The sequence below is a fragment of the Artemia sp. Qi Xiang Cuo genome, chromosome 7, assembly GCF_049724085.1.
Source record: "Artemia sp. Qi Xiang Cuo chromosome 7, ASM4972408v1, whole genome shotgun sequence".
In the NCBI taxonomy this organism is placed as follows: Eukaryota; Metazoa; Arthropoda; class Branchiopoda; order Anostraca; family Artemiidae; genus Artemia; species Artemia sp. Qi Xiang Cuo.
This window is the reverse complement of record NC_142800.1, coordinates 51,130,409-51,196,607: the sequence shown is the minus strand read 5'-3', so window position 1 is coordinate 51,196,607 and position 66,199 is coordinate 51,130,409. Positions and strand designations below refer to the sequence as shown.

Below are 66,199 nucleotides of genomic sequence, written 5' to 3'. Positions count from 1 at the left end.
ACACACCAACGAAAGGCTAAGAAACCTAACTCATAAAGGCCTGAAATAGCAAACTACTCATCCCAAACTATTGGTTTCAGACAACATTCACCTAGGAAATACTAGGAAACCTTAGCTCAGAAAAGCCTGAAGTAGCAAACTACACATCCCAAATCATAGGTTTCAGACAACACACATCAACGAAAGACGGGTGCTCGGGGAGAGCCTTTGAGGGTCTGTGGGTCCCTTGAGGGGCAGTGGTCCTTTGGGAGCTCGGGGGGACCTTTGGGGACCGGGGATATCCTTTGGGGGTCCGGGGGGGGCAGTTGGGGGTCTGGGGGACATTTGGGGACCGGTGGAGGGCCTTTGGGGCACAGGGAGGGCCTTTGGGGCACAGGGAGGGCCTTTGGGGGTCCGGGGGCAGTTGAGGGCCTGGGGAACAGGCTAAGAAATCCAGCTCAGAAAAGTCATAATTAGCAATCCACCCATCCCAAATCATAGGTTTCAGACAACACACACCTATGAACGGCTAAGAAACCTAGCTCAGAAAAGTCACAAATAGCAAACTACATATCCCAAATCATAGGTTTCCGTCAACACACACCCACGAAAGACTAAGAAAACTAGCTCAGAAAAGTCAAAATAGCAAACTACTCATCCCAAACTATTGGTTTCAGACAACATTCACCTACGAAATACTAGAAAACCTTAGCTCAGAAAAGCCTGAAATAGCAAACTACACATCCCAAATCATAATGTTCTGACAACACATACCTATGAAAGACTAAGAAACCTAGCTCAGAAAAGTCGAAAATAGCAAACTACACATCCCAAATCATAGGTTTCAGACACTACACACCTATGAAAGACTAAGAAATCCAACTCAGAAAAGCCCGAAATAGTAATTTACATATCCCAAATCATAAGTTTCAGACAGCATTCACCTACGAAATACTAAGAAACCTTAGCTCAGAAAAGTCTGAAATAGTCAACTACTCATCCCAAACTCGAAGTTTCAGACAATATTCACCTAGGAAATACTAAGAATCCTAGCTCTGAAAAGTCCAAAAAGCAAACTACACCTCCCAAATCATAATTTTTTGAAAGGGCACACATATGATAGGCTAAGAAATCTAGCTCAGAAAAGTCAAAAATAGCAAATTAACCATCCCAAATCATAGGTTTCAGTCAACACACACCTACGAATGGCTAAGAACTCCAGCTCAGAAAAGTAAAAAAAATATCAACACACACACCCCAAATCATAGGTTTCAGACAACACAAACCTACGAAAGACTAATAAATCCGTTTATTAAAATTCATAAATATCAAATTACATACCCCAAATCATAGGTTTCAGAAAACACTCACCTATGAACGGCTAAGAAACATAGCTCAGAAAAGTCAAAAATAGCAAACTAGTCATCCCAAACTATAGGTTTCAGACAACAAACACCTATGAAAGGCTAAGAAATCCAGCTCAGAAAAGTCAAATGTAGCAATCCTCCCATCCCAAATCAAAGGTTTCAGACAACACACACCAATGAAAGACTAAGAAATCCAGCTCAGAAAAGTCAAAAATAGCAAACTACATATCCCAAATCATCAGTTTCAGTCAACACACACCAAAGAAAGACTAAGAAACCTAGCTCAGAAAAGTCAAAAATAGCAAACTACTCATCCCAAACTATTGGTTTCAGACAACATTCACCTACGAAATACTAGAAAACCTTAGTTCAGAAAAGCCTGAAATAGCAAACTATACATCCCAAATCATAATTTTCTGACAACGCATACCTATGAAAGGCTAAGAAATACAGCTCAGAAAAGTCGAAAATAGCAAACTACACATCCCAAATCATAGGTTTCAGACACCACACACCTATGAAAGACTAAGAAATCCAACTCAGAAAAGTCAAAAATAGCAAACTACATATCCCAAATCATAAGTTTCACTCAACACACACCAACGAAAGGCTAAGAAACCTAGCTCATAAAAGCCTGAAATAGCAAACTACTCATTCCCAAACTATTGGTTTCAGACAACATTCACCTAGGAAATACTATGAAACCTTAGCTCAGAAAAGCCTGAAGTAGCAAACTACACATCCCAAATCATAGGTTTCAGACAACACACATCAATGAAAGACGGGTGCTCGGGGAGAGCCTTTGAGGGTCTGTGGGTCCCTTGAGGGGCGGCGGTCCTTTGGGAGCTCGGGGGGACCTTTGGGGACCGGGGATGGCCTTTGGGGGTCCGGGGGGGGGGGGCAGTTGGGGGTCTGGGGGACATTTGGGGACCGGTGGAGGGCCTTTGGGGCACAGGAAGGGCCTTTGGGGCACAGGGAGGGCCTTTGGGGGTCCGGGGGGCAGTTGAGGGTCTGGGGGACATTTGGGGACCGGTGGAGGGCCTTTGGGACCCCGTTGGTCCTTTGGGGGCTCGATGGGCCTTGGGGGGGCCGGGGGAGGCCCTGTGGGGGGGTGGGTGGGCCTGGGGGGGCCCCGGTGACCCTCTGGGAGCTGGGGGGGCCTTTGCGGACCGGAGGCTTCCTTCGGGGTTGGGGTAGGAGGATTGGAACCCTTTGGGGTTGGGTTAGAGGACCTCACAACACTGTTCAAATGAAACTTGTGTATTACAACGACCACAGAGTTTCACCATTAAATTCTCTTCTAAAATCTCTTCAAAAATCTTCTTTTAAAATGTCTCTATCTGTTTCGCCGAAATAGTTCCATAACCTGTCTAAAACGGTTTCGCCCAAATAATCCCTAAACGCAAATTCAGCGTGTTCCTTTGTTATTGGCATCTCAGCGCTAACGCATTTCAAATTAATAGGAAACCTTTTCGCGCGCTAAAACAATTCATCGCTAAGATGTTTCTTGCCTAATTGTTTCCATGGCCTTTGGTTATTAATATCCTTTGGAGTTCGACCAGTAGAACTGTTCCCGAGGCAAAGACATTAATGATTTGGATCTATTCCTAGAGAAATGTTTCTAGGCGAAAATTTTTAAAGTCTGACAGATGATGTCATTGATTGATTGATCTGTCAAGAAAGGGGAAATTAATTTGTTGTTTCTAAGGGGAATTATTGATTCACGATAGGTGAATTGAGGTCGACAGCACAGGTGTTCCAAGGTTGATGTTGTTGTTGTTGTAAGTGCACGCTCTCAGCGAACTTTATGTAAATCAAGTTCACAGGTGCTACTCGTGACAGGACCACGTGGTTTATGGTTTTCCAATTGAGAAAGTTCCTGTTTTTCCATGTGAGAAAATTCCTGTTTTTTCATTCTCACTGAGAAAACCATAAAACAGACATGAATTGCTGTTGTCATCCTTAAATGTGACAAAGTTCCTGTTTTTCAAATTCTCACTGATAAAAACCATAAAACATCCATAATTTGATGTTGAAATCCGAGAAAAACATCAAATAAATCGAACAACACACATAACCATCCATGAAAACAGACATAAATGTGAGAAAGTTCCTGTTTTTTCAAATTCTCACTGAAAAAAACCATAAACCATGTGGGTCTCGTGTCAATATATGGTGTTAAAAAAAGTTGTAGGTGGCAGCAGGGGTGCGTGACACGAGCTTTAGGGTCACTTCTACTAATACCTCGCTCTTTACGCTTAAGTTCGAACAAGTTCCAGTTCTTTAAAAATGACCGCTTAATCACAAAGGCTGTTAATTAGAATAAATAGCTCTTATGAAAGTACTAAAAATCTTTGGCGTAAAGAGCGAGGTATTGACTAGGAGGCGAACCCAGATCATATACGTAATAATTTCTGTTCGTTTTAAGTTTTGATGTTGCTCCTTACTTTCAGTTGAAAAACTTGTTTTTTTTATTTAATTTCTGATCGTTTTTTTAAATAATGCTGGGAAATCCGGCACCCCCTTCATAGCAATGTCCATTCCACCATAAAAACTTCCTCCGTGGAAAGATCCACCCACGTAGCCCACCCCCCTACTACCAGAAAAAATCCCTCCTGAAAACGTCTGTATACTTCCCAATAACCAATACTAGGCCTATAGAATAGAAATGATAGAATAGATGATATCAATGATGATGATAGAATAGAAATTAGAAGATAGAATAGAATATAGAATGATGATGATAGAACAGTGATAGAAATTAAAAAAATATATATCAGATATTTCGGTCACATATGCAGTGACCGTCATCAGTAGTAAAACTGATATTCAAAAACACATTGGTAATCTCAAAGCCGATGAGATTGCAAAAACCTGCTCGCAAATACTATTAACAATTTACCTCGACAGCAATCTCCTCTCCAAACTCTGTTCCGTGTGTGGTATTGTAAATGAAAATCCGGCCTTAGTCGAAAAATGTATTTTATTTTTAACATTGTGTTTTGGTGCTTACAAAAGCACGTAGATATAGCTTTCTTTTCAAACGAGTCCTTGAACAGCTCTTTATGATGTTAAATAATAAAAAAACAAGTTTTTTTAACTGAAAGTAAGGAGCGACATTAAAACTTAAAACAAACAGAAATTATTCCGTATATGAAAGGAGCTGACCCCGTCCTCTACGCCTCGCTCTTTACGCTAAAGTTTTTATTGTTCTAAAAAATAGAGTTGTGAGAAAGAGCGAGGCGTTGAGGAGGGGACAGCCCCTTTCATATACGGAATAATTTCTGTTCGTTTTAAGTTTTAATGTCGCTCCTTACTTTCAGTTAAAAAAACTTGTTTTTTTATTATTTAACATCATAAAGAGCTGTTCAAGGACTCGTTTGAAAAGAAAGCTATATCTACGTGCTTTTGTATACGGAAATAATTTCATATACGGAATAATTTCTGTTCGTTTTAAGTTTTAATGTCGCTCCTTGCTTTCAGTAAAAAAAAATTATTTTTTTTTAATTTAATTTTTGAACGTTTTTAAATTAACGCAGGTTTTGATTTTGGCGCATCGTACATGAATAATTTAAAAAAAATTTGCATACTTATTTTATTTTTATTTGGTTAAATGGCTTCCTCGAAAGTTGCTCAATTTTATTTGCGAACTTTTTTATTAGTAATAAATATACTTACCTTACGAATTAACTTACGTAACGAACTTCTATATTCATAGATTTTTAATACGTATATTAGGGTGTTCACCCCCTAGTCAATACCTCGCTCTTTACGCTTAAGTTCGAACAAGTTCCAGTTCTTTAAAAATGACCGCTTAATCACAAAGGCTGTTAATTAGAATAAATAGCTCTTATGAAAGTACTAAAAATCTTTGGCGTAAAGAGCGAGGTATTGACTAGGAGGCGAACCCAGATCATATACGTAATAATTTCTGTTCGTTTTAAGTTTTGATGTTGCTCCTTACTTTCAGTTGAAAAACTTGTTTGCTATTTTTATTTAATTTCTGATCGTTTTTTTAAATAATGCTGGGAAATCCGGCACCCCCTTCATAGCAATGTCCATTCCACCATAAAAACTTCCTCCGTGGAAAGATCCACCCACGTAGCCCACCCCCCTACTGCCAGAAAAAATCCCCCCTGAAAACGTCTGTATACTTCCCAATAACCAATACTAGGCCTATATGTACACATTGAGCAAGGTTCATTACTTGCAGTCCTCCCCCCGGGAACTTTGGGGGATTAAATTATCCTCAAAGGCGTGTTTACTATATTTTCGACCATGCTGAATAAAATGGCTATCTCAAAATTTTGATTGGGTGACTATCGGAAAACAATTAGCATGGGAGGGGGCCTAGTAGCCCTCCGTTTTTTGGTCACTTAAAAAGGGCACCAAAACTTTTAATTTCCGTTCGAATGAGCCCTCCCACGATATTCTAGGACCACTGGGTCGATACCATCACCTCTGGGGAAAAAAGAAAAAAAAACAAACAAACACGCAATCCGTGATCTTTCTTCTGGCAAAAAATAAAAAATTCCACATTTTTACATAAAGGACCTTGAAACCTCTACAGTATGGTTCTCTGATACGCTGAGTCTGATGGCGTAATTTTCATTAAGGTTCTATATCTTTTAGGGCGTTTCCCCCTTTTTTCGAAAATCAGGCAAATTTTCTCAGGCGCGTAACTTTTGATGGGTAGAACTAAACTTTTGATGTGACTTATATATTTGGAAGCAGCATAAAAATTTTGTTCTTTTGATATATCTGCTGGTTTCAAAATTCCGTTTTTTAGAGTTTCGGTTACAATTGAGCTGGGTCACTCCTTACTTACAGTTCGTTACCACGAACTGTTTGATTCCAGCACTTCGCTAGCAGCCCTCCTCTTCTCCCAAAATCCTATTTATTTTTCAAATTTTTGGGAATTTCTTAGTCAAAATATCCATTTTTTTACTATTGGGACCCTTTCCCCCTTTAAAAAAACAGAAGCTTAAGTTGCGACTGTGGATCCATTACTAAAAGTTTATATTTCTTCTATGCTTTGATCTAAACTGACGTCATAAATATCAAACATATTCAATACGATAGCCCTTGAAAAAAAGAAGAATTTTCCCATAGCTGTTTCCCATTTAAGGTCATATTTTAAAGCCAAAAAAATTCAGAAGGTTAATTTCCGAAAAAATGAGGAGCCATTTTCGATGACGAGAAAACATATTTGCACCAAAAATGCCTTCAAAAGAATAAGAGGTTGAATAAAAATTTCGTCAGCCCCTAGGCTCTCTGGCACTAACTGGGTCAGAAACGTCCCCCGAACGATTCGTCCAGTCACTCTACCAAACGCACCTGTTAATATGTTTTATTTAACAATAACTTTATTGCTTCAAAAACCAAAGGCTATGGGGGAACATAGTATCAAATAGAAAATGAAAATATTAGCTAAAAAATGAGTTTCACAACTTGATTTCTGATGTTTGAACATTAACAGAAAGCAGACTAACTAATTTTTATTCAAGTCAGTTAAAGTACGAATTAGTAAGAGTAGAAAGGTGGTGTTTGGTAAAAACAAAAAAAATGAAAACATGTATACATAATGTACGGGACATGAGATGTCAAAAAAGTTAGCACAAATAAAATAAGTAAATTAAAAAAGGTCACTAAAAGCATCAAAAGGAGGAGAAAAGTTAACATATACAAAGTACAAGTAGTAACTAAGTTTTTTTTTATTAGTTAAGTTCTTATCCAAGGCTAAAAATGAAGTTTTTAGCTAAGTTTTACAGAAAAAAAACACTTAAAATACGATTGTTTAACTACCGTCCTTGCTGTACCTGTTATGAATGATTTCATTACGTATAGTTCTGGAAATAGTAGATGCCCCTTTAAACAATGTAATGAAAACCGTTTTGGGTTATTTCCACTGAAAAATGCATTCTTTCGCATTTTCATTGAAAAAAAAACAAAAAACAACAGAATAGTCGTTTTGGATTTTGAAAAATAAATTTAATACCCCCCCCCAAAAAAAAGGTTTTAACACGGATCTTTACTTTTCTTTGAAAAACTTCTTTTTAGGTTTAAAAGCTTTCCTTCTACCAGTCCTTTATTCTATTCCCAAGGTTGATATAATGTCTAGTAAAATAATCATGCAGAAACCTGTTTAATCCAAAATGATCTAAAAACAGAGAAGGAGACAATTCATTAAGCCATTCGTAAGCAAGCACAGCAGTAGCAGTAGGGTCACCACAATTTATATCCCCCCCCTTGGTTTTTACAAAAATACCCTTTTTAACATTGTCCTTGAATGAAATATAAAAAATTGCCCCTCCCTTGGATTTTTTAAGTTCAATTTTCATATCTCCATTAAAAAAAGTTTGGGAAATTCTTGCCTCCCCCCCCCCCACCTGCCTACATTTTCGCAAAGGACTCATATTACATATCTCAGAAATACTTTCCAAAGGGTCCAAACAAACATACCATTTTAAAGTGGGGGAAACTCTTGTCCCCCCCCCCTACATTTTTGTAAAGGAATCATATTTCGTAACTCATCTACATTTCCCAAGGAGTCCAAATAAATATCCAAAAACACATTGATAGTCCCAAAGCTGATAGGATTGCAAAAAGCTGCTTTCAAATAGTATTTATCTCGATAGCAATCTCCTCTCCAAACTATATTCTAGCTCTTATCACAAGACATGGGTATTGTATTGGTAACCACGGTTGCCACCAGATATTGGCGCGTAAATGGTGCTGCACCACTTATTTGGAGGGGAAAGCCTCGCTAGCGCCAAATATTGTAATGCAATGTCTCGCGGTCACCACTACTGTACCTTAGCTATAGAGTATGTTAACACCCTATTACGGTATACCCTGATCCAAGGTATGTAACATGATCGAACGGTCAAACAGCCAACTCTCTAGGCCAAGGGTACCACTACTTGGGTCACCCCTAATATCTATAACTATCTCTTTGGTGGGTAAACGGCCCCCCTGTGAATATACTAATGCCGCTACTTCTCGCAAACTCTTTTTCCTGCCCCGCCTGGGTTCCTGGAAAAATAATCTCACGCGGCTGTCGAAAATAGCTTACTCGTATTCTTGCAAAAGGTCACAGAAACACACATCTTTAACTTCTCAATATAGACTCCCTAAACTGAGTCTCAAAGTAAACTAAAAAATAATATTTGAACACATAAAAGAACCTTGGCACTTGGGGTGTGGCTCAGTGTGACGTGGGCCAATCTAATGTATCAAGTCTGTCAATTGAATTTGCCCTATGCATATATTAAGAACCAATGGCTGGAGATCTAGCAAGCCCATGTGATGACTCAAAGAGAATTACAATCCAGTCAACTTATTTTCTCTTTCATAATGCTTGCCTTGACGACAAAAATTTAATTTAACATTGAAAATTATATCACAGGCAAATCCAAGCAAATGTAATTAAGAAAAGGAAAATAAGTCATGTATCTGAAAAGAGAAAGAAAAGGGGCGGGAAGCCCCAACACATCCTCCCGTAAGATAAATGACCACCCATGTGCCACTTTGGTCCACCCTTACAAACCTAAATACTAAACTTCAACTTTACAAAATCCATTTGCCTTCTTTCTTCCACCAGCGTCTGTGCTTCCACCGCTTGGCTCTGGATCTGTCGCCGTCCACGCGTCTCTGTTGTAGAACCACCATGGTCTATATCATATGGCATCCGCATGTGGTTTTGAAAATTGAAGTCCCCAAGATTAGCAGAAAATAATCGTGCTTAGCATGATTAACATACACATTTTCTCTCTCTCACGAATTTAAATTTGCGAAAAGCACAGAATCATGTTCTGGCATATTCGATGATGTCCGTCATCATGAAAAAAAACCGGCTGAACTAGCCTCTTAATTTCCATTGATGGAAGCAAGATCACATGTCAACTAAAACGCAAATTGCCCTTTGGCATAATTTGAAATAATCCAAGGCCGAAAAAACACAGGCCTGTGAAAGCGATAGACGTACAGGGAAATCAGCTAAAAGTTTGGGCGAATCATTAATCCGTTCATTATGGGTTCCCTCCTCTGAAATAATCAAATGAAGAATAGGCGTTTATACTAACTGAAAATAAAGTTTGGTTACGTCTCTCACTGAATAAGGTTTGCCGGAAATAATTGTCGATTCCCATGAAGAGTAAAAACTATTTTTTACTCTTCAACTGGCCAACCAGTTGTTCGTTGAGCGAGCTGTCCATCATTCATGGCTCCCCAAAGGGCCTCCCCCCCCCAAAGGGATTAAGTATCCCATAGAGTTCATACAACTAATCTCATATTTCTCCCCAAGTTTTTCTGATTCACACTGAACATCAACACCTCCTAAATTTTCTCTAGCCTGTTATAGGTCTCTTAAGTCATTTTATTATCATCTTGTTTTATTCCCAAAGGGTCTTGGACCTCTTTGTTTTCCCTGAGTTTATTTTGTAATTCCACGAAAGTTTTAATCTCCACAATCACAGGCTGAATTTGTAAACCACATCTCTTTTTGTGTCTTTTATATCTTTCTTACTTTCCTCCCATTTCCTTGTTCTGCGAAGTAGATCATCTTCAACTTTTAATTGGACATTAGTGTCTTTTTTCTTAGATTTGATTGTTCGGTAATAGTCTTGTTTTATTACCCATGGATCTTGGACCTCTTTGTCCCCCACTAAGCTCTTTTTTTCTCGCAATTTTGTAATCCTCCCAATTCTTTGTATTTCGCCACTGCAGGCTGAATCTGCCAATTTTGTCTCTTTTTAGCATTTCTCTTTTCATTTCTACTTTCCTCAAATTTTTCAATCGCACAAATACCCTAGGCCCCGACCAATTGGTAAATCCAGGCCTATTGGTTGGGGTATAGCAGGCCATTTTTGGATATTTGGGTATCTGTTAAGTGAAGTTAATGACAATTCAGATCCGCTCAGAAGGTTCATACCCGGTTATGAAAACATGGGTATATGGCTATGATCTTGAAATTGAAGCTAAATCATCACAATGGAAGGGACAAGATGCACTAAGGCAAAAATCAAATGTGAAAGTTTAGCTCACGGTTTTCTTTGAGGACAAAGGCATGTTATATTGTGAATTCTTGTCAGCAGGTTTTACTGTCAATATGGGGTATTACATTGAAGTTATGTGCAATTTGGGTAAAGCGAGACAAAATCCTCTGGGCTTGTGACATAAGAATTAATAACTTTTGCAAAAAAAATATTGTTAACATACCTCAACCCCCATATTCCAAATACACAAATAAAAGACACAAGCAGGTCATCCCCCCAAAAAATGAATTATTTTTCTTTAATAGAATGAAGCTTACGATGGCATTATTTCAAGGAACTCCTATGCTCCTCAATAATACACAAACTATCTTTCTTCTACCTTGGTGTAAAACTCACTGGTCTTAATAAAGGCAACGCTACTGCTTTAAAATGATGATCTGAAGTACAATACATTATTTAAATGAATGTATTTTATCTAATAACGATAATCTTACAACAATAAAAGCTTTAGGGCAATAACGAAACAATAACTAAAGTGAAGACTGAAACAGCTTTTGTACAAACAGCAATGCAGGGTAGAGATGGGGCACAGTTTACTTTTTCATTCCTTTCTACCTCAAACTATTTTATGGTGTTAGTTCAATTCCTGCTAAAATAAAACACAACTAGCATTGTAACTTAGATGCATGTGAGATTCACTAATATTATGGCATAGCCCTTAACAAAAGTTAAAGTACTTGAAAATACACTTATGGACTTTTTTCACCTAATTTTTATTATTTGCTATAAAGCTTGAGCTCTTTTTCTTTTAATTTCGTTGTCAACATGAAATTTACTTGATTTGCGTCTCTTAACATTTTCTAAATACAGCTCTAGGTTGACTATTATAAAATTAGGAATTTCCATCATTTATCAAGTTTGCATCTTTGTCATTTATTAAGAGTATTGTTTCTATGTACTAATTCTGAAATGTTATTGGAAGCATCATCAACATAATAATTTTTAATCTTAGAAAACCCTGCATGATTACAGTTACGTTAAAGACTGATCTACATTTGATCCTGAAACAGCTTGGATATTTACATGCATAGATTTACTAATATTATATATCTGTCCAGGAGAAAAGTGCTCAATCCTAGCCAATGGCTGGCTTCCTGATTCAGTAGACTTGGATGGAATGTATTTGGATAGCCGTATAGACGGTATAGGTAGAGATCCTCCAACCAGAGGCATAACTTCTACAGATGCCTGCTGTGTTTTTCCTTCTAAATTGATAACACCTAAAAAAGGGATAATATTGATAACAGTAAGATAAAAATACAGTCAGATTGAAAGAAAAAATATAAGGTCCCCACAGTTCTTGTTTCCTAAATTACTTCCGTTCGGGAATTGGCTATTCAGCCAAGTTTATGATTTTCTTGGGCATAGTACTTAAAACTCGATTAATGAGCTCATTTCATATTTCATCGATTACTGTCTTTCATTGTAATGATATTTCCATAGTTAACAGGATATAATTTTCTCATAGCCTAAGTTATAATTTCAACTGCTTTATCACCTTTTTATTAGTATTAATCACCAAAATGTGTCTATGTAGCCGACACATTGGACGGAACTTTCAAATCAAAACCTTTTTGCCGTCCAATTGTTGGCTAACAATGTCAGGTAACAACTTTTGTTAAGAGAGCGGAAACAAAATTGTTAGTTAACAAAAACTAGTCAGAGCGCCAGATTCTGTATCTCGCTTATTTCGATTAGTACCCATGCCGGAAGGTACAAAAATGTTAAGGGTGCATCCCAGGGTAGTCGGTCATGCTGAAAACGAATATCACAGGAATAATGTTCACTGTTGGGGCGTTTCTGAGATATGGCAACAGGAAAGAAGATGTGAAAAAGGTTGCACTCCGAACTTTCCATTCAGATAGTAAAACTAAGAAAGTGAAGGGTGTCCCTAGAACCAATCTCCTGAGCTCTGAAGTAACAGCCTTGAAAAGAATCATTATTGGTCAGTTGAGCTACGGCGAAGAAAAGGAGAAAGCAGTTGCAAAAGATCCTAACAAAAGAAATTCTTCTTTTCCCTCCATCCATTTTTGAACATCTTCCGCAACAATCAACCAAGACATCCTCTGGCTGGAAAATGAGGAAATGCTGTTGAACTGGCTAAGAAAAAAAGGAGGACTTGCAGCTTGGCCGAAGACTTTGAAATCCAAAGAAACAACATCAGCTACAGTAAACATCATTAACCTAATGTCCAAGATAAGGTCATATCGGCCTGCCAGGTTTGAAATAGTCAAATCCTTCGCGGAGAGATTGCTTTTATCTTTGCTGAATGATCTTCCAGTGGGTATTCCTGAAGTCCAAATTGTCGCAGATCGGTACGATGGGCTGTTTGGGAAGCTCACGGACACCGGAGACTCGATCCCCTTGAAATCAGCATGCAGACTACGACGAGGGAAAGGGAAAAACCTCCAGATTTCCGCTCTTAGCACAATTGAAGAATGGGATGTCGTACTTGCAAGCTCAGCGTCTAAAGGCCGGGTCCTCGAAATTTTGTATGAAACCTGGGAGCAGATGGGTGATCAGTTTCCGAATGCACTCAACCTTTTTCTCTCAGGTGGGTTCAAGGAGAGATTCAAAGTGTCTCTGGTAAAGCGTGGCTGCAGTATAACTTCACCATAACACTGGGACTACGAGGGATGCTTGTCCTCCGGCCACGAAGATGCTGACCAACGCCTTATGACACATGCTAAGTACGCAAGCCGTTCCGCTTGTAGCATCGTTGCGCATGCCAACGACACAGACGTGGCAGTAGCCTGTGTTCATTTTTTTGAAGAGCTTCAAGCTGAGGGACTGAGCGAACTTTTCTTTAAGTTCCCGACTTACATTATCCCAGTACATGAGCTGGTGGATGGAGTCCACTTGTTCAAAGAGCAGCAGATTATGTTAGCGTTCGTGCACTGTCTGTCAGGGTGTGACACAACGAACCTTTTCTTCGGCGTCGGGCAAACAATACCTTAATCACTTTGGCTCCCATAACGAATGCCTTCGACACCCTGCGAAATGCGTCGCCCACGTTTGCTTTCTGGCGGCAGTTCTTTGAAACACTTGAAATAGCGATGCAATTCATTCATGCTGAACGAGACTGTGACTGGGAGTCTCATTTGACAGCAACTGCTCGGATGTTGCCATATTTGGCGGCGGCTGATCATCCTCAGTATACAAGATGTCTCATACAGTACCTATCAGACATGCGAAGTTTACCATAAACCTTTCCTGATGTACACAGCAAGTTCATGAAAGGATACTTCGCAGTAATGAGAACGCACACCAGGTTCACGGCCACCTGGTCCGATCAGATACTGGAATGTACCGTGAACAAGGATGCAAAGATGACGGCCGGAATAATAGGAGAACAAATGGATGAGAGACAGACTGAAGCTTGGATTCTTACCTTACCGATTTCCGTTGCCATCAGCAATGGTATACTTCAAAAAGTCAACGTATCCACAGATACATTGAAACATCACGAAGACAATTAGTCGAAGACGACGCGATTACAACTTTCACGAGATAGAGTTCGAGACATTTTCACTACATGTGGCAATCCGTTCAGCAGAGTGGACTTCGACATAGTGAATATTGTGACGCCAGAAGTTGTGGACGATGAGAAGATTGTTTCTGATATTACTTGCTTAGCCAAAAAAGGAAAAGAGGTAGTCGAGGACTTTCCGTGCAAAAGGAAAAAAGATGTGAAAAAGGTTGCACTCCGAACTTTCCCTTCAGAGAGAAAAACTCAGAAAGTGAAGGGTGTCCCTAGAATGGATCTCCTGAGCTCTGAAGTAACAGCCTTGAAGAGAAACATTACTGCTCAGTTGAGCTACGGCGAAGAAAAGGAGAAAGCAGTTGCAAAGATCCTAACAAAAGAGATTCTTCCTTTCCCTACATCCATTTTTGAACATCTTCCACAACAATCAACCAAGACATCCTCTGGCTGGAAAATGAGGAAATGCTGCTGAACTGGCTAAAAAAAAGGAGGACTTGCAGCTTGGCCGAAGACTTTGAAATCCAAAGAAACAACATCAGCTACAGTACACATCATTGACCTAATGCCCAAGATAAGGTCATATCGGTCTGCCAGGTTTGAAACAGTCAAATCCTTTGCGGAGAGATTGCTTCTATCGTTGCTGAATGATCTTCCAGTGGGTATTCCTGAAGGCCACATTGTCGCAGATCGGAACGATGGGCTGTTTGGGAAGCTCACGGACACGGAGAGTCGATCCCCTTGAAATCAGCAAGCAGGCTCCAACGAGGGAAAGGGAAAAACCTCCAGCTTTCCGCTCTTAGCACAATTGAAGAATGGGATGTCGTACTTGCAAGCTCAGCGTCTAAAGGCCGGGTCCTCGAAATTTTGTATGAAACCTGGGAGCAGATGGGTGATCAGCTTCCGAATGCACTCAAACTTTTTCTCTCAGGTGGGTTCAAGGAGAGATTCAAAGTGTCTCTGGTCAAGCGTGGCTGCATACCAACGACACAGACGTGGCAGTAGCCTGTATTCATTTTTTTGAAAAACTTCAAGCTGAGGGACTGAGCGAACTTTTCTTGAAGTTCCCGACTTACATTATCCCAGTACACGAGCTGGTGGATGGAGTCCACTTGTCCAAAGAGGAGCAGATTATGTTACCGTTCGTGCACTGTTTGTCAGGGGGTGACACAACGAACTTTTTCTTCGGCGTCGGGAAAGCTTCTTTCTTAAACAACACGGCGTTTCCAACTTTTGCTTAAAAATGGCGTCTGTGACGGAGCGGATCAAGGATGCTTTCAGTCGACGCGTTTAGAGAAGTTTCCGACCTATCAAAATCCCTGGTCATTGAAATTTACGGTAAACAGGCCGGATTCAATTCACTGGCCAGTGCAAGGGCTTATATTTGATGCCAGAAACAAGATTTGAGAAGACTGACACCTTCTGACGACACCTTCGAGCCATGCATACGAAGAGCCATATTCGCTATATGGATAATCTTGTCGTCAGTACAGGTTCGGCCGAGCATTCCAAATCTACTCCTCCGTGGATGGAAGATGGCTGAAGGGGGAGTAGATGCGGTTGTCTCAAGCTGTAAAGAAGCATCAAGCCTGGAAGCTTACTGTAGATGCAAAAGTAGAAGATGTAGGAAAGACTGTAGCTGCTCTAAAATGAAAGGATGCTGCAGCTTATGCTCCTATCGTGGAACGAGGAGGGCATGCAGGGAGTCTGACCTTGCCCCATCTGAATTCTCGGAAGAAGAAATTGAGGAGTATTTTTGAAAGCTTTATTTGATACCTTTTACTTTTAATTACAACAGGTCAGTTACTATTACCCAATTTTACGGGTAGGCCGAGTAAGACAAATCCAGTGCGCCGACTGAATCCATCTTTGAAGCAGATTTCTTTCATGTAGTAAATAGCTCAGTCGTATCAGTGGCAAATCAGGTCCCAAAAAGGTAATTGCAGACCCCTTAGTACACCAGAAAACATATTCGTCTATTCTATATTACCATTCAACATTTTATACATTCAACATAACATATTCGTCGATTCAACATTTTATTTAAACCTATTTTTATTTTTAAGTAAAAGTTAAAAATTTTAAAGTTATAAATTTTGAAGTATTCCTACCCTTTGAAGAAAAAATAAACTATGTCCATTTTCACGATACGGCTAGTGATCATTTCAGTGACACTACAAAAGAAATTCACAGACCTTTTAATAATACTAATAATTTATATTTTTTTAGCTCAAATTGTAGGGAATTGAATGAACTTTCTTTTCTAATAGGAAATAAAAAGTTCTTTAGCTTGAAGAAATTTTGATTTTTTAGCCTTTCTTTGAGATATTGGTCGAATTTTACAGCACTTATTTTGAAACTGCAGTAAATAGAGAAAAATTGTGTTTTTTTTTCAATTTAAAATCATATTCTTTTAGATCTAGATCTCCTCTTTCGATTGATATAACATTACGCCGGATTCCTCAACCCTATAACTCGCAAAAAAATCCTGAATCGTCACACTTAGTTATAGGCTAAATTTGGCTTTTTTGGCCTATCTCAGAAACGCCCAAACGACGAACATGCGCCCTACGATATTCGTTTTCAGCATGGTGGACTACCTCAGGATCCATCCTCAGCATTTTTGTACCTTCCGGCATGGGTGGGTGAACGATACAGAATCTGGCGCTCTGACTATTTTGCTAAATGTCCGTGGAAACGTAATAAATTGATGCAATTAAAATAACAATCTTGAATATAAATTTGAAAGTTAAGAAATATTAGTAGTCCTGAAATATCTATCTAAGTTAAAAGCATAGAATCTAGTCATCCTGCTGTGCTGAGTTATCTAATTTTTGGATATTATCTTTGAAATTCTCCAACAATGATTGGAATTGTAAGAGAAATTCTCTAACTACATTAGTTAACAATTTTTGTTGCGACGGCGAAAACATGATTGTTGGAAACATTGTTAGCTAACGGATTTTTTTTTTTTTGAAACCCTTCAGAAAACAAAGATACCTAGATAAAGCTTAACTTCAACATGAAAAAGAAAATTTAAATTACTAGCATTATCAGTTAAACTGACTTTACTTGTTATCCCTCAGCATATAAGATCATTTAATAATAAAAGCTTCAACTATTAACTTTTTCCGTTCATAATATGGAAGTGGAAAGGAAAATATACAAAATAGTGCAGTATCAGCTTAATTTTGAGCTTGCGGGGAGTAAATTCTTTTCCAGGGGTCTGTTCATTCAGAATAATAGACTTACTTTAAATTCTATATGAATAAAAAAAAAACTAGTTAAAATAAATAATTGGACATACCAGCTGTTTGTCCACAAACTGCCCACACATTTGGCTCTTGTAAAACCTCGAACATCACAGCATTTAATCCGGATCTATCAACCGAATAAGGCTCGACAGTTATTATCAATGAGCAAACACTTCCTGCACGACAATCCACTGCCCCTTTGCTCGGCACAACTTGAGCTTTTAGTTTTAAAACAGTCTGAAAATCAGTTATGTCAATAGGGTAGTAAAAATTACACCAGTTGGTGCCTTTGGTTCTATATTTTACTGAAAAATTTGCCTTCAAAATCTTAGAATCTGTGGGTATTTCTTTTAACTCCCATAAGTAAGATATACTATAGTCTTGAAAAACGGCCAGAGCTCCATTCGAGGTTTCGTTCATAAAGTTTAAGTTTAACACTTTATTTTCAACCGTCGTTACTACTAAATTTGGCTCGCAAAGTTCAATTAGGTCATCATAGGCAGTCAGGCCATGAATATTGAAATTGAGGTATTTCACTATTTCAACAGCATACAACTTAAAACTAGAAGAAAATGGAAAAGAAAAACTGACAGGTATTTCAAAAAAATGTCCTGGTTGAACGTGAGGTACTTCAACACTTAGAACGTAATGCGCTAATGTATCTTTTTGAATCAGTACATCAGCATAGACCCAAATTATTTTTTCAAGACTTTGCAGTGCTTCCAAAGGAGGAAGTTTTACCTTCAGCTCTGAAGTGAAGGTTTCCTTGTCGGCTGTAAGACCAATGAGCATACCTCTAGGTGCCATTAGACGTAAACACAAATTTTCTGCAAAAGAATAGCTTCCTGATTTCACAGTTAGCAGCACTTCTTGAGGAAAACCTGCTAAGACTCCTCTGTTATCTCGGGATTTCACATTAATAGTAAACTTTTCGTCTGTGATATTAAAAGCATTGATTTTTATTTCGGGTAGTCGCCCTGGAAATATTAGCTTTGACTTCATTAGCTCAACCTTCGTCAAAAGAAAGGAACCCTTTTCTGCTATCTCACCACTTATTCTAACTTTATTTATTCCAGGAGTAAGAGAGATATTCAAGTTCTCTATGTAAAAAAAACTTTCAGCTGGAGTCATTTCATCGTCGCTAATCGTCTTTGGAAATATGAGTAATTTTTGGGGGTTTAAGCAGGTAACCCCAACCGAACTAACACTGCCATCTTGTTGATACGAAACCAAAGCTTTCATATTCAAATCGGTGATCAGGTTAAAGTTTCTTTCAGATGCACTCCTTGTAAGGGCCATTTTAACATCCGTTACGGTCGAAGCTGAACTATGGAAATAATAATTCTCAGGGATTTTCTTTACGGTGACTTTTATACAGTCAAAAAAAATATCCTCTGGAATACAAGTCATAAATCTTAAATCAAAAACAACGGCCGCACTTTTACTATTTATAAGTTTTAACTCATTTGAAACAAACCTTGCAGAGATGTCATTCAATGTTTCTTGAATCTTTACGGGAGTACTAAGACCTTGAGATCTTTCAAGCAAAAATTTCAAGAAATCTTTTCGTAGAGTTTCTGAAGCTGACTTAACAACCAGTTCTCCTGCTACAACAAAGGCTCTTTCCATATCACCAACATCGACACAGCAATCTATAATTTCTTTACAAATCTCATCCCTCAAATCTGGCCAGGAATCTTCGTCATAAGTTCTTGCTAGGTCAGAAAGAAACTGAACAGCTTTTTTTGTTTCCCCCGTCTCTCTTAGAAACTTTGCCAAGCTAGCACCAACATACTTAGCATTCCTTGTGAGATTGCAATATTTATAAGCGCTAATAGCCATTTCGCATAGTTCATAGTACAATTTCCTGAATTCTTCAGTATTTCCAAGAGCATTTTGCAAAATTTCAAGAGCTTCAGATTCACAAGAGGCAAAACCGCTGGACAGTGTCGCCAAGAAATGTAAATGCTGGCTCTCAACTTTGTTTTTCGGGTGCAAACCACAGTCTGAGCCCAATCTGTATAATTTATTCTTGGCCATTTCCCAAATTGATGCACTATATCTAAAATATAATTAAAAATTATAAGAGAAGAAAACGTAGCATTGAAAATTAACTTTGTTTAACTAATCAGTCGCACAGATACATTGCAATTAAAAAAAAAAAAACACACACACACACAACAAAGACAAGGCGGCTAAAACTCAGGTCGCTCGACGACTACGTTTGGTTACTTTTATAACATAGACACATGAAAGACAAAATAGTCTTTAACTTTTGAAAAAAAAACATTCTTTTGAAAAAAAACATAATGGTTTAACAAGCTACTTCCTAAATCCAAGAACAAAAGCATAAAGATAGACTACTCTTTATGCATCTTAATTGTCAAATACTAAAGTCTCACTATTATTGATACACAGACTTCATTTCATCTCTTTTAGTCTTCACTATTAAGTAATCAGCATATTTTATTGCTGCAATACTTACAAATTAATCTGTAGGAACAGAACAAAGATCTGAATAAGTATGTTGTTTATTGGTTCCAAATCAAAATGATAATACTGACTCAACTTCACTTGTCATGTAACTTTTTTATATGTTTAAGAACAAAAAAACGTCTAAAAAGTAAATAAATGCCATTGCTCTACACATATTCTATTTTTGTCAACAAGCCAAACAAAAATTATTCATAGATGAGCATTGTCAAACACAATACTGTAGTAGAAAATGCATATTATAATTGGTAGTTTTTGAACTAAAAGCTGGCCCATTAAATTTCCTCTTGCAATGTGGAGCTGTAGGGCGTCTCTGTATTCTTTTTAAAGCTTTTATTTAGTTTCAGTTTATGTTTCATCGTGTACGGAGGATTGAATATCGGTTTACTATGGTCTTTGACACTTTTAAAAGAACAGAGCCTATAGGCTGAGCCTTTCCTAGTGTTGGTGGTGCCCGGGGAAAAATCAATTACAGCACCCCCCCCCCCCTCTCGACTCAAGCTTTAATGTCGCTGTTTAATTTCATTGGCACTTTTGATATTTTCGTTAAATCCTAGTTCTTTTTCTTCATTTTCCTTCTATATATAAAAGAGGGCCTGTTCTTAAAAATAAAAACAAATTTTGCATTCAAGACTAAGGAGCTAATAATCACCCGATAGAAAGTCTCGCGTCGATATCCTGACTTCATTTTCAAGGGTGAAGCTACAGAGTTGACTAACTTCGTCGTTTCCGAAATGTATTTCTCCTAAAACTCCCTGGGCACACATCCTGATGAGGTTCTATCCTCCTCTGCAAAAAAGCAGGCCTGATTCTTTGTTCTAAGAGCCTGTTCATCCATTAAGCCTAGTGCCGAATATGGATGGATGCTTTTTGCAGGGGCTTTTAAAACTCTGCTTGCATCCCTTCATAGGATCCAAAACAGGACCTCAAGGGTAAGCTGAAGCATCGATTTGTTAACTTTACGGCCTCTAAGTGATAGATTTATTGTAGCATCAATGACTATTTCTACAAGTACATTTACCAGCCTCCCAACGACAAGCTATCCCTCCTTGTTTTGTCGTTTGCCAAGCCAATACGACAAACACGCAACAAGAAGAGACACCCCACTCTGAGTACTTAAAAACAGCTTTTTAAGACGCTTCACCTCCACTTGGATTGAAATTTCGAGAGAGGTTACCCTGGAAAATACGTCTGTTTATTTCTTCAGAGAAAGTAGAACAGACACAATTCTAGGAGAAAACTTAGGTAAATGGTTGACTAGTGGTATATCTAACCGTAAAATTTTAGTGTCCTGAGGTCATGGCAAATGTAAAAAAAAATACCTTGTGTTATTTCCCGGTACAACAAAAGAACTCATTTTCTTTAGTGCTTTGACACTATCTAGTGCTGTCAAAATTGACCATGCCTCCATAGATCCAGGAACAGTTTTGATGGAAAAATTGTGATGTTCAACCACACAATTCTGTATAAGCATGAAGCATCTTTCCCCAAGTTCACTGGTTTTATACCCAGACAAAAGAATCGCAGCTTGCTGAGAAAATAAATAATTACGGAATTCCAGCAATGACACTTCTTTCTCGAAAATTTTTTGACGGTACGTGGCAACGCATGAATCTAACTTGACTAAGCCTGTGCTATCAACTTCAGTAGAAGCTAAAAAAGGACTAGACCATATCTTTGGCGATTGTTGAAAACAACGGAGCCATTTCGGAGGATCTGCAAGAGTAAATTACATTTGATTTATTCTTATAGCGAAAGGTTACTTAATTAAATGGTTTCTTCACTTTTTTATTTGTCAGTTGATTATTCAGAAGTCCTCTCCAATCAATTTAAGAATTAATGACTTTGTTAATAGGGCAATGAAAAGGCAACTTCAGTTCATATATTCTAAGGACAAGCTGCGTTTTTTTCAAAACAACCATCATAAAAAAAAAATGTTGTTTATTTATACAGAAACAAAATTCTGACTCAGTTTTAATATCCAGTATTGCATATTATATTGGAAGAACTTTGTATTCCCTTTCTGTCAATAAAATTTATGGAGCCATAAACCTGGTTATCCAACTCACTCATAGAATATAAGAACATCAAACCAAGTTAAAAAAGAGAAAAATAAGACGTTGTTACTAATTGTAAAGTTTAGAAGGAATTTTTCAGAGCTCTTTTTCTTCTCGTTCTGAAAATAATCAAACATGAGGCAAGTCAATTAATTTAAATTTTTTATGTAGGGAAACAAAATCTGTTTACTCTATCGACACAAATACGTTGAACCTTAAATTATATTAAAACATGGTTCCTCTATACCATAGTGCATACAGTCAAAACTTCACCAGATTTTAAATTCTGAAGTAAACAAAAACAAAAAATTGAATTTCTGTACCATTATGCATAAAATTGTTCAGTTCCTGTTTTGTTTTTTTCTTGTAGGGGAGAGAAAGCTAACTTTCAAAAAGTCTTACAAATACAAAGGGGAATCAAAACATGCTTGAAGACTTTTTCCTCAATAAACTTTATCTGTTCTCTTTAGGAACAAGGTTGGAATTGTGTTTCAATTCTGACTCCTCAAAGATGGAGTTAGTTTAAATTTTGAATGAAAGACCGCCAATTGTCAGCAATGTGAAGCTTGAAGACAATCAGGAAGGACGTTTTAGAAGTATGGAGAAGCATGGTGACCTTTTTAAGGAGGAAAAATTTTCATGTAGCTCAGTATTCCTCAAAATTAAGCCATAATTCATAGGATGAAAAACGAACACTAGCAGTGGTGTTCCTTTCACAAAGAAAAGTGTTCATGAACAGTTAGGTAGTCATAAAACTGACTCGGGTTTCCAATTTCCCAGCGAAATACACTTTTCCAAGACCCGAAAAATCACAGGCATTCCCGTGGATTCCTACAGGTTCAGAAAAAACTAGAATACAAGTTTAAGTTTCAAATTTGTTTTCTATTTTTAAAATGTTGTGAATCGTTTATTTGTAGTTTGATGCACACTCAAGGCCTCGCATGTGCCGATATCGAGCTATTTAAAAAAAAAATATCATGTCAGGATTAGATGGCAGGAGTAAGAAGCAAAAATATGGCCAAATCCCATCGTGAATGTGGAAGGAAAAGAAATCTGATGTCAGTTTTGAAGTAAAAGCTATGCAGTATGTAAAGTAATAGATAGGGTAAGTGGTTGAAATTTCTGGAGTTTGACGCAGACTCAATGACTAGCGTTTTGCTAATATTAAGCTATCACAGTGAAGCTTATGTCAATATTAGACAGCAGGAATTAGCATCAGAAAAAGAGCTCAGTCTATCACAAATTTGGGAGATGGGGGTGGGTAAGGGTTTCAGAACACAATCCTTTCAAAAAGCGACATCAATTTCTGTAATCTGGATATATGGGAATGAAAATCACATTATCATTTTTTACATTGATCAATTTCATAGATCCATAGCTTCTTTTCTTTTCAAGCTTGACAAGATAATTTGGTAATACCACCTTTTTCTTTGTTTTACTTTTGCCTAAAACTATGTATTTGCTCCGCGTACATTTTTATCAACGACGGAAACCCTCAATTAATGTTATATAAGTCATCACCAAAGGATCATTCCAAAAAGTGTCACTGTTTTTTTCTCTGTATTTGGAACGTATCGTTTTTACTATATTCGGGAAGTATCAACACAATGGCACGTTTTTTATGACAAACAAAAAACGATGACACTCGGTCTACTGCCAGAAAAAAAAGAGTCTTTGCAAAGACACTTTTGGCCAAATGTTACTGTGATAAACTGTCCAAACACATAAAATGACACCAGCCTAAAATTCATCATTCAATACACTACATAATATTCAGAAAAGGGGCAAGCAATTTGTATTCAATTAAACTTAAAATTTTATAAAAATCTTGTTCAAAACAGAAATCCTTTGAGAACCCTTCGGGGAAACTTCCAACGAGGATTTAGATAGGACATAGATTTACTATCTGAATAGATACAAGATAGTATAGGAATCGTATAGCATCAAATGAGCAGACAAACAACCGTCAGTGTCTAACAAAACCGGTGGCAATCAGTCAGGTTATAGAGAAGCAGGCCAAAATGACTGGTTCCGCCTGCTTCAGACACTTTAAGAAAGGTGAAACGGAAGAAAAGGCACAAGCTCACCAAAACATACGTTTTTCCACAATTTATCATAGTAGCCATAGTAGCAAATAGTATAGTAGCTTAGTAGCAAATTTTAAGGGTTTACATAAAATAATTATTATAGATCAATATGCCAATGAACAGAATTAGGTAGTAGTCATAGCCTACAGCTATTATGGGTTTAGATAGAATAACTAAAGAGCTTTCAGAACATGCCTTGCACTGAAAAGAAGCACTTCGTCATGTGAGCCTCACAAACTCAGCAGAGCCTGTAATAGGTGCAAACTGAGGAGATTTTCTGAACCAAAGCCATTCCTAAAATCTTATTATGTCGAAATTGGGTTAAAGTCAATGTGGCGAGTCTCAGCACCACTTCGACAACTATAAATTTTGTACACAAGGAGCCTGTTTTTCTTAAAATTGATTTCAATTGCATCTGCTCCTGTAGCTTCAGCTGATAGGAGCAAATCGATCGCTCTGTCTATTTTCCCTTCAATGAAAGCAAATTGTCAGGGGATACATACATTTTCTTGAAGGACAGGTCAAGATATGCACGAGCTGATCAAGGCACATAAGTTTAAAGGTCCTTTTGACTAAACTTTCTGAATATCCTTAGAATCATTCAATTCCCACCTCAATCTTCCTGCCACAAAAAGTGAAAGAACTGCCACAATTATGTTACTTGAAATGAAAACCCATTCACTATCTGTGAGTCCAAGATCGAATTGATTAAGGAGCGCAAGTGAACTTGTTTGATGTCTTATAGACTATGTAAGAATCCAGGAAAAAATTCCATCTAGAGGTCACACCAAGTCTTATTATATGTCTTGATTCTGAATACATTTAGTTGTTTTTGTCTTTTTTCATCAAAATAAATTACAGTATGTCTCCTTTTCTAACAAGGATAAATAGTTATAAATTGGAGCTTTTAACATAACAATCGTTTTGCTGTACCTTGGAGGCCAAAAAAACTCTTCCTTGTACAAATAAGAGGTAAATGAGAGCTGCTGAAAACCACAAATAAATTTTACGATTGTTTTGTTCTTATATAGATTTTTTGCCCAATATTTTGAGCTACATAAATAATTTGCCCAGCACTTTACAATTACAAAATACTAAGAATTGAGAAATTTGGCGCCATGGTGAACATTCGTGTTTTGTTGGAACAGTCTCTTGAGAAACGCTATCCATGAAAATCCGTCAAATGATTCCTTCAAAAGGAACTTCAACTAGATACAAAAAAAAAAAAAAAATGTAGACTAATTACACATCCAGCCCTAGCTTTTAAGCAGCCTGGTGCCACGACAAAAACTATAAAAAAATATCAGTACGAATTTAAATCAATCAATAATAACACTAAGTATGGTAAAGACTAGCTCTTTCAATAATTCCACAGCGTAAAAGGCTTGCATACAATTCCCAATAGAAAAAAACACAATCACAACAATTAAATGGATAACTGTGTAATCTGATTGCCAAGAATAGTGGTACACAATGAATTAAATGATTTTCCCAAAGATTTTTCTGTAAAAAAAAGTATACATAATAAATTTGAAATTCAATCAACCAAATTAACCTTATCAAAGTCTCAGGAAAAAAATTGACCTATAACACACCAGCCTTATATAGGGAGTAAAGCCCCTACCCAGGTAAACTTGGAACATTATAAGAAAACATTTACCCCTCCCCCTCCCTAACCAAGAAAATCTTCCAGTAGACCCTACCCCACCGCTTCCCCCAAAGGGCTGGACTGATGTCCACTGACAAAATAGGCGTTTGCCAAGAGTTCAATATATAAAGCTACTAAGAAGAAAAAGGGAACAAAATCGCTTACCAGGACATGAAGTGTAACAGTCCAACATAAACTGAGTAAAAATAACTTCCAGTTCATCATATATCAGAAGGGCCTCTTCTGGCAGTCCCAGCATTTGAAACATCAATCCAAGCTCATCTTGGAGTAAAAAGTAATCACAAAAATCCCAAGAGCTTTCACTTCGTCTATCTCGTTTACCCCTGACAGAGTCTTCGTATTTGACAATCATTTTGTTAAATGAAAGCATCAAATAATATCTAAGCTTGTGGATGAAATTGTTCCATGGTTCTGGCTGTTTTGCTGAATGTATTAGGTTTGGTTCACAGACAGACAAGCACCTTTCTGGTGACTTTTGAGCAACTTCTGACTTAATTCTTTCTAGCACAGTTGATCTAGGGATTAATTTAGTTGTCTTTTTGATAATATCAGGGTTCTCAAAGCATACAATCAGCCAGTCTGGAAATTCTTCTGACTTAATGGAAGTGAGCCAGTTTTGAATCCTTTCTTTTACGTTTGTCTTGTACAATTCAAGGTCATTGCAATTTGTCCAAAAAATATGAAGAACCTTTTTATCTCTGATCCCTGACTCTTTAAAAGAATTAGAATCTGTCGTCCACTGTGAAAATTTTGGCTTTAAAGTAATGGACTTGGATGGTCTCCCATATGACCTCCTCCACTCAGCTTTATCCATAGAAACAGCATCTTCAACAATTGTAGAAAAAATTGAAAAATGGTCACTGTCTCCCTGGTATGTGATAACAGGTCTGAAGTCAAAAATATTTGCCATATTTTAATAGGCTGCACCAAACATCTAAAATAAGGTAAAAAAAACTTATTCTGATTCCCATTTTTTAAAGAAAACAAGAAAAAGAAAAAAAGCTGTTTCTTAGTAACAGCATCAGTTACTTCAGAATTTCTATTATGGAAATATCACTAACAGGTAGAGAACAAAGCGTTTGCAGACAACATTCAACTGTGTTTAAATCTAGAGAATGACTGAGTCTTTGTAGGACTCTGTCCCAAATGGCATGGCTAGTTAGTAAAATCATGGGCACCTGCAGGAGGGGGGGGGGCATGTCCCCCTGGAAATTTGGGACTATAAAGTAATTATGAGGAAACAAAAGGAAAAGAGCAGAATTACATCGAATAAATTTGTGTTGCCCAATGGTTGGCTGTCTACCAATGGGTTTTGACCCTCAATAAGGACAATAAGTTCTATTTTGTGACTGAATGACCCATTTTCAGTTTTCCACAAAAAAATTTTCTGTATGATTTGGTTGGAGTAAAAAAAAAAAAATCAAATTCTTCATAGTAATGAATGGTAAGTAAATAGAGATCCTTATCAATAACAAAAGCATATGAACCTGATAGCATTAAATCAAAGGATCAGCTTTTTATGGTGATTCAAAATCTGTATTTATTTCAAGTTAGAAGTTAAATTAGTACATATGAAATTTGCACAATTATAGAAAAAAAGAACAAAAACTTTTGCCATAAACTTTTGCTTGTATTGCACAAGTACCCATGATCTGAAGCCACTATATTCGGAAATGTTTATTTGTATATTTTTCCCCTTAACGGATACATGCTTTTTTGTGTTTTGTTATCTTTTTCTCTTTTTTTTTTACTGGGAGTGAGTTAATTGATCTAGTTGTTCACTTTAAAAAAGCTTTAATTTTTTACACTTATGATGCATAAAGGTGTCAAAAAATATTGGATTTTGGTATTCAAAAGTATTCAATATTAAATTAAAATATAACTATTATTCAGTGATATTCAACACTTTCAGCCTTTCCTAATAATGCCCTGCACTAGAAATTTTTATTTGATTTTCTAAAACTTAGTTTTAATGTTTTACTTTGAACAAAATAATTTGAAAATGGTTTACTTTTCATAATCACTGAGTCTGAAGGGATTATATATTTTGGTGCTTGATAACCAAGCTCAAAACTATTGATATTGTTCAAAAATATATGTCCAACACTTCATCATTACTCAATAGAACTGAATGCTAGGAGTTCATATCTTATTTTTCATAAGTAGGCTATTGTTCTGTGTATTTTTTGTACATAATTTTTTCACTACCTGTAGAAAAATGTTTGTCTCTGAGCTTTGCTGCCCATCAGAACCCAAACAGAGATCATTGAAACATTCACCGTTTTTTCTGCTGTACCAAAAGTATTGTGTTCATAAAACTACTGTTTCATTGAATGTTATTAAACAAAGAAAAAAATTCAATTAAAAGTAAGGAGCAGGTTTAAAACTCATACATATACGTAAAATTTTACATGTATTTCATTTACATTGAAATTACTCTTTTTATAAGGAGGACTTCCTCCTCCTCAATACCTTGCTCATTAAACAAAAGTGTTTTAGTGTTTGAAAAAACTTTTTTTTACAATTAATGGCCCTTGTGTTTCAGTAAATGTTCTTAAAGAATTTAAAAAAAGCCAAATTTCAGAGTAAAAAATAAGGAGCTAAGGAGGAGACAGCCCCCTTCACATAAAGAATAATTTGTTCAAATAGGTTACAAATTTGTTTCTTGCTTACAGTTGAAAAAAACTTTTTTTTATTTAATTTCTGATTGTTTTCCAAATCATTCCCAGACCTAACCAAGATATAATGTGTGGCACCAGTCCCTTAAACTCCTGATTGATTGCTGTTAAAATATATATATATATATATATATATATATATATATATATATATATATATTCTGAAAAAAAATTTGAAAAATTCCACATTTTGTGGATTGAAGCTTGAAACCTTTATGGTAGGGTTCTCTGACATGATGTACCTTATAAAGAGATTTTCACTAAGATCTCTTGCTCTTTGGGGTTGTTTCCCCTTTTTTCTAAAAATCAGGCAAATTTTCTCAGATTTGTGGCTTTTGGTGGGTAACAATAAACTGAATAAATTTTATATATTGAGAATTAAATAAAAAACAAGTTTTTTCAGCTGAAAGCATGGAGCAACATTAAAACTTAAAACAAAAAGAAATTATTACATACATGAGGGGGGGGGGGTTGCCCCCTTGTAAATACCATGTTCTTTATGCTAAATTTAAAATTTTACTCCTATTCTTTAAGAATGACTCCTGAATCACAGAGGATGTTTAATTAAAATAAATAGCTCTTTTGAAAGTACTAAAAAAAACATCTAGTGTAAAGACGAAGATATTGACAAGGAGGCAACCTGCTCATAAATGTAATACTTTCTGATCGTTTTAAGTATTAATGTTGCTCCTTACTTTTAGTTGATAAAACTTGTTTTTTTTTATTTAATATTTGATCGTTTTTTAAACAATGCTGGGAAATCTGGCTCCCCCTCCATGGAAAATTCCCTTTCCCCAGGAAAAATCCCTCCATAGAGACTATTGCACATAAAAATCCCCCACCTCACCCCACCAGAAAAAATCCCCCCTGAAATGTCTGTATACTTCCCAAAAACCAATGCTATATGTAAAGAATTGGCAAATTTCATTACTTGCAGCCCTTCCCTGGAACTGTGGGGGGTTAAGTCATCCTCAAAGACATAGTCCTTAAATTTTTCAACTGTGCTGAACAAAATAGTCATCCCAAAATTTTGATTGGGTGACTTTGGGAAAAAATGAGCATAGGAGGGGGGCTAGCTGCCCTTGAATATTTTTGGTCACTTAAAAAGGGCACTAGAACTTCTGATTTTTGATCAAATGAACCCTCTTCCAATCTTCTACAATCACTGGTTTCATATTATCACCCCTGGGGAAAGATAAAACAACCAAAAAAACAATAAACACACATTTATGATCTTTCTCCCAGGAGAAATGCAAAATTCCACATTTTTGTACATAGCAACTTGAAACCTCTACAGTAGCTTAGGATTCTCTGGTATGCCAAATCTGATGGAGTAATTTTCATTCACACCACTTGATGTTTTGGGGGTGTTCCCCCTTTTCAAAAATTGGGCAAATTTTTTCAGGCTTCTAACTTTTGATGGGTAACACTAAATTTGACAAATTTTACATATTTTGAATAAGCATCAAAATGTAATTCTTTTTATGTATTTATTGTTACCAAGACCCTGTTTCTTAGAGTTTTGGTTAATATTGAGCTGCATTGCTCCTTACTTACAGTTTGTTACCACAAACTGTTCATATCAGCATAAAAAAAAAACAATTCTGTTGGTGTATTAATTATCATAAAAGATCTGTTTTTAGTTTTGGTGAATATTGACCCGTCATATTTTACTTACAGTTTGCTATCACAAACTCTTCAATTAGATTCTCTTGTGATATTTTTTTTAACTTCTATTTGGTTGAATCAGACAATCAAAAGAAAAGGGTTGGATTTGGCAGCTGGATTGTAAGTTTAAATTTTATTTTTTCTTTCACTATTCTGTAATTTTTGTTTAAATATATATATATATATATATATATATATATATATATATATATATATATATATATATATATACATATATATATATATATGTAAATTGGTTAGTACTGCCCTACATTTTAGGTTTTTCTGCTTAAGAATTTGAATGTGTGATTGCAATTTAATTTTTGGACAAAATTTGAATAGGACTATACTTGAAAAATTTGCAATGAATAGTATTTTTGGTCAAATTTCCTTGGTAATATTTCAACTGCAGAATTTTGGTTGGATGACAAGGGGTATTATTCTTCATATGGATGGAAATTCTGTGAGACTTTTGATCCTCTACATAGCTGAAGCCATCACAACCTCTACAACAGGATTCTCTGATCAATATATAAATTACATACATATGTTTAATACACTGAAATACTTCATATAAATAGAAAAAGAAAAATATTACCATTTAAAATTGTTGAAAACAAAGCTCCTAGCTGCATTTGCCACCCACAAAGAAATTTCCTGGCGAGGCTCATGATGGCCTGCCTTGCCTATTCCACCTTTGTGCAGGTAGACATGGCAATGTAATATTTTAGCTGCATAGATATATTTTAATTATTTCCTACTCCCCCACCCCTACCTTTCTCAGCATTTATCTAAAGGCTCATGAAGAGTAAGTAGTTTGGTCATTAAAATGTTCTCTTTTAGGCATCTACCCATTGCCTCCACTTACATAATGACCCCCCCCCCCATTCATCATAGCTGATACGTAATTACACATACGAAAATGTAATTTCATTAAAAATAAAGTAAATCAGCTTTGTTTAATCCAGGATTGCAACCATGTGGCATTATTTCTTCTGCAACTGGGGAGCCTAAAATATAGTTTATCAATGCTTTTAAATTAATTAGCTTCTCAGTATTTTAAATGACTGGAAATTTGTCCTCTTTGGGGCAACGTCATAGTTTGGTGCCCAAAAATGGTAGAAAACAAGACTTTCCCCTGGCCCAATCTGTATGGTCACTTCAAAAGGAACGTTAAATTTACGTTTGAATGAATTCTCTTCCAATGATCTAGGACCTTCGGTTTGACACAATAGCCCCTGGGAAAAAATAAACAAATAAACATGCATCATGATCTTTCTTCTGAAAAAAAAATTGAAAAATTCCACATTTTGTGGATTGAAGCTTGAAACCTTTATGGTAGGGTTCTCTGACATGATGTACCTTATAAAGAGATTTTCACTAAGATCTCTTGCTCTTTGGGGTTGTTTCCCCTTTTTTCTAAAAATCAGGCAAATTTTCTCAGATTTGTGGCTTTTGGTGGGTAACAATAAACTTAATAAATTTTATATATTGAGAATTAAATAAAAAACAAGTTTTTTCAGCTGAAAGCATGGAGCAACATTAAAACTTAAAACAAAAAGAAATTATTACATACATGAGGGGGGGGGATTGCCCCCTTGTCAATACCTTGTTCTTTACGCTAAAGTTCAAATTTTACTCCTATTCTTTAAGAATGACTCCTGAATCACAGAGGATGTTTAATTAAAATAAATAGCTCTTTTGAAAGTACTAAAAAAAAAACTCTAGTGTAAAGAGGAAGGTATTGACAAGGAGGCAACCTGCTCATAAATGTAATACTTTCTGATCATTTTAAGTATTAATGTTGCTCCTTACTTTTAGTTGATAAAACTTGTTTTTTTTATTTAATATTTGATCGTTTTTTAAACAATGCTGGGAAATCTGGCTCCCTTCTATGGAAAATTCCCTTTCCCCAGGAAAAATCCCTCCATAGAGACTATTGCACATAAAAATCCCCCCCCTCACCCCACCAGAAAAAATCCCCCCTGAAAATGTCTATATACTTCCCAAAAACCAATGCTATATGTAAAGAATTAGCAAATTTCATTACTTGCAGCCCTTCCCTGGGACTGTGGGGAGTTAAGTCATCCTCAAAGACATATTCCTTAAATTTTTCAACTGTGCTGAACAAAATAGTCATCTCAAAATTTTGATTGGGGGACTTTGGGAAAAAATGAGCATAGGAGGGGGGCTAGCTGCCCTTGAATATTTTTGGTCACTTAAAAAGGGCACTAGAACTTCTGATTTTTTATCAAATAAACCCTCTTCCAATCTTCTACAATCACTGGTTTCATATTATCACCCCTGGGGAAAAATAAAACAACCAAAAAAACAATAAACACGCATTTATGATCTTTCTCCCAGGAGAAATGCAAAATTCCACATTTTTGTACATAGCAACTTGAAACCTCTACAGTAGCTTAGGATTCTCTGGTATGCCAAATCTGATGGAGTAATTTTCATTCACACCACTTGATGTTTTGGGGGTGTTCCCCCTTTTTCAAAAATTGGGCAAATTTTTTCAGGCTTCTAACTTTTGATGGGTACCACTAAATTTGACAAATTTTACATATTTTGAATAAGCATCAAAATGTAATTCTTTTTATGTATTTATTGTTACCAAGACTCTGTTTCTTAGAGTTTCGGTTAATATTGAGCTGCATTGCTCTTTACTTACAGTTTGTTACCACAAACTGTTCAATCAGCATAAAAAAAACAATTCTGTTGGTGTATTAATTATCATAAAAGATCTGTTTTTAGTTTTGGTGAATATTGACCCAAGTCATATTTTACTTACAGTTTGCTATCACAAACTCTTCAATTAGATTCTCTTGTGATATTTTTTTTAACTTCTATTTGGTTGAATCAGACAATCAAAAGAAAAGGGTTGGATTTGGCAGCTGGATTGTAAGTTTAAATTTTATTTTTTCTTTCACTATTCTGTAATTTTTGTTTAAATGTCTGAAGATATAAGGGATTTCAGTTCAAGGGAAAGAATTATCCTGTTATTAAAGAGGTACATTTTCAATGGCTGTTATGAAATCAAAGCATGGCATATATGGGGGCAGGACAGTTTTTAAGTGTCTCTAGTTCTTCTGTAACTTATTCTAAGACAAGTCTATATCTGTTATAGTCTTCAGAAATAAAAAAATGATCTGTAATTTTGGATTGAGTCTGATTTTCTTTTAAGATCAAATACATATTAATTATATTATGTATTTTGACAATGTGAAGTTAGAATACAATCCTTACTTCATAATATGCAGAATAATTGTACCTAACACATTTTTCATGCAGACCTGCTATACTTTACGCCCAGCCTCCCCCCCCTCCAAATGTGCATATATATAGCCCAAATTTGTTTCTAAAGTATATTTTCATTGTATTTTGTGACATTTCATTAGGATTAATGAAATTATTAGCTACTTTTTGCAATCTTGGAAAGGGGTTAGGTTAGGAAAATGAAACTTTCAGGGATGGTCTACAGACTAAAGTATGTCTTGCAAAGATATTTTGAAGTACCTATCTCCACTCCTTCTCTCTCTAGTGACCTTTAAAAATCTTTGTGCTATGAAAGTGAAACCTTTAAAGTGAATCTTCTGCTTAGATAAAGCAAAAACAAACTGTTTTCAGCTTCATAACTTTTCCCAATCCTAATTCATGAGGTTTCAAAGATCTGCCAATACATTTCCTAAATTTAGAAAAAACAAACAAACATTGATATGGCTTACAATTCTATTCAAGTAACATTAATTCCATTTTCAGAACTAAAACCAGATATAAAGAAACTGATAACTGATAAATAAGGCAAAAGATTGCTTTGTCAAAATTTCAACAGGTAAACCTGTAAAGTAGGCAAATTTTTAGGACTTAGGAATCAGAAGAGGATTAACATGGAAGCTTGGCATAACCTTCACAGAGCATGTTTTTGGCCCTGGATTCATTACTGATAGTTTCATTTTCCTAACTTAAACCCTTTCTAAGATAGTAAAAAGTTGCTAACTAGAATTTTACTGTACCATGTTTTCCTCTAGAGAGTGGAATGGATGAAATTGAATTTATCACCACATTTTTATGCTCTTTTGTAATTCTACAATTGCTTCAGAGGGAAATTAAATTGTGAGCACTTAAAGGGCTCAAAACAGCCCATAGTAAGCAACAGTTCAAAATATGTTTCTAAACAAACTGGCTAATGAGAAAAAATTGTCATTGGCAGCTGATTCAGGAATGGCAATTATTGTTTTCCTTAATTTTAATAGTAAAATGTTATTTAGAAAACAAACTGGCAGATTTTTTTAAAAAAGAGCTAAGAACTCTTCAAGTGATGTTGGTTTTGATGTGATATCATTTTTAAGGGGCTTCAGGCTCTTTTCAAAAATTTCCATATGCTAAATTGGTTTTCAAAATAATATTTTACTATTAAGACTAAGGAAAATGGTAAATTTGTAGTTGGTTATATAATTTAGCTAGGATGAAAGTGAAAATGTCATTTGATGCCTTTTTTATGCTCTTTCACAATTCAATAATTGCTTCTGGGGCAAATTGGATCTTCAGCCCTTAAAGGGGGCCCAAAGGTATTTTATATAAATTGTGGAAGGACATCAAAAAGCATCAAATGATGTTTTCACTTTCATCCCAGCTAAATTATATGACCTGCTGCAAATTTACCATGAACTTTACCCCCCAACCCTCCCACCCCACCCTAATGTGCAAATATATGCCCTGAATTGGAATATACCCTGGATAGTTGATAGCAAAGTTTTGAAATGCAATATTCGGTGCTATTTTTGTTGACAGCACTCAAAAAACACACAGTTAAATTGAAATGGTAGGAACACAGTTTATATTTGAGTTGCCTAATAAATGGGGTTTGAATTGTTATAAATAAGCATTTTTGGATTACTTATTCCAACAACTTATTTATTAGCCAGTGATATGTTTTTAACCACTTTTCAATACTGTTGATGATTTTTTTGTGTGCTTACAAAGACAAAGTTTAAAGTTTAAAAGGGTAAAGTTTAAATTTACCTCTCATTTACATCATAAATAAAATTTACCCCACCCCCTTGGTAAATATCTACCAAATCATATTATTGGCATATGCATAAAGTGAATAGCCTATACCACATGATGCCTTTTGTATGCTGATTAAAAATATAATAATCATTTCTATTGGAAATAAATTTCAGCCCCCCCCCCTATATATGCCAATTCAGGGTATATATTTTGGTAATGTTCTACCAAATCATATTATTGAGTTAGGACAAAAGTGAATACACCATTTGATGCCTTTTTTATGCTGATTTAGGAATATAATAATTATTTCTATAGTAAATGAATTTCAGCCCCCCCCCCCCTATATATGCCAATTCAGGGTTAGGTTAGGTATATATAGGGGGGAGGGCTGAAATTCATTTCCAATAGAAATGATTATTATATTCATAATAAGCATAAAAAAGGCATCAAATTGTTTATTAACTTTATTCCTAACTCAATAATATGATTTGGTAGAACTTTACCTATATTTCTACATTAGGGGGGGGGGGTAAAGTTTAAACTTACCTCCCAATTACATCAGAAACAAAATTAACCCCCCCCCCCTAATATAGAAATATATACCCTGAATTGGTATAAATAGGGGGGGGGGGCTGAAACTAACTTCCAATATAAATGGTTATTATATTTGTAATCAGCATAAAAAAAGGCATCAAGTGGTATATTCACTTTATGCATAAGTCAATAATATGATTTAGTAGAAATTTACCACCCCCTCTCCCTAAGTGCAAATATATACCCTGAATTGGTATAGGCTAAAATTATTTTGAAAAAATTATTATTATATTTGGAAAGAGCATAAAAAAGGCATTGAGTTTACTTTATTCGTAAATCAATAATATGAACTGCAAAAAATTTAACGTCATGCTTTAGGAACATGTTTTAAGCTTTTTTTACTGTGGAATGTTTTACTCATGGGCCTCATTAAGGGCTCAAAATCAACTTTCTCCCACAAATAATTAACCAGGATGAAGTTATTTTCGATCTCAGGGTTCATCTTAGTGATCTAATAATTTTTAAACTATGATTCTTAATATAAAAATTATCCTCAAAACAAACTGCCAACACCTACACCTTTCAAGTGATGCTGAGTTTTGAAATCTATTGCCATTCAGTACAGCTAGGGGGCTGGCAGGCTTGCCGACTTGCACACTTTTCGTGTGGAATGCACTTTTTTTTCATTCTACACTTTCACTCAACGGACCGGATTTGCACTCTTTTTGCCCATTATTTGCTCTTTGCACTCTTCTTTGAAATGATGATAGAAAAAGTATTAACAGAAATAAAAAAATTCTAATTAAACTATTTAAGTGCAAAAGATAGAATAGCTAGCCGGTATGATCTCTATTATCTCTGCCAGGGCCGTCCCCCAGGCGTCTTTCTGGTATTTTCAACCGCCTACGAAGAAGTAGATCAAAGTATAAATAACAAGTGAAAACGTGGTAGATTCAATATCAATTTTTAAACAAAAGGAAGTTAAAAGTTGTTACCCACAACATTTCTTCTTGGAAATGGAAAAGTGAGTATGCAACATGCAGTAAGGCGATTGAGAAACAATATCCAAAACAAACCTTTTCAAAGTCTACGCTCAAACTGATAAAAAAAAAACTTAAAAGACTTTAGACCTGTGCACCTTTTTAAGGCACGAATAACCCATCTCTACTTATGATATTTGAAAAAAACTACGTTTTCTAAAGAGTTAAAGAGGCTGAGTTACAAGGTCGAACCTTAAAACGTACAGGGATTAGGAGGCACAGTTGGGGGGCTGCCGCCCCCAAACCCCGCTTTCGCAGCCTTTAAATAAAAAAAAGTTTTTTAAACTGAAAGTAAGGAACGACATTAAATCTTAAAGCGAACAGAAATATGAAAGGGGCTGTGCCCTCCTCAACGCCTCGCTCTTTATGCTAAAGTTTGACTTTCTCACAACTCTTTTTTTTAAACAATAAAAACTTTAGCGTAAAGAGCGAGGCGTTGAGGAGGGCACAGACCCTTTCATATACGGAATAATTTCTGTTCGCTTTAAGATTTAATGTCTCTCCTTACTTTCAGTTTAAAAAACTTTTTTTTTATTTAAAGGCTGCGAAAGCGGGGCGTTTGGGGGCGGCAGCCCCAACTGTGCCTCCTAATCCCTGTACGTTTTAAGGTTCGACCTTGTAACTCAGCCTCTTTAACTCTTTAGAAAACATAGTTTTTTTCAAATAATTTCTGCACGTTTTTGTACAGTTTATTACTTATTATTACTTGACTAACTGTTTGCTGATCGTGTCGGGAGTTAATTAAAAAAGGAACTGAGTTTCTTTTTTAAACTGTCAATTCATTATATAAAAAATTTTCTCCGACTGTGAATGGAACCCGGGTTTTCCTCCTGACAGTCAGGAGTCTTGACCGCTGGACTAAAGAGACATAATTATAATTGTTTTTTAGTAAAGTGAATCTATTTTTTAAAGCAAGCAAATCCCCGTAAAACTTGATATTTGGTTTTTCGAAAACAGGGAAGGAGTGATCAGATTGAGCTGAAATTTCGAGCATAAGCTCCCAGGCCCTAGGAAAAGTTATCCTCTAAATTTCAGCCCGATCAGACAACGTTAAAGGGGGGTTGTGGTGGGAAAAATTAACATGGGCTATTATAGGTAAACGAGGTTTTTTGTAAATGTAAATTCGGGGGATAAATTTTTCGGTCTGAAAATATCAAAAGGCCCTAACAGGTCGAATTCTGCTTCGAATGAGCCCTCATTCACCCGGATCAGTTGCCAACTGTGGCCTGTAGGCGTGGATAACAAAAAAAAAGAGAAATGAATTTTAAGTGGCTATATTTGGTTTTTTGAAAACAGGGAAGGAGTGATCAGATTGAGCTGAAATTTTGAGGACAAGCTGCCGAGTCCTAGGAAAAATAAATCTCTTAATTTCAGCCCAATCAAACAACGTTAACGGGGGGCTGTGGTGGGAGGGTCGAAACTTCTGCCCCAGTTTACCCCATGAACATAAAGTCGGAGGAGGATGATATTTTGCAAATTTCTTAGTTTTAGCTTGGGCTACAAAATGCGATCGCCGCCGTCTCTCTGCAACCTCTAGGACCTGAAACCGCTTAACATTGTGGTGGGTCGCCTCTTTATAGAGGCACAAGTGTGCCTCCTTGATAAAGTTGGAGGGGGGGGTGAAATTTTCCACGTTTCTTAGTTTGAGCTTGGGCTACAAAATGCGATTACCGCTGTCTCTCTGCGACCGCTAGGACCGGAAATCGCTTGCGGGCTCTTATAGGAAAACGAGCCCGCGTTTTCGCGGGCTAGCCCGCTTATAGCGGGTTCTTATAGGAAAACGACGTTTTTCGTAAATGTAAATTCGGGGGATAATTTTTTCGGTCTGAAAATATCAAAAGGCCCTAACAGGTCCAATTCTGCTTCGAATGAGTCCCCATTCACCCGGATCAGTTGCCAACTGTGGCCTGTAGGCGTGGCCAAGAAAAAAAAGAAATGATGAATTTTAAGTGGCTATATTTGGTTTTTTGAAAACAGGGAAGGAGTAATCGGATTGAGCTGAAATTTCGAGGATAAGCTCCCGTGCCCTAGGAAAGCTTAACCTCTAAATTTCAGCCCAATCGGACAACATTAAAGGGGGGCTGTGGTGGGAGGGTCGAAACTTCCGGCCCAGTTTACCCCATGAAGATAAAGTCGGAGGAGGATGAAATTTTGCAAGTTTCTGAGTTTGAGCTTGGGCTATAAAATGCAATTACCGCCGTCTCTCTGCGACCTCTAGGACCTGAAATTGCTTAACATTGTGGTGGGTCGCCTCTTTATAGAGGCACAAGTGTGCCTCCTTGATAGCCAACTTTTCTGAAATACAAATCTTACCAGCCACGGGTCCAAAAAATTGCTTGAGATGGGATCCATATTATCAAAATAACATAAAAGGACTCACTAGGAAAATATTGGGTAGGCTAAAGGTGTATTTTATCTTGCTATCTCGGAAAGCCGTTGAGCTAGGTGAATGACACTTTCAGAAATGAATCCAGGGCCAAAAATATTGAAGCCAATTGAAAATGGCAATGAAAAATGGGTAATATTGAGTTTATGCTCTTTCTGAAAATAATAATGACTTTTAGCTCAAATTCCCTTCCCCCCACCACTATATATCAATTCAGGGTATATATTTGCACATTGGGGGGGGGGGGGTACAGTTCAAATTCACCTCTATAGTCAGAATTGCATCCTGAATCCAAGTTTAACATTCATTTGCGCAAGAATGGCCTTCCTACTACTCAACAGAATGAATTTATTCCCTGATATTTCTAGTGTAGAAAATAATCTTCTTTTTTTTTATATAGGAAGAAACCGTAAATAAATATGTTATTGTTTTAACTTGCCTGTTTTTTAGACTTGCATACTGTCCATTGTGTGTGAGTTGTATTTTAACCTTCATTGTTCTATAGGGTATTACGGAACTTATGATTCTGAAATTTGTTATTTAGATACTATGCTTCAATCAAAACAGGAAACTAAGATATTCCATTTCTTACATATTTTGTAACTCGTTTGATTGCTAGTTTTAATTATTAATTTATCTGTACGATTTAGAACCTACACGGGATGTTGTGTGCTGTTTTGAAGGACGATAAATCCGTTTTGCTTCTCATTCCTTAAAAAAAACTTCACTACTGTTAATTATAAGCAATCATTCACAGAATGTGGGATCATGGTATATTAATGCCGGTCCTTCTTTTAAAATCGGAAGATTTTCGGGATTTTTCCTATGGATTCTCGTTGTCTGTGCTCTTTTTTTCAATTTGTGCTCTATTTGAAATTTTGGACCGCTCCAAAGTCAATTTCTGCATACGTTTCTTATTACAAGGTAAAACTTCTGCCTGTATATCTTCATATTTGCGCACATGAGGAGTTGTCTTCCTTAGATTGTCGTATTCTCTTAGGTTTTTTTAATCCTTTGAAGTAGCATATGCTTGTAGTTGTAAAAAGTGTTGTTGTTTACAACTACTATCCTTGTAGCTGTAAAAAGAGCTAGGAGTAAATTGTGATTTATTGTTGTTAGGCGCTGAGAACTATTCTTTGAAGATATAATAAAAAAATTGGTTTATCAACTTTATTATTGTTTATGAAATTCTGTGTAGTTATTGGTAGGCTCCAACTCCTCCTCGATCGACAGTGAAGTAGAGTGCTGTATTCCATTTTGGGGGCATTATGTTCCTTACCATGCTATTTGAGGGCATTATGTTCCTTGGTACCTTTCCAAGCAAAGCGATCAAACACGTTTTGGAATTATGGACGAGATTGTGTAATGCAACCAGACTGGTTTCGTTTCACGGGTTCATTAATAGAACAACTAATGTTTTTGAAAAGAGTAATTACTTCTAAGTTCAATAACCAAATTAAACTTCCGATGGTTAAGAATGTGTAACGGGTAATTAAAGAATGAGGAATGGAATGCTATAGTTAGAATGGTTTTAAGTTGGAAATTGTACCATTTGCGTAAAAATAACTCTATTTGCGAATTTTTTTTTGCGAAAGGGTATTTGCAGAAAGATATTCCGTTGTTTAAGAATGCGTCACAGGTAAGTAAAGAATGAGGACTGGAATGAATCAACAATACAAATATTATCATCAGATTCGTAATAGATTTGACGCCTACAAGAGACATTGGTACAAGGTATTCAATAGCTTAATTGGCTTTATAACATTTTGCGTAAAAGCTAACTCTATTTGCAAAAAGGGTATAGCATTTGCGAATTGGACTGTATGAACGATATTAATTTTTGATTGAATAATAGGGATGTGAATGATCCTAATTAGTGATCGGATCGTATGAAGGTGGAGAAAAAGGGTTAAACTGATTAGCAGTTAAGGTAACCCCTCGGGGTTGTTAACTCATAGCTTATTTATTATACATTTTGAATACCATCAATCTATGAAAATGGTTAACAATGATAAAATGGTCTTTTGACTTGAACTAACTTTACTTCTTCGATGTCTTCTGTACAATACACAAGTGGCGTTTGAACAGTGTTGTCAATTTAAAATAGAGTCTAACGTTATAGTATACTAAAAAGTTGATACTAAGAGAGATGTAGATGGCAATCTTTTTGCTTGCGTGTCTGGGCGGGTGTTTGCTTATTCCAAATGCATGTCTTTCTCGGTTTGTGTGTCTGAATCTACGTATTTTTATGTGTTTTTGTCTCTCTCAATCCTTTTGCCTGAGTGTCTGGGTGGGTGTTTGCTTATTCCAATTGCATGTCTTTCTCAGTTTGTGTATCTGAATCTACGTATTTTTATGTGTTTTTGTCTCTCTTACTCTTTTTGACTCTGTGTCATGGCTGGTGTTTGCTTATTCCAAATGCCTGTCTTTCTCAGTTTGTGTGTCTGAATCTACGTATTTGTATGTGTTTTTGTCTCTCTCAATCTTTTTGCTTGTGTGTCTGGGTGGGTGTTTGCTTATTCCAAATGCATGTCTTTCTCGGTCTGTGTGTCTGAATCTAGGTATTTGTATGTGTTTTGTCTCTCGCACTCTTTTTGCCTGTGTGCCTGGGCGGGTGTTTGCTTATTCCAAATGCATGTCTTTCTCGGTTTGTGTGTTTGAATCTAGGTATGTGTAGCCTATGTGTTTTTGTCTCTCTCACTCTTTTTGCCTGTGTGTCTGGGCGGGTATTTGCTTATTCCAATTAAATGTGAATTTTTTATGTTTTAAGTATGTTTCATGTCATTCTAAGAGATGTAAAAAAAAGTTGAAAAAAACACCATGTTGAAAAAAAAAGTTGAATAATTTCGAAGTCAAAAAAAACTTTAGTTAAAAAAATAGTTTGTTTTTCATGAAAAAATATTGAATGAGAACCATCATAGTAGTATGGGTATGCACAAGAATATGTTTAAAAATTTAAATAAAAAGTGTCATTCTATTTTTATGATATGATTGAGAGATGTAAAAAAAAGTCGAATAATTTCGAAGTCCAAAAAAAGTTTAGTTAAAAAAATAGTTTTTTTTTCCTGAAAAATATTGAATGAGAACCATCAGTCCTTATCAATAGGAGTATGGGTATGCACAAGAATATGTTTTAAAATTTAAATTCAAAGTGTCATTCAATTTTTCTGATATGATTTAGAGATGTAAAAAAAAAGTTGAATAATTTCGAAGTCCAAAAAAATTTAGTTAAAAAAAATAGTTTGTTTCTCATGAAAAAATACTGAATGAGAACCATCAGTCCCCATCAATAGGAGTATGGGTATGCACAAGAATATGTTTTAAAATTTAAATCAAAAGTGTCATTATATTTTTCATTCTATTATTTTTAGTAAAAAATAAAAAAAAAGTTGAATAATTTTAAAGACCAAAAAAAAATTAGTTAAGAAAATAGTTTGTTTTTCATGAAAAAAAATTGAATGAGTCGGAGCATGTCTCATCAATCGGAGCATGGGTATGCACAAGAATATGTTTTAAAATTTAAATTAAAAGTGTCATTCTATTTTTCTGATATGATTTAGAGATGTAAAAAAAAGTTGAATAATTTCGGAGTCCAAAAAAAATTTAGTTAAAAAAATAGTTGTTTTTCATGAAAAAATATTGAATGACAACCATCAGTCCCCATCAAAATGAGTATGGGTATACACAAGAATATGTTTTAAAACTTAAATCAAAAGTGTCATTCTATTTTTCTGATATGATTTAGAGATGTAAAAAAAAGTTGAAAAAAATACCATGTTAAAAAATAAATAAAAAAATAATTTGTTTTTCATGAAAAAATATTGAATTAGAACCATCAGTCCTCATCAATAAGAGTATGGGTATGCACAAGAATATATTTTAAAATTTAAATCAAAAGTGTCATTCTATTTTTCTGATATGATTTAGAGATGTAAAAAAGTTGAATAATTTTGAAGTCCAAAAAACCTAGTTAAAAAAAATAGTTTGTTTTTCATGAAAAAATATTGAATGAGAACCATCAGTCCTCATTAATAGGAGTATGGGTATGCACAAGAAAATGTTTTAAAATTTAAATAAAAAGTATCATTCTATTTTTCTGATATGATTTAGAGATGTAAAAAAAAGTTGAATAATTTCGAAGTCCAAAAAAAATTAGTTGAAAAAAATAGTTTGTTTTTCATGAAAAAAAAAATGAATAAGAGCCATTTGTCCCCATCAATAGGAGTATGGGTATGCACAAGAATATGTTTTAAAATTTAAATCAAAAGTGTCATTCTATTTTTCTGATATGATTCAGAGATGTTAAAAAAGTTGAAAAAAATACCATATTAAAAAAAATAGTTTGTTTTTCATGAAAAATATTGAATTAGAACAATCAGTCCTCATCAATAGGAGTATGGGTATGCAAAAGAATATATTTCAAAAATTAAATCAAAAGTGTCATTATATTTTTCTGATATGATTTAGATATGTAAAAAAAAGTTTAATAATTTCGAAGTCCATAAAAAATTTAGTTTAAAAAAAATCGTTTGTTTTTCATGAAAAATATTGAATGAAAACCATCAGTCCTAATCAATAGGAGTATGGGTATGCACAAAAATATGTTTTAAAATTTAAATCAACAGTGTCATTCTATTTTTCTGATATGATTTAGAGATGTAAAAAAAAGGTGAAAAATATATCATGTTAAAAAAATAAATTAAAAATCCAAAAAAATTGGGGGGGGGGGGAGGGGGCCAAAAAGTTTTAGGGGAGGGCCCCCTTGGAGTTTAGGGATAGGGGAACTTTGGGGGTTGAGGTCCCTGGTGGTTAGGGTCATTGATGCTTATGATCCTTGACGGTTCGTCCTCATATAAACCTCAATACTTGATTTGTAAGGATTTCTATGGATTGTTCTGAATTTCTTTATTAAAATTCTTCTCTTGCCATCTACATCTCTCTTAGTATCAACTTTTAGTATACTATAACGTTAGACTCTATTTTAAATTGACAACACTGTTCAAACGCCACTTATGTATTATACAGAACACATCGAAGAAGTAAAGTTACATCAAGTCACAAGACCATTTTATCATTGTTAACCATTTTCATAGACTGATGGTATTCCAAATTTATAATAAATAAGCTATGAGTTAACAACCCCGAGGGGATACCTTAACTGCTAATCAGTTTAACCCTTTTTCTCCACCTTCATACGGTCCGATCACTAATTATGATCATTCACATTCCTATTATTCAATCAAAAATTAATATCGTTCATACAGTCCAATTCGCAAATGCTATACCCTTTTTCGCGAATAGAGTTAGCTTTTACACAAAATTGTATGAAGCCAATTAAGCTATTGAATACCTTTTACCAATGTCTCTTGTAGGCGTCAAATCTATTACGTATCTGAGCATATTCTTTGTATTGCTGATGCATTCCATTCCTCATTCTTTAATTACCCGTGACGCATTCTTAACCAACGGAATACCTTTTCGCAAATACATTTTCGCAAAAAAAAATTCTCAAATAGAGTTATTTTTAGGCAAATGGTACAATTTTCAACTTAAAACCATTCTAACTATAGCATTCTATTCCTCATTCTTTAATTACCCGTGACGCATTCTTAACCATCGGAATTTTAATTTGATTATTGAACTTAGAAGTAATTACCCTTTTCCAAAAACATTAGTTGTTCTATTAATGAACCCGTGAAACGAAACCAGTCTGGTTGCATTACACTATCTCGCCCATAGTTCCAAAACGTGTCTGATAGCTTTGCTTGGAAAGGTACGAGCCCTCCTAATTTATTAAATATATTTGAAAAATTAAAAGGTAATATGTTTATTGATCGTAGGATAATTGTTTGTAAATAGTATAGGCTAAGAGTGGTCAGAAGAGTAAAAGGGTTTGCGCGCGCGGCTACCGACGTGCGCGCAAATTCTTTGACTCGCACTCTTTTTTAACAACTTGCTCTCTTTTTTGGCCTTGATTTGCACTCTTTTTTTACGTCGGCAGTTGGCATGAATCCTGGCCTGGCATGAGATCAGTGTTTCCTACGGAGATATAAAATATAATAAGTTATAACATTGTCTTATAAACTCTAAATAATATAAATTATTTTATAAACTCTTTGGTGCTTCCACTCCCGAATCTTAAAATTCGGGGACAATTCTTAAAATTTGGGAAATTCTTGGAGACAAGCCTTCAAGGTTCGCAGAATTTCGGAAAAGAATAGAATTTCGTTTCGAAAATCTGGGAGCCAAAATTGGATTTAGCTTCGTTTTTAGGCTTAAGCAGGGCTTGGATCTGGGTAGTGAATCAAGCCTTTTACGGAGTGGATTTTAGAGCCAAAGCACGGGATTGGAACCCATAGTTGAAGACACTTGTTGCTGATATTGCGGTAAAAAGATTTAAATTCTTAAACTGAGTAACGAGAACGAAATGTTTCGTAATTTTCAAGAATATAAATTGGAACAAAAAGACAAACCGAGTAAAAGATAAGAAATTTGACCGGTCGTTAGTAATGAAACTATTTGTAAAATTGCAGGCCAAAGACAATGTTCTGAGATTTTTTTTTCAGGGTTACAAAACAAAAGTCAAAGACATACATATAAGACAAAAGTCTACTTGTTAAGGTCCTTTAACAGTACCGGTTGTTATTTTATTTGTGTTTCCCTTTTAATGAACTTCAAATTAATTTTGTACATTTTTCAATCAACTGTGATGTTTATCTTCGACAAATATTCAAGATCATTATCAAAGTTAGGCAGCAAAGAAAGAAAATATAAATTTAACTTCTAAAAAACAGTGAAACCACCTTCCGTATCGCCCGAAATTTCTTTGGAAGTTTCGTCATCATATTCATTTTCATTGGTGGGTTTCTTTTTATGTCATTATACATGTCATTGGAAATCTATTCCGCATAGCAAATGTAGGATCGGAGGTCCCTGCAGCGCTTTTCCTGATAATTTAGCCAAAGTTGGATGGTCACAATAGAGTTAAGCTTTTTTCAGCTGTATCCTGTTTCGAACTTTGTGCTTGACAACATTCATTACTGAAAACACTTTCTCGACGAAGGCGTTGCTGATCGGTAAGCTTAAGACTGAAAGATCTGCTTGAGCTATGTCAAACAAATGCCTGCGTTTCAGCATATCTTGGTAATTGCTAACGCCAAATCAGAATGATTATGCGTTCACTGGGACCTCGCCTAGGAATACTTCAACCCAGTCCATCTGAAGCAAGATTCACCACTGATTTTCCAGTCATCAAGGTCACGTTCCTTAAGAAGAGAAAGTGACAGACTTTTAAGTTTTTAAGGGCGATTTAGATTCATATCCAAAATCAACTTCAGCGATAGACAGGTAAATTGAGTTAAGGCCAGCTTCAAGACTGACATCGATTGAAACCCTGTTCTTATGCAAGATTTGTTTCAATAAGATGAGGATTAAAGATTCGACTTCTTCTAGCCTATTGTAGTGTCCAGATTTTTTTAGGGGGGAGGGGGTAAATGCATTTTCCAAAATCCAAAACAACAATTCTGTTTTTGTTTTTCAATAAAAATGCCATAAATACCTTTATCTATGAATATCCAGCAACTGAAACGTCGAACGACGCCCTATGCGGCAGCAATGGCTTAGGAGGATCTTCATTAAAAAAGGGAGGGATATCCTTGCCCCTCTGCCTACAGTTTTGCATAGGACTCACATTTTATATCCTAGAAACATTTCCAAAAGATCCAAAAAAACATACTCTATAAAAAGTAGGGGAAAATCGTGCCCCTCCTCCTATATTTTTACAAAGGAATCATACTTCATAACTCGGTTACACTTCCCAAGGAGTCCAAACAAATATTCAAAAACACATTGGTAATTCCAAAGCCGATTAGGTTGCAAAAACCTGCTAGCAAGTACTATTAATAATTTACCTCGAAAGTAATCTCCTCTCCAAACTCTATTCTGTGAATTTCTTGCAGGTCTTCGTGTGGTATTTATATGAAAATCCTGTTTTTGTCGAAAAATGTATTTGTTTTTAACATTATGTTTTTCTGAGTATGATTGGATTTTTTTTAACTTCACTTCGTTTTAGGATGCATTTAAAGCAGCAGCTGTTACCATTACGTTGCATGTGATTATGTCTATCACATGCATTATTTCATCAGCAGTGTCAACTCCCGCTTTCTTTTTCTGGGGGGGGGGGGTGTACTTTCCAAAATTCAAAACAACAATTCTGTTTTTGCTTTTCAATAAAAATACCAAAAATACCTTTTTCTATGAATATAGCTGAAAATGGTTTTCATTACTTTGTTTTTAATGTCAACTGCTATTTCATAAGCTATACATAGTTAAATTATTCATAACAAGTAAAGCAAACATAACAAGGATGTGGTTAAACATTCGTATTTTTTTTTTTGGTTTTTCTGAAAAATTTGGCAAGGAACTTAATTCTTAGCCTTGGATAAAAATTTAGTTAATAAAAAAAATCCAACTTAGTTCCTACATATGCGTTGTATATGTTAACTTTTCTCCTCCTTTTAATACTTTGAATGACCCTTTTTAATTTACTAATTTTATTTTATGTTAACTTTTTTTAAATATCATGACCCGTATATGTGTTTCATATACGGGAAATTCATATACTATCTCAAAATTTTTATTGGATGTGTTTCGGGAAATGGGGGGGGTGGAAGGGGTGTTAGTCGCCTTCCAATCAATTTCGACTATTAAAAAGGCCACAAGCCACTCCAAATTCTAATTGAATGAGCCCTTTTCGAAGTTTCTACGACAATTTCTTCGATACGTAGTGCCCTGCTCTAAAGGAAAAAAAAAATAATAAATAGTACATTGTGCCAACATCGTTCTTATATACCCTCAGGGCTTAACTTAAAGCCCTTGCCCTGAGGGCTTTGGGGGAAGGTCTTCCTTAAAAATATATTTTCCATCTTGATATCAACTGCGCTGAACAAAATGGCTCTCAAAGAAATTTGATTGGCGGTGTCTGGGGTATTAGTGGGCTTGGGGGGGGGGCTAGTTGCCCTCCAATCACTTTCGGCTATTAACAAGGGCACAAGCCACTTAAATTTCCAATTGAATGAACCCTTTTCGAAGTTTCTCCGACAATTCCTTCTATACGAGTAGAGATGCCCTAATATCTCCCAGGACTCACCCCTGCTGCCACCTACAACTTTTTTTACATAATTTATGTCTGTTTGTTGTCAGTGAGAATGAAAAAACAGGAATTTTGTCACATTTATGGATGTTTTCATGGATGGTTATGTATGTTGGTCGATTTATTTGATGTTTTTCATGGACGTCAACAGTAAATTATGGATGTTTTATGGTTTTTGTCAGTGAGAATGAAAAAACAGGAACTTTCTCACATTTATGTCTGTTTTTATGGTTTTTGTCAGTGAGAATGGAAAAACAGAAACTTTGTCCCGTTCATGGATTATTGAGTCTAATGGGGGCAGGTCAATGACACTTCCTTCACGTTGTTGCTCTCAGCGAATGTTATGATCCAGAAATAGTATTTGTTGTTGTTGCTCGAGCCAAATGTTATGAGTTTCCAGGAAACCGTTAGATCACGTGTTTCCTTCTCAGCCAATCAGAGGGCTTGCTTACATAACAATTTGACCTTGAGATTTCGTATATAGCGGGCATGCAATGTGATTCAATTATCAGAAAGTATTTTGACACAATGGATAAATTTGACGAATTAGAAGCCATGGCAACTTCAATTTACCATGTAAGCTCCGTTTTTATTTTCAAAATAAAATTATTTTCCTTGGTCACCCTCCAGTCTATTTAGGTAAGTACCCCCCCCCTCAAACCTAACCACATTGCAATCTTTATACTCGATGGAAAACGTAAAATATATTCTTTTACCCTCGAAACCTAACCCCCCCCCCATTGTTTTACAACCAAATTCTCGCAAAAAGAAATAATTCTCATTTCGTTAAATTCCTTCCTTCTATATTTCCAGCTAAAGCGACCACTGACTTCTCTCAATTTTTAATGAAAATGCCGTTCTGTTTTGACACAAGACTCCAGTGCGTGGTTAAAATTAGCAGTCACCCCTTTCCATCTGTGTTTACAAACGCAGCAGCCAAAGTAAAAAGGAACTGTTTCTCCGTCAAAATCAAAACACTTTGAGGCAACTGTAATAATTAGGCGCAGACGCAATGCGCTATTTTGGAGAAGTGAAACAGATTATTTTCAAGCTTTCTTTCGATAAAGTTTCTTTTATATTCCCGGGAGGGGAGCGTGAATCCAGGATTTTTGTTGGGGAGGGGGTTAGCGCTTTTATTAGTGACAAAATAGAAATGAAAGATTGTTTTTACTTCAGTGTCTAAGCATTTCTCTTCGAAATTTAGCAATTTTAGCTATATCAATTTTCCTAAATTTAGGGGGGGGAGCATGAATCCGTGATTTTTGTTGAGGAGGGGGTTAGCACTTTTAATAGTGACAAAATAGAAATGAAAAGATAATTGTTTCTTACTTCAGTGTCTAACCATTTCTCTTCGAAATTCAGCGATTTTAGCTATAACAATTTTCCTAAATTTAGGGGAGGGAGCATGAATCCGTGATTTTTGTTTGGGAATGGGTTAACGCTTTTAATGGTGACAAAATAGAAATGAAAGATTGTTTTTATCATAATTGTTTTCTACTTCGTTGTGCGAACCATTTCTCTTTGACATTTTAGCGATTTTAACTATAGCATTTGAATAAAAGGTAGTAAGATATATTCTTTATTGATCTGGCATGCGCTTGAATAAAAAACTGAACGTTCGTATAATAATGCTTTGAGTTATTTCTGAGAAAAGTTGAATTTATTATAATCAAACTATGATTTTCAGAGTTTAGGTTGCTTTCGACAAAGATTTCTCTTTACATACGGCAAATTTTTACATGGTGATTGATCCATGGTCCTTCCAAATGTGATAGAAGCTACTACACCCTGCTTCAATCTCTTTTTACGTATTCAAACTGAATGTTCGTATAACAATGCTTTGAGGTATTCCTCAGAAAATTGACCCCTCCAAATATTTACTCCGAGGGGCAGTCGCTGAAATATAAAACGTTACTTATTTACCAATCATTTTCACAGTTTTCAAGTTGGGATCTTTGAACACACTCCATCCTTCTCAGTTTATTCTATGAAAGTGAGAAGTATTTGTTAGAGTTTCAGAAACATTACATATTTATTTAATTTAAACACTTTTTTTTCAGATATAATAATGTTTGGTGTGATTGACACAGAATATATTGGTCTGAAATGTTCCTCAACTGGCATTATTTTCGAAGCAGCTTTCTTACTCATAGACAATCAACGACGTGAAATTCATTGCTCTAAATGGAACATCAGATACAATATGTATAAGTATGAGAAAAACAGATGGAGTCCAACACTAAATTTTATAAATCGAAATGGCTTTTACGCTAAAACCATACGACCACATAATGAAAATGGCTATGAAATAAAACATGTACAACAGGAAATTCAGGAAATATGCAGTTTTTTCGGTGTGCAAGCTGTTTATGTTAAGGGAAACGTGCCAACTGATAAACTCTTACTAGAAAAATGCGATAAAAACATAGCATTATTCAATTTAGAAGACTTCAAATGTTAAAAATACCTGCATTCAGTCCATGACCCAGAAGATGAAGTTAAATATTTCGCTCAATGAATACCGGAAAAGATACCTGACATGGAAAAATGCATCAGATATCCAAAATCCTAAACTTGCTCCTCCTCATATCAAATGGATTAAGCTTCTTTTTTTTTAAATATGCCATTATTTTTTTTCAAATGTTTTTAAATATGTTTAAGCAATAAATATCTTAAGCCTCAACCGTTTTATTCTTTAGAATAGTCTATCGCAATGAAAATTAGACTTTCAGATCCAACATGTCAGTGTCCAACCTTTCAGGTTCAGCACGCTGGAAAACCCTTTATACTTACCCCTGAACCTGTAGGTTAACCCTAAAAGTTTAAAGAATGCCCCTGAAATAACAATTTTAGATTAAATATATCAATTAACAATCTTTTAAGCTCATTAGGTGGTAGAACCCTAAATGCTCACCCTTAAAAAGGTAATTTAACCCTAAACGCTTAAAGAATTTTTCTGAAATCACACTTTCAGATTCAGCATGTAGGAGAACCCTAAATGCTCATCCCTAAAAAAGGTAAGTTAACCCTAAACGCTTAAAGAATTTCTCTGAAATCACACTTTCAGATTCAGCATGTAGGAGAACCCTAAATGCTCATCCCTAAAAAAGGTAAGTTAACCCTAAACGCTTAAAGAATTTCACTGAAATCACACTTTCAGGTTAGGTTAGGTAGGACCCCGACCCACACTACCACAAACCCGAAGTAACCCCCGGCCCCAAGGCCCCCCGGGCCCCCAAAGACCCTCCGGACCCCGCAATACTTTTCAAAAGGCTTTATTATATCTTTTCAGAACAAGTTCTTTTCTTAATGTCCCTCCTAAACCCATTTTACAAGTTGAAGTACTTATCTTTTTCATCCAAAACTATACTTTACAGCTTTTAGGATACCTCAACATCAAGAAATACTTTCCAAAGACCATTTCAGAACAAGTTACTTTCTTATCGTCCCTCCTAAACCCATTTTACAAGTTGAAGTACTTATCTTTTTCACCCAAAACTATACTTTACAGCTTTTAGGATACCCCAACACCAAGAAATACTTTTCAAAGACCATTTCAGAGTAAGTTACGTTCTTAATATCCCTCCTAGGCCCATTTTACGAGTTGAAGCTCTCATCCTTTTCACCCACAACTTTACTTTACAGCTTTTTGAATGCGCCAACAACAAGAAATACTTTTCAAAAGGCATTTCAGAGCAAATTCCTTTCTTAATTTCCCTTCTAAAACCATTTTCCAAGTTGAAGTACCCATCCTTTTCACCCACAACTTTACTTTACAGCTTTTTGGATACCTCAACACCAAGAAATACCGTTCAAAAGGCATTTCAGAGCAACTTCTTTTCTTAATGTCCCTCCTAAACCCATTTTACAAGTTGAAGTACTTATCTTTTTCACCCAAAACTTTACTTTACAGCTTTTTGGATATCTCAACACCAAGAAATACTTTTCAAAAGACATTTCAGAACAAGTTCTTTTCTTAAAGTCCCTCCTAAACCCATTTTCGAAGTTGAAGCATCCTTCCGTCTCAACCCAAACTTAACTGTACAGCTTTTTGGATATCTCACCAACAGGAAATACTTTTAAAAAGGTATTTCAGATCAATTTCCTTTCTTAATGTCCCTTCTAAACCCATTTTATAACTTGAAGTAACAAATAGTTTCATCCTCACCTTTACTTTACAGCTGGTTGGATACAACAACACCAAGAAATAATTTTCAAAAGACATTTCAGAGCAAGTTCCTTTCTTAAAGTCCCTTCTAAACCCATTTTCCAACTTGAAGTACCCATCCGTTTCACCCGCAACTATACTTTACAGCTTTTTGGATACTTCAACACCAAGAAATACTTTTCAAAAGACATTTCAGAGCAAGTTCCTTCTTAATGTCCTTTCTAAACCCATTTTATAAGTTGAAGCATCCTTCCTTTTCACCCACAACTTTATTTTACAGCTTTTTGGATACCCCAACACCAAGAAATAACTTTTAAAAGTCATTTCATAGCATCATATCTTCTTAATGTTCATTCTAAGCCGATTTTTCTATTTGAAGTATCCTTCCTTTTCACCCACTACTTTACTTTAAAGATTTTTGGATATCTGAATACCGAGGAATAACTTTCAAAAGACATTTCATAACACGATCCTCTCTTAATGTCCCTACTAAACCCATTTTCCAACTTGAAGTACCCATCCTTTTCACCCACAACTTTACTTTACAGCTTTTTGGATATCTCAACACCAAGAAATACTTTTCAAAAGACATTTCAGAGCAAGTTCCTTTCTTAATGTCCCTTCTAAGCCCATTTTACAAGTTGAAGCATCCTTCCTTTTCACCCACAACTTTACTTTACAGCTTTGTGGATACCCCAACACCAAGAAATACCTTTCAAAAGGCATTTCAGAGCAACATCTTTTCTTAATGTTCCTTCTAAAACCATTTTACAAGTTGAAGCATCCATCCATTTCACCCACATCTTTACTTTACAGCTTTTTGGATACCTCAACACCAAAATATACCTTTCAAAAGGCATTTCAGAGCAACATCCTTTCTTAATTTCCATTCTAAACCCATTTTCCAACTTGAAGTACCCGTCTTTTTCAGCACAACTTTACTTTACGACTTTTTTCCACACCCAAACATCAAGCAATACTTTTCAAAAGGTTCTATTATATTTTTTCAGAACAAGTTTTTTCTTAATGTCCTTCATAAACCAATTTTACAAATTGAAGTAGTTATCTTTTTCACCACAACTTTATTTTACGACTTTTTGCACACCTCAAGATCAAGCAATACTTTTCAAAAGACATTTCAGGGCAAGCTCCTTTCCTAATGTCCCTCCTAAACCCATTTTACAAGTTAAAGTACTTATTTTTTTCCCCACGACTTTACTTTACGACTTTTTTCCACACCCAAACATCAAGCAATACTTTTCAAAGGCATTTCAGAGCAAGTTTTTTCTTAATGTCCTTCCTAAACAAATTTTACAAGTTGAAGTAACCATTTTACAAGTTAAAGTACTTATCTTTTTCATCCAAAACTATACTTTACAGCTTTTAGGATACCTCAACGTCAAATCTATTACGTATCTGAGCATATTCTTTGTATTGCTGATGCATTCCATTCCTCATTCTTTAATTACCCGTGACGCATTCTTAACCAACGGAATACCTTTTCGCAAATACATTTTCACAAAAAAAAATTCGCACATAGAGTTATTTTTAAGAAAATGGTACAATTTCCAACTTAAAACCATCCTAGCTTTAGCATTCCATTCCTCATTCTTTAATTACCCGTGACGCATTCTTAACCATCGGAATTTTAATTTGGTTATTGAACTTAGAAGTAATTACCCTTTTCAAAAACATTAGTTGTTCTATTAATGAACCCGTGAAACGAAACCCGTCTGGTTGCATTACACTATCTCGCCCATAGTTCCAAAACGTGTCTGATAGCTTTGCTTGGAAAGGTACGAGCCCTCCTAATTTATTAAATATATTTGAAAAATTAAAAGGTAATATGTTTATTGATCGTAGGATAATTGTTTGTAAATAGTATAGGCTAAGAGTGGTCAGAAGAGTAAAAGGGTTTGCGCGCGCGGCTACCGACGTGCGCGCAAATTCTTTGACTTGCACTCTTTTTTAACAATTTGCGCTCTTTTTTGGCCTTGATTTGCACTCTTTTTTTACGTCGGCAGTTGGCATGAATCCTGGCCTGGCATGAGATCAGTGTTTCCTACGGAGATATAAAATATAATAAGTTATAACATTGTCTTATAAACTCTAAATAATATAAATTATTTTATAAACTCTTTGGTGCTTCCACTCCCGAATCTTAAAATTCGGGGACAATTCTTAAAATTTGGGAAATTCTTGGAGACAAGCCTTCAAGGTTCGCAGAATTTCGGACAAGAATAGAATTTCGTTTCGAAAATCTGGGAGCCAAAATTGGATTTAGCTTCGTTTTTAGGCTTAAGCAGGGCTTGGATCTGGGTAGTGAATCAAGCCTTTTACGGAGTGGATTTTAGAGCCAAAGCACGGGATTGGAACCCATAGTTGAAGACACTTGTTGCTGATATTGCGGTAAAAAGATTTAAATTCTTAAACTGAGTAACGAGAACGAAATGTTTCGTAATTTTCAAGAATATAAATTGGAACAAAAAGACAAACCGAGTAAAAGATAAGAAATTTGACCGGTCGTTAGTAATGAAACTATTTGTAAAATTGCAGGCCAAAGACAATGTTCTGAGATTTTTTTTTTCAGGGTTACAAAACAAAAGTCAAAGACATACATATAAGACAAAAGTCTACTTGTTAAGGTCCTTTAACAGTACCGGTTGTTATTTTATTTGTGTTTCCCTTTTAATGAACTTCAAATTAATTTTGTACATTTTTCAATCAACTGTGATGTTTATCTTCGACAAATATTCAAGATCATTATCAAAGTTAGGCAGCAAAGAAAGAAAATATAAATTTAACTTCTAAAAAACAGTGAAACCACCTTCCGTATCGCCCGAAATTTCTTTGGAAGTTTCGTCATCATATTCATTTTCATTGGTGGGTTTCTTTTTATGTCATTATACATGTCATTGGAAATCTATTCCGCATAGCAAATGTAGGATCGGAGGTCCCTGCAGCGCTTTTCCTGATAATTTAGCCAAAGTTGGATGGTCACAATAGAGTTAAGCTTTTTTCAGCTGTATCCTGTTTCGAACTTTGTGCTTGACAACATTCATTACTGAAAACACTTTCTCGACGAAGGCGTTGCTGATCGGTAAGCTTAAGACTGAAAGATCTGCTTGAGCTATGTCAAACAAATGCCTGCGTTTCAGCATATCTTGGTAATTGCTAACGCCAAATCAGAATGATTATGCGTTCACTGGGACCTCGCCTAGGAATACTTCAACCCAGTCCATCTGAAGCAAGATTCACCACTGATTTTCCAGTCATCAAGGTCACGTTCCTTAAGAAGAGAAAGTGACAGACTTTTAAGTTTTTAAGGGCGATTTAGATTCATATCCAAAATCAACTTCAGCGATAGACAGGTAAATTGAGTTAAGGCCAGCTTCAAGACTGACATCGATTGAAACCCTGTTCTTATGCAAGATTTGTTTCAATAAGATGAGGATTAAAGATTCGACTTCTTCTAGCCTATTGTAGTGTCCAGATTTTTTTAGGGGGGAGGGGGTAAATGCATTGTCCAAAATCCAAAACAACAATTCTGTTTTTGTTTTTCAATAAAAATGCCATAAATACCTTTATCTATGAATATCCAGCAACTGAAACGTCGAACGACGCCCTATGCGGCAGCAATGGCTTAGGAGGATCTTCATTAAAAAAGGGAGGGATATCCTTGCCCCTCTGCCTACAGTTTTGCATAGGACTCACATTTTATATCCTAGAAACATTTCCAAAAGATCCAAAAAAACATACTCTATAAAAAGTAGGGGAAAATCGTGCCCCTCCTCCTATATTTTTACAAAGGAATCATACTTCATAACTCGGTTACACTTCCCAAGGAGTCCAAACAAATATTCAAAAACACATTGGTAATTCCAAAGCCGATTAGGTTGCAAAAACCTGCTAGCAAGTACTATTAATAATTTACCTCGAAAGTAATCTCCTCTCCAAACTCTATTCTGTGAATTTCTTGCAGGTCTTCGTGTGGTATTTATATGAAAATCCTGTTTTTGTCGAAAAATGTATTTGTTTTTAACATTATGTTTTTCTGAGTATGATTGGATTTTTTTTTAACTTCACTTCGTTTTAGGATGCATTTAAAGCAGCAGCTGTTACCATTACGTTGCATGTGATTATGTCTATCACATGCATTATTTCATCAGCAGTGTCAACTCCCGCTTTCTTTTTCTGGGGGGGGGGGTGTACTTTCCAAAATTCAAAACAACAATTCTGTTTTTGCTTTTCAATAAAAATACCAAAAATACCTTTTTCTATGAATATAGCTGAAAATGGTTTTCATTACTTTGTTTTTAATGTCAACTGCTATTTCATAAGCTATACATAGTTAAATTATTCATAACAAGTAAAGCAAACATAACAAGGATGTGGTTAAACATTCGTATTTTTTTTTTTGGTTTTTCTGAAAAATTTGGCAAGGAACTTAATTCTTAGCCTTGGATAAAAATTTAGTTAATAAAAAAAATCCAACTTAGTTCCTACATATGCGTTGTATATGTTAACTTTTCTCCTCCTTTTAATACTTTGAATGACCCTTTTTAATTTACTAATTTTATTTTATGTTAACTTTTTTTAAATATCATGACCCGTATATTTGTTTCATATACGGGAAATTCATATACTATCTCAAAATTTTTATTGTATGTATTTCGGGAAATGTTGGGCGTGGAAGGGGTGTTAGTTACCTTCCAATCCCTTTATAATATTAAAAAGAGCACAAGCCACTCCAATTTTCAATTGAATGAGCCCTTTTTGAAGTCTCTGCGACAACGTCTTCCACACGAAGTGCCCTGCTCTAAAGGAAAAAAAAAATAATAAATAATACATTGTGCCAACATCGTTCTTATATGCCCTCAGGGCATAACTTAAAACCCTTGCCCCGAGGGTTGTGGGGAAGTTTCCTCCTCAAAAACATATTTTCTATCTGGAAATCAACTACGCTGAACAAAATGACTATCGCAAAATTTTGATTGGATGTGTTTGGGGTATTGATGGTCGGGGGGGGGGGGCTAGTTGCCCTCCAAACACTTTCGGCTATTAACAAGGGCACAAGCCACTTAAATTTCCAATTGAATGAACCCTTTTCGAAGTTTCTCCGACAATTCCTTCTATACGAGTAGAGATGCCCTAATATCTCCCAGGACTCACCCCTGCTGCCACCTACAACTTTTTTTACATAATTTATGTCTGTTTGTTGTCAGTGAGAATGAAAAAACAGGAATTTTGTCACATTTATGGATGTTTTCATGGATGGTTATGTGTGTTGGTCGATTTATTTGATGTTTTTCATGGATGTCAACAGTAATTTATGGATGTTTTATGGTTATTGCCAGTAAGAATGAAAAACAGGAACTTTGTCACATTTATGTCTGTTTTTATGGTTTTTGTTAGTGAGAATGAAAAAACAGGAACTTTCTCACTCTAATGGTTTATCGAGTCTAATGGGAGCAGGTCAATGACACTTCCTTCATATTGTTGCTCTCAGCAAATGTTATGATCCAGAAATAGTATTTGTTGTTGTTGCTCGAGCCAAATGTTATGAGTTTCCAGGAAACCGTTAGATCACGTGTTTCCTTCTCAGCCAATCAGAGGGCTTGCTTACATAACAATTCGACCTTGAGATTTCGTATATAACGGGCATGCAATGTGATTCAATTATCAGAAAGTATTTTGACACAATGGATAAATTTGACGAATTAGAAGCCTTGGCAACTTAAATTTACCATGTAAGCTCCGTTTTTATTTTCAAAATAAAATTATTTTCCGTGGTCACCCTCCAATATTTTTAAGTAAGTACCCCCCCCCCCTCAAACCTAACCACATTGCAATCTTTACACTCGATGGAAAACGTAAAATTTTTTCTTTTACCCTCAAAACCTACCCCCCCCCCCCAATTGTTTTACAACCAAATTCTCGCAAAAAGAAATAATTCTCATTTCGTTAAATTCCTTCCTTCTATATTTCCAGCTAAAGCGACCACTGACTTCTCTAAATTTTTAATGAAAATGCCGTTCTGTTTTGACACAAGACTCCAGTGCGTGGTTAAAATTAGCAGTCACCCTTTTCCCTCTGTGTTTACAAATGCGGCAGCCAAAGTCAAAAGGAACTGTTTCTCCGTCAAAATTAAAACACTTTGAGGCAACTGTAATAATTAGGCGCAGACGCAATGCGCTATTTTGGAGAAGTGAAACAGATTATTTTCAAGCTTTCTTTCGATAAAGTTTCTTTTATATTCCCGGGAGGGGAGCGTGAATCCAGGATTTTTGGTGGGGAAGGGGGTTAGCACTTTTAATAGTGACGAAATAGAAATGAAAGATTGTTTTTACTTCAGTGTCTAACCATTTCTCTTCGAAATTTAGCAATTTTAGCTATAACAATTTTCCTAAATTTTGGGGGGGGAGCATGAATCCGTGATTTTTGTTGAGGAGGGGGTTAGCACTTTTAATAGTGACAAAATAGAAATGAAAAGATAATTGTTTCTTACTTCAGTGTCTAACCATTTCTCTTCGAAATTCAGCGATTTTAGCTATAACAATTTTCCTAAATTTAGGGGAGGGAGCATGAATCCGTAATTTTTGTTGGGGAATGGGTTAACGCTTTTAATGGTGACAAAATAGAAATGAAAGATTGTTTTTATCATAATTGTTTTCTACTTCGTTGTGCGAACCATTTCTCTTTGACATTTTAGCGATTTTAACTATAGCATTTGAATAAAAGGTAGTGAGATATATTCGTTATTGATCTGGCATGCACTTGAATAAAAAACTGAACGTTCGTACAATAATGCTTTGAGTTATTTCTGAGAAAAGATGAATTTATTATAATCAAACTATGATTTTCAGAGTTTAGGTTGCTTTCGACAAAGATTTCTCTTTACATACGGCAAATTTCTACATGGTGATTGATCCATGGCCCTTCTAAATGTGATAGAAGCTACTACACCCTGCTTCAATCTCTTTTTACGTATTCAAACTGAATGTTCGTAGAACAATGCTTTGAGTTATTCCTCAGAAAATTGACCCCTCCAAATATTTACTCAGAGAAGCGGGTGCTAAAATGTAAAACGTTACTTATTTGCCAATCATTTTCACATTTTTCAAGTTGAGATCATTGAACACACTCCCTCCTTCTCAGTTTATTTTATGAAAGTGAGCTGTATTTGTTAGAGTTTCAGAAACATTACATATTTATTTAATTTAAACACTTTTTTTTCAGATATAATAATGTTTGGTGTGATTGACACAGAATATATTGGTCTGAAATGTTCCTCAACTGGCATTATTTTCGAAGCAGCTTTCTTACTCATATACAATCAACGACGTGAAATTCATTGCTATAAATGGAACATCAGATACAATATGTATAAGTATGAGAAAAACAGATGGAGTCCAACACTAAATTTTATAAATCGAAATGGCTTTTACGCTAAAACCATACGACCACATAATGAAAATGGCTATGAAATAAAACATGTACAACAGGAAATTCAGGAAATATGCAGTTTTTTCGGTGTGCAAGCTGTTTATGTTAAGGGAAACGTGCCAACTGATAAACTCTTACTAGAAAAATGTGATAAAAACATAGCATTATTCAATTTAGAAGACTTCAAATGTTAGAAATACCTGCATTCAGTCCATGACCCAGAAGATTAAGTTAGATATTTCGCTCAATGAATACCGGAAAAGATACTTGACATTGAAAAATGCATCAGATATCCAAAATCCTAAACTTGCTCCTCCTCATATCAAATGGATTAAGCTTCTTTTTTTTTTAAATATGTCATTATTTTTTTTCAAATGTTTTTAAATATGTTTAAGCAATAAATATCTTAAGCCTCAACTGTTTTATTCTTCAGAATAGTCTATCGCCATGAAAATTATACTTTCAGATTTAACATGTCAGGGAACACACTTTCAAGTTCAGCATGTTGGAGAACCCTAAATAGTCACCCCTAAAAAGGTATGTTAACCCTAAAAGGTTCAAGAATTTCCCTGAAATTACACTTTCAGATCCAACAGGTCAGGGTACAAACTTTCAGGTTGAGCATGTAGGAGAACCCTAAATGCTCATCCCTAAAAAGGTAAGTTAACCATAAACTCTTAAAGAATTTCTCTGAAATCACACTTTCAGATTCAGCATGTAGGAAAACCCTAAATGCTCATCCCTAAAAAAGGTAAGTTAACCCTAAACGCTTAAAGAATTTCCCTGAAATCACACTTTCAGAGTCAGCATGTAGGAGAACCCTAAATGCTCATCCCTAAAAAAGGTAAGTTAACCCTAAACGCTTAAAGAATTTCTCTGAAATCACACTTTCAGGTTAGGTTAGGTAGGACCCCGACCCACACTACCACAACCCCGAAATAACCCCCGGCCCCCAGCCCCCCCGCGCCCCCAAACAACCCCCGCCCCCCACCAAACATTTAAAAAGGCGTTATTATATATTTTAAGAACAAGTTCTTTCCTTAATGTCCCTCCTAAACCCATTTTACAAGTTGAAGTACTTATATTTTTCATCCAAAACTTCAATCTGCATCTTTTATAATACCTAAACATCATAAAATACTTTTCAAAGGCCAGTTCATAACAAGTTAATTTCATTATATCCAGCCTAAGCCTTTTTTAAATGTTTAAGTACCAATCTTTTTCACCCAAAAATAAAATTTACAGCTGTTAGTATACCTCAATACCAAGCAATACTTTTAAAAGACCATTTCAGAGTAAGTTACGTTCTTAATATCCCTCCTAAGCCCATTTTACGAATTGAAGTTCCCATCCTTTTCACACACAACTTTACTTTACAGCTTTTTGAATGCGCCAACATCAAGAAATACTTTTCAAAAGGCATTTCAGAGCAAGTTCCTTTCTTAATGTCCCTTCTAACACCATTTTCCAAGTTGAAGTACCAATCCTTTTCACCCACAACTTTACTTCACAGCTTTTTGGATACCTCAACATCAAGCAATACATTTCAAAAGGCATTTCAGAGCAACTTCCTTTCTTAATGTCCTTCCTAAACCCATTTTACAAGTTGAAGTACTTATCTTTTTCACCCAAAACTATACTTTACAGCTTTTTGGATACCTCAACACCAAGAAATACTTTTCAAAAGGCATTTCAGAGCAATTTCCTTTCTTAATGTCCCTTCTAAACCCCTTTTCCAACTTGGAGTACCCTTCCTTTTCACCCACAACTTAACTTTACAGCTTTTTGGATACCTCAACACCAAGAAATACATTTCAAAAGGCATGTCAGAGCAATTTCCTTTCTTAAGGTCCCTTCTATACCCATTTTCCAACTTGAAGTACCCATCCTTGTCATCCACAACTTTACTTTACAGCTTTTTGGATTCCTCAACACCAAGAAATACTTTTCAAAAGGCATTTCAGAGCAAGTTCCTTTCTTAAAGTCCCTTCTAAACCCATTTTCCAACTTGAAGTACCCATCCGTTTCACCCGCAACTATACTTTACAGCTTTTTGGATACTTCAACACCAAGAAATACTTTTCAAAAGACATTTCAGAGCAAGTTCCTTCTTAATGTCCTTTCTAAACCCATTTTATAAGTTGAAGCATCCTTCCTTTTCACCCACAACTTTATTTTACAGCTTTTTGGATACCCCAACACCAAGAAATACCTTTTAAAAGACATTTCAGAGCAACATCTCTTCTTAATGTTCATTCTAAACCCATTTTCCTAGTTGAAGCCTCCTTCCTTTTCACCCACATCTTTACTTTACAGATTTTTGAATAACTCAACACCAAGAAATACCTTTCAAAATGCATATCAGAGCCAGTTCCTTTCTTAATGTCCCTCCTAAACCCATTCTATAGATTGAAGTACCAATCTGTTTCACTCACAACTTGGCTTTACAGCTTTTTCGGATACCTCAACACCAAGAAATACTTTTCAAAAGACATTTCAGATCAATTTCCTTTCTTAATGTCCCTTCTAAAACCATTTTCCAAGTTGAAGCATCCATCCTTTTCACCCACAACTATACTTTACAGCTTTTTGGATACCACAACACCAAGAAATACCTTTCAAAAGGCATTTCAGAGCAACATCTTTTCTTAATGTTCCTTCTAAAACCATTTTACAAGTTGAAGCATCCATCCATTTCACCCACAACTTTACTTTACAGCTTTTTGGATACCTCAACACCAAAATATACCTTTCAAAAGGCATTTCAGAGCAACATCCTTTCTTAATTTCCATTCTAAACCCATTTTCCAACTTGAAGTACCCGTCTTTTTCAGCACAACTTTACTTTACGACTTTTTTCCACACCCAAACATCAAGCAATACTTTTCAAAAGGTTCTATTATATTTTTTCAGAACAAGTTTTTTCTTAATGTCCTTCATAAACCAATTTTACAAATTGAAGTAGTTATCTTTTTCACCACAACTTTATTTTACGACTTTTTGCACACCTCAAGATCAAGCAATACTTTTCAAAAGACATTTCAGAGCAAGTTCCTTTCCTAATGTCCCTCCTAAACCCATTTTACAAGTTAAAGTACTTATCTTTTTCCCCACGACTTTACTTTACGACTTTTTTCCACACCCAAACATCAAGCAATACTTTTCAAAGGCATTTCAGAACAAGTTTTTTCTTAATGTCCTTCCTAAACCAATTTTACAAGTTGAAGTACCCTTCCTTTTCATCCACAACTTTAATTTACAGCTTTTTGAATGCTCCAACACCAAGCAGTACTTTTAAAAAGACATTTCAGAACAAGTTCTTTTCTTAATGTCCTTCCTAAACCCATTTTACAAGTTGAAGTAGCCATCCTTTACAACCAACACCAAGCAATACTTTTCAAAAGGCATTTCAGAACAAGTTTTTTCTTAATGTCCCCCCTAAACCCATTTTACAAGTTGAAGTACACATCCTTTTCACCACAACATTAATTTACGACTTTTATTATGAATGTCCCTCATAAACCAATTTTACAAGTTGAAGTACCAAACTTTTTCACCCAGAACTATACTTCACAGCTTTTTGAATGCCCACAACACCAAGCAATACTTTTCAAAAGGTATTTCAGAACAAGTTATTTTCTTAATGTCCTTCCTAAACCCATTTTACAAGTTGAAGTTCCCAACCTTTTCACCCGCAACTATACTTTACAGCTTTTTGAATGCCATATCATCAAGCAATACTTTTTAAAGACATTTCAGAACAAGTTCTTTTCTTAATGTCCGTCCTAAGCCCATTTTACAAGTTGAAGTACCCATCCTTTTCACCCACAACTTTACTTTACAGCTTTTTGAATGCCCTAACACCTAGCAATACTTTTCAAAAGACATTTCAGAACAAGTTCCTTTCTTAATGTCCCTCCTAAACCCATTTTACAAGTTGAAGTACCCATATTCTTCCCCACAAACTTTAGTTTACAACTTTTTTCTTAATGTCACTCCTAAGCCCATTTACAAGTTGAAGTACCCAACTTTTTCACCCACAACTATACTTCACAGCTTTTTAAATGCCCACAACACCGAGCAATAATTTTCAAAAGGCATTTCAGAACAAGTTCTTTTCTTAATGTTCCTCCTAAACCCATTTTACAAGTTGAGGTACCTATCCTTTTCACCACAACTTTACTTTACAACTTTTGTGCACACCACAATATCATGCAAGTTTCCACTTCAGGTCAGTTTTTTTTTGTGCACGCCACAATATCATGCAATTTTCCACTTCAGTTCAGATTTTTCTCGAAGAGATGAAAAAATTTAAAATACTGTTCCAAATTTTTTCATAGAAGATAGAAAGTTCAAGTTATCTTCTGAATTTTATTAAAGAACTTACAGTTCAATTCTAATTTCTCCAAAGAAAATAAAAATCTTCCATTTCAGTTCTTAATTTCACAAAGACAAAAGGAAATTTAAAGTTCTATTTGAAATTTATCAATGAAGTGAAGAAAAGTTCAAGCTCTCTTCTGAATTTTCTCAATGAAAAAGAAATTAGTTTTTGATCAATTCTATTTTTCCTAATAATATAAAAAGGTTCCACTTCAGTTCAGATGTTTCCCCAAAGACATAAATTTTTAATTTTCCTCCAAATTTTTTGTAGATGATAGAAAAAGTTACACATTGATCGTGAATATTTCTCTATGAAGATAAGGAGCTAATTTTCTCATTGATGTGAAGAAAAGTTCAAGTTCTTTTCCTAACTATCCATATGAGAAGAAATAAGTTACAGATCAATTCTATTTTTCAAGAAAAATAAAAATTTTCCACTTCAGTTCAGATTTTTCTCAAAGAGATGGAAAAATTTAAAATTACTGTTCTAAATTTTTCATAGAAGATAGAAAAAGTTTTAAATTGATCATGAAAAGTTAACTCAAGTCTGAATTTTATTAAAGAACTTACAGTTCAATTCTAATTTCTCCAGAGAAAAATAAAAATCTTCCACTTCAGTTCTTAATTTCACAATGACACAAAGAAATTTAAAGTTCTCTTCTGAATTTTCTTAGAGAAAAGAAAAAAGTTATAGTTCAATTCTAATTTTTTCAAAGAAAATAAAAAATCTCCAACAAGCATGCATAGTGAGAGAGAAATACAAAGTCGACCTGGGGGGATTTTCCGGCGAGTATGGTTAGGTTAGATTAGGTTAGACTAGATTAAGTTAGGTTAGACTAGATTAAGTTAGGTTAGATTAGGTTAGGTTAAGGCAGCTTAGGTAGGTTAGGTTAGCTAGCTAACCGTCTCTCCGTGTTTAAGTTAGGTTAGGCTAGATTAAGTTATGTTAGGTTAGGTTAGCCTACGTCAGCGCGCGTACGTAGGCTAACCTAAACTAACCTGACAAAACGTAAATAAATACAGCCTAACCTAACTTAAAAAAGGAGAGACGGTTAGCTAGCTAACCCAACCTACCTAAGCTGCCTTAAACTAACCTAATCTAACCTAACTTAATCTAGTCTAACCTAACTTAATCTAGTCTAACCTAATCTAACCTATCCATACTCGCCGGAAAATCCCCCAAGGTCGACTTTTTATTTCTCTGTCACTATGCATGCTTGTTGGAGATTTTTTATTTTCTTTAAATAAAATTATAATTGAACTGTAACTTATTTGTTTTCCCTAAGAAAATTCAGAATAGAACTTTAAATTACTTTGTGTCTTTTTGAAATTCAGAACTGAAGTGGAATATTTAAGTTTTCCTCTGGAGAAATTAGAATTGAACAGTAAGGTCTTTAATAAAATTCAGAATTGAGTTAACTTTTTATGATCAATTTAAAACTTTTTCTATCTTCTATGAAAAATTTAGAACAGTAATTTTAAATTTTTCCATCTCTTTGAGAAAAATCTGAACTGAAGTGGAAAATTTTAATTTTTCTTGAAAAATAGAATTGATCTGTAACTTATTTCTTCTCATATGGATAGTTAGGAAAAGAACTTGAACTTTTCTTTACATCAATGAGAAAATTAGCTCCTTATCTTCATAGAGAAATATTCACGATCAATGTGTAATTTTTTCTATCTTCTACAAAAAATTTGGAGGAGAATTTAAAATTTATGTCTTTGGGGAAACATCTGAACTGAAGTGGAACCTTTTTATATTATTAGGAAAAAAAGAATTGATCAATAACTAATTTCTTTTTCATTGAGAAAATTCAGAAGAGAGCTTGAACTTTTCTTCACTTCATTGAGAAATTTCAAATAGAACTTTAAATTTCCTTTTGTCTCTGTGAAATTAAGAACTTAAATGGAAGATTTTTATTTTCTTTGGAGAAATTAGAATTGAAGTGTAAGTTTTTTAATAAAATTCAGAAGATAACTTGAACTTTCTATCTTCTATAAAAAAATTTGGAGCAGTATTTTAAATTTTTTCATCTCTGAGAAAAATCTGAACTGAAGTTGAAACTTGCATGATATTGTGGTGTGCACAAAAAAAAATCTGAACTGAAGTGGAAACTTGCATGATATTGTGGTGTGCACAAAAGTTGTAAAGTAAAGTTGTGGTGAAAAGGATAGGTACCTCAACTTGTAAAATGGGTTTAGGAGGAACATTAAGAAAAGAACTTTTTCTGAAATGCCTTTTGAAAAGTAGTATTTGGTATTGTGGGCCTTTAAAAAGCTGGTGAGTAC

General features: G+C 35.3%; 1 protein-coding gene across 2 annotated transcripts; it reads right to left on the bottom strand.

Annotated features, from left to right (window-relative positions):
* Nucleotides 1-11,329: 11,329 nt before the first annotated feature.
* On the bottom strand, nt 11,330-35,941 carry SIDL (SIDL trafficking protein particle complex subunit 10). 2 transcript variants are annotated; one of them, XM_089092375.1, is made up of 5 exons: nt 35,917-35,941; nt 25,588-26,377; nt 20,953-21,346; nt 17,191-19,199; nt 11,330-11,622 (listed from the first exon to the last, which is right to left on the bottom strand). In XM_089092375.1, exons 2-5 carry the CDS (start codon nt 26,351-26,353, stop codon nt 11,375-11,377), a joined length of 3,417 nt encoding a protein of 1,138 aa, XP_088948501.1. In that variant the 5' UTR covers nt 26,354-26,377; nt 35,917-35,941; the 3' UTR covers nt 11,330-11,374. The 2 variants fall into 2 exon arrangements, with proteins under 2 accessions (XP_088948501.1, XP_088948500.1); XM_089092374.1 differs by lacking the exon at nt 35,917-35,941 and adding an exon at nt 29,800-29,937.
* Nucleotides 35,942-66,199: the final 30,258 nt, after the last annotated feature.

Coding starts and splice junctions, on each gene's coding strand:
- SIDL (XM_089092375.1), bottom strand. CDS start 26,353: ATGGCAAATATTTTTGACTTCAGACCTGTTATCACATACCAGGGAGAC. Junction 19,200..20,952: donor GTACCGGGAAATAACACAAG/GTATTTTTTTTT, acceptor ATTATATTTTAG/ATATAGTGCATCAATTTGGG. Junction 11,623..17,190: donor AGTTTGTGGACAAACAGCTG/GTATGTCCAATT, acceptor TCCCTTTTTTAG/GTGTTATCAATTTAGAAGGA.